Source organism: Dermacentor variabilis, chromosome 4 (assembly GCF_050947875.1).
Source record: "Dermacentor variabilis isolate Ectoservices chromosome 4, ASM5094787v1, whole genome shotgun sequence".
In the NCBI taxonomy this organism is placed as follows: Eukaryota; Metazoa; Arthropoda; class Arachnida; order Ixodida; family Ixodidae; genus Dermacentor; species Dermacentor variabilis.
The window spans coordinates 169,767,911-169,839,461 of record NC_134571.1 but is presented as its reverse complement, the minus strand read 5'-3'; the positions used below and the strand labels follow the sequence as shown (position 1 = coordinate 169,839,461).

Genomic DNA, 71,551 nt, shown 5'->3' with positions numbered 1-71,551 from the left:
TGGTCTCCCTGCCGTTGTCCTTGGAAACGCGCGGATCTTGCGTTTTGGATGTGTTCTTTTTTTCGTTCGCGCCATTTTTCTCCTCAGCTCGGCTGGCTCGGCTGAAGGAGTATTAAGACCGATTACCCGCAGTGGTTGCTCAGTGGCTATGGTATTGGGCTGCTGAGCACGAGGTCACGAGATTGAATCCCGGCCATGGCGGCCGCATTTCGATGGGGGCGAAATGCGAAAACACCCGTGTACTTAGATTTAGGTGCACGTTAAAGAGCCCCAGGTGGTCAAAATTTCCAGTCCCCGACTACGGCGTGCCTCATAATGAGAAAGTGGTTTTGGCACCTAAAACCCCATAATATAGTTAAGACCAATTAAGGTGCATTAACCCAGGTAGCACAAAAGAGATACGTAACGTTTTCGTAGCGTTTATCCAAGACGATAAAAACGGGTTAAAGAAGACACGAATGAGAGAACTTCGGCGGGAAAACGTCGTATATCTCTGCTAATGTCCGGCTTAATTACTTTCTTGAGACGATTTAGAACAGGTCTGCAAGACGTATTCGAAAAGCTGGTCTAGAAATAGGATTGGGAAAGACACAAGTAATCCCTTTGCCAAAACTATTCGTAACCAATTTCTAAACGTTTTTCGGACGTTATCAAAAAGCTGGTCTAGAAGCGGTCTTGAAAGGTTTAGGATCATCTGAAGCTAATTTTCGCGGGTAACGGGCGCGATCAGACATCGTTGGTCAAAACACGCCTTTAGTTTCGCCTCACGCGACTGGCCTATGCCGTGCAGACGTCGTCAGGCGCACCCGTTGGCACGGCCTAGGCCAATCGCGTGAGGTGAAACTGATCGGGCATTTCGAACAACGATCTCCAATCGCGCCCCAGGGGTGCGATCGGAGATGGTTGTTCGGCGCGTTCGTTCGGTTACCGGCGCGCGCGATTGGCCTACTCCGCGCCGACGTCGCCAGCCGCGGGGCACCGCCCCGTTTTTGGTGACGTCAAAATGACGACACGCTCCTGTCAATCATCCGCCCACCGAGCATTTCGTCCGAACGCGACGGGAGTTGAGAAGTTTGGAGCGATCATATGGCTTCGCATGGCGCGTCTGGTGGATTGGATTGGATCCAACAGGCGGCCTTTCCGGCTGCGGAATGGCACGTTTGAATCCAATCCATAGTTTAATTCTAGAAAATGGCGCTACCGTTGGAAACTTAGGTTGTTGCGCTGGCTTTTCTAGAGGAAGGAGGAGAGCGGGTGGCGGTGCGAAACGTGTTTGAAGAAATGGCAGAAAGTGAATTCCGGCGTCGTTTTTGTTTCTCGAAACAAATAATTCGTTGGTTGTACAGAGAAATCGACAAGATCATCGGTGCCAGCGAGCCACTGGGATGTTGTCGCTGCCTCTTGAAAAGTGCGCCACTCTTCCCGCCGTTTTTTTTTCTTTTTCCTTCTCGCTGTGCGCGACACCACCTAGGGACGACGCAAAGAACCTAATAGTTATCAATTGCAGTAGTCACACGTACTACTATTTGAAAACGTGTTTGGGCTTGAGAAGAAAAAATACATTTTTTTAGATAAATATTTCATTCAATTGGAAGACGAGAAACATTTGGCTTTGTAGTATACTGTTTGCAAGCAGACGACAAACGACGGAGGAAAACTTCCGGGGAGGTCACCGCTTTCTGATTGGCTGCTCTCTCCGCCCCGCTGTCACAAATTTTGCATACTGCAACTTTGTGACGTTGCAGCAACTGAACAGAACGCGTATCGAACAAAATATCTCCGATCGCGCCCCAGATGAGTAGAAGCGTCGGTGTTGACTGTAAGAGCGTTGGCGCAGTGCCAAGCACTGCTCCCCGCATGGCCGGCGCATCCTCTACCAAGTCGCACGAAAATGAGCCTGTTAGGAATGATAAATCCTTAATACCGCCTTTAGTAAGCTACGATGCTTACAACCACAATGGGAATGACATCCTGCAAAGAACAAATGGCCACGTCTTTGCAGGTGGCCAGACCAAGCCTTTCATGGCAAGAGCGCATGAAATGAGAACATTGTGACAACGCAAAAACACTTTATTAAAATGTAATGCTTATGCAAGGTTCGAACAAACGGTGTGAGAAATGCAAATAGAAGTAAAAGTACATCAACAATGACAAAAGTCGCAGAAAGGATTCGTAATGAACTCGAAAGTGAACATTCACTAGCACATAAACAAAATTCCAAGTACACATACAAAAATGAACAGAAAAACCTGGAGTGTGCTAAAGTGTCTAATTTATCATAGTAATGTGCACGTCCTATTAGATGGGCTAGAGTTATGCAGAAGTGACATCGGAGCGAATGGAAGAAGTAGACTGAAAAATGCAAGAGTATGAATCGGATGGTAACTGCCTCCAAGCAATGTTACCAATCAGCTAGATGCTTGAAAAGAGCACAAAAGAAATACCACCGCATACCATCATAAAACAATCCTGTGACAGAAATAAAAAAAAATGGGAACAATGCAAAATTGAAAATATTGCCTTTAGGATATATCAAAGAAGGTAATGGCGAGAAAAAATAACCATACAACAGAAAAGCAATAAAGTGAAATTAGTACAGAATACTTAAACGGGGGATTCAGTGTAACAAGTGAACACTACTGTAGCACAGCGAACGATGAGACAGTAATGCTGCATCTTGCCACTCCAGAACGTGAGAAATGAATATGCAAGCCTCATATTAGAAACTTACATAAGCATGGAAATAAACTGGAATGCACCGGAAGCTGCATTTGTGTAACAAAGGAAGCAATGGTCATAATAAATAGTAAGTGTTTTATCTAAAAAGCCCTTTACAAGTGGCAAAGTTGTACCTCTCTGGGAAAAACAAAGTTGCAACGAATAATTTGCAAACCAGCAAATACATTAATTAGCACACTGACATGTCACACTTTGCGCACATCTCCAGTCTCCTAAAGTAAGAAAAAAGCACTCCGTATGAGAAAAACGTTTAACACATGTAGCCCAGAGCAAATTCTTTGCCAGTTCACCCCCGCTTTCACGTCCAAAAACATTTGCCACAAAGTCCAGGCAGAGCTTCATAGATAAACAGCTTGAGAGCACCCTAGTGATTATTGTGCAGTCCCGCTGCTGGAAATAGAACTGCCGCACATGCTGGTAGTGGTTTCAAGGTAGGCACACTTGCCGCCTTGGACAGGTATGCTCAGATATCTGCACTGGTGCTCCATTTTGTCGAAGTAGACACATTGATGCACAACGCTGGTAATTGAAATGTTTTGAATGCACAAGTATTGGCTTCACCAGAAAGACTTGCCCACATACCACCACTGGCATATATATGCACTTGCTCTTCACTCAGTAGCATTGAACTTAAAGTGTTCCCTATGTGGGAGCCATGTGTAAAACCGGTGTCACACGACCACTCTCGATTGCGATCAAGCCCGATCCGGATCGAAATTATCGATGGGACTGGCTCACTCTCGTAGCTTGCGCAGAGGAGCCAATCACGACCGAGAAATTTGATTTGTAACGGACTGGATAGCCGCTAAAAGAGCCCCGTGTGAAACCGGTATCAAATAATGCACAGACGTACGCTAGGAAAATGTGCTGCACAAGGCAAAGAACTGCGACATGCCCTGTTGTGCGAAGCGCGCGAACAGAACACATGTATATATATATATATATATATATATATATATATATATATATATATATATATATATATATATAAACTCCGAGAGCGCTTCGCGAACTCCATGCGCACACATGGCACCCGCACGAACTCGTCAGGCCGCCGTAAAGCGCGAAGGGCGCACAGCGTACATTCCGACACACGTCCCAAACTGCAAACAATCGTATTACCTAAAGCATACAAGTTATTTTAGACCAAGGGCATACTCGACTCACGTATGCAGTATCCACAAGCGAGTTATGCAGCGTACATGCTGTATCCATTCGCCAAATTGTAAAATTGATAACAAGGACAAAGCTACAAGGGACTCAATACATTACTACCATTTGAGGCGTCAAATAAAAATCGAATTTGGCCGTTTCATATATTGGACACAATATATGGACACACGTGGTACCCGGTAAGACCATGAAATACCCATCACGTGGGTAAAGGGGGCGAAAACATAATCGAGAACCTGAAGCGCAAACACGATAAAAGCATGGTATGGTGCACGCAAAATTCTGTCAGTGCACTGTAGCGCGAGGGAAGAAAATAGGGCGAGCACTTGACCTCACCTTTTGGGATACCGCATTAGTACTGAATCATTAAAAAAAAAGCCTGTTTCAACCAGTTCTCTTGTCTGCAACATTCTTGCTAAACGGGAGACTAAAATACCACGATGACGGCTCTATTGCGGAGATCGGCAAGGTGCGCACAGACAGAAATTTTGCCGCCTTTCTTCGCATTCTGCAAAATACTTTCTTGTTAGGATCACGCATAGCGGCCGATCCCGACGCTAGGGACATACAGGCACGATTTCGTCCCTCTAACTTTCTTCCTTATACTGCCCTTAACGCCTTAATTACAGCGTCAGTGAAAAGGCGCCTCACATAACATGACAATGAACTTGAAGAGCTGATTAGTGCCCTCCACTCTGCGCCCTCCAATTGAAAACGCTACTGATTTCCAAATTAAACTACACAAACAGATCGCACAACCCAAACTAATCACAAAACGTCGTTTTCTTGACGGCTAAACCCTGCAACACTTACATGACAATGGGCAGCGGCAGCACATTCAGAACAGCCGCTATCATACCACAGCGCAATGCAAGTGCGATAACGCTATTATGCCCGGCTCAAACAGATCGCACAACCCAAACTAATCACAGAATGTCCTTTTCTTGACAGCAAAGCACTGCAACACTTACATGACAAAGGGCAGCGGCAGCACATTCAGAATAGTCCCAAACAGACCATAGTGCCATGCGAGTGCGATAACGCAACTATGCCCGGCTTCACGAATAACGTGCCCGCCTTGGTCACATAACAATTGAAAACACTACTGATTTCCAAATTAAAACCACACAAACATATCGCACAACCGAAACTGTTCACACAATATCGTTTTCTTGACAGCAACACTTACATAGCAAAGGGCAGCGGCAGCACATTCAGAACAGCCGCAAAGACACCACAGCGCAATGCGAGTGCGGTGACGCGACGACGCCATGACGACGAGACTACGCCCGGCTCGCCCGACTGCCCGGCATCACGGATCACGTGGCCACCTTGGTCACATGATTTAACGACGGTATCGCCACCTTGCGCAAGGTTGGATCGCGTGGATGGGTTGTTGAATATTGTAGAAGCCTCTAAAGAGGCTGACGCGCCGTGGCATGGCGGTGGCGTCTTGAGTCGTTTTCAAAACGTATTCACCCCTCGTTTTTAAGCTGCCTGGCTTTCAACGTTATCAAAACGTATTCACCCCTCGTTTTAAGCTATCTTGTTTGGAACGTCTTTGATGCGTCGATTTTGGTCAAAAATCCGTTTCAGACGTTGAATCCCTTAATACGACGTTTTCAAGACTTTGTGTGCTACCTGGGAAGGAGGATTAAGGTGCATGAACAAGTATTAAGGAGGATTAGGATGGATTAAGGTTGATGAAGCAGGATTAAGATGGTAAAGCGTACTGTAATAAACCTTAATCCAGCTAATATTTCATGGACCTTAATCGGCGTTACGCCTCTTTAATGTACCTTAATCCATCTAAATTCACCATAGTTCACCTTCATCCTCATTCATCGACCATAATCCACTGTAAGCCTTTTTAATGCTCCTTCATTCACCTTAATCCACGATAATTCTCCTTAATGCACCCTAATTCACCTTCATCGACTTTAATCCACCCTTATCTTCCTTGAAGCACTTCAATCCTCCTTCACTGACCTAAATCTACGATAATACACCCAATCCTCCTTCATTCACCTTAATCCACGATAATTCTACTTAATGCACCCTAATCCACCTTCATCGAATTTAATCCACAATAATCATGTACCTTAATACTCTTTTATCCATCCTAATCCTTATCATTCACTTTAATCCCTCTAATCCACCATAATCCTCTCTAATGCACCTTTGTACACCTTCATTCACTTTAATCTACCTTCAACTTTAATCCTCCTAAATTATCTTTAATACGCCTTAATCCTCTTTTATAACCTTAATTGATCTTAATCCAATCACTAATCAATCATCACTTTGTTAATCGGTAATCATCTCTTATACACGGCTGCACATGCTCTGGTTAGCTTCCGGCCTGCCTTCGGTAAAGTAATATTTTCTCTAGCTCACTACACGACCTTAGAACAGAGATCTAAGGCTTTCGCTTAATAAGTCACACACAAAGGGACATGCCCCAAGCAATACTAAATCAGACACATATTGTAAAGCGTCTCATCATGTGGCATAAAAATTGTCTAGAGTATAGAACTCCCCTCAAAGCTCCTTTTACATCAGTATAGCCCATTCACACGGCTTTAAGAAAATACCAACCTCCTCATAAACGTGGCCTTCAGCATTATCGATGCAGTTATCAGCATTTTACAAAATTTTCAACACCACTGAGGCTCGCAGCTGGCCCAAAATAACACGCCTCCGCAATGCTGCGGCCCGTCCGTGGGAGCCCAGGAGAAAAAGTGTGCCGTGCGCAGCCGGCGGGCGAGGAGAATCGAGGAGGAAAGCGCCGCGAGGAGGAGAGTTATTAGGGGCTTTATTACTATTATTATTATTATTATTATTATTATTATTATTATTATTATTATTATTATTATTATTATTATTATTATTATTATTATTATTATTATTATTATTATTATTATTATTAGCACTGGGCTGCTCTTTGCGAGGCAACAAGCTGGCAGCTACGAGCGCGGTTGCTGCGGGACGTGGACGATGTCCTCTCCGTCTCGACCAGTAAGCACGCGCACCGCTATATTTCGGCAAGACTACCCCAGTCATGTTCTGGAATAGCAGCGAACACTTTCACTACTATGGGGAATGCTGAGAGAGATGCGTGGGGTCTGTAAAACGTGCAGAAGTAACAAGAAACTAAACAGCGGCACAGGGGCTGAACTGGAGGAAGACAGTGGTTCTGAGCCTTCACTGTTGGTTGAGCTAAGGGAAATCAGAAAAAGTTTGCAATCGTTGCCGATTCTGCATAAGAAGGTTGATTCTCTCCTATTGCTGCAGGAAGAATTCACGGCTGTATCAAAATTAGTTAACGAACTAGAAGGATCGGTGTCGTTTTTGTCCGAGAAGCATGATTCTGTTTTGAAACAACAACAGGACATTCAGGAACGTCAAATGTCTGATTGCGCTGAACTGGAAGCTCTGAAAACAACGGTGTTAACTCAGGCAGCAGTAATACAGAAGCTAGAAGAAAACCAAAATAAAAGTGAGCAGTACAGCAGACTAAAGAATCATGATATCCACAGTTGGTCAGTGAAAAGTAATGAAAGCCTAACACAAACAACCACGCAAATGGCAGCAAATCTGGACCTCTCGGGGTTTTCGTCTGACGATATTGCAGCCGTACACCGTTTAAAAGTCAAAATCACTTTTACAGCTGTGGTCTTGGTGCGCTTTAAATCTGTAATTTGGCAGGAAAAATGGCTTGAAGTGCGGGGAAAGCTGAAGAAAGTACGTGAAAGTGCATCATTTCCAAAAACCTACTTCAACGATAACTTGACCAAAGTTAACCGTGATTTCTTCTGGAAAGCGAGAACGAGGGCAAAGGAGGAGGGTTATCAGTTTTGTTGGACGAAAGGAGGCAAGATCTTCGTGAAAAAGAATGAAACAGCGTCTCTTGTTCGAATTGGTAAACAAGTAGACCTGCAAAACATTGCTCAGCGAACATGCCTTTTTCTTTCAGTGAACTACTGAACTTCAGTTTATTTAAAACAAAATTTCCGTGTAGTTCTGATGAAGATTTTACCATTCTGAGCGTTAATATTCGAAGTCTGCGTAAATACTGGGACGAATTTAAATTTCTGGCTTAATGGGCAGCTAACTTTGTAGACGTATTTGTGATTATAGAAATCAATGTTTCCCAGGCTTGCCTTGACACGTTTACCTTGGAGGGCTTTTCCGCACATTTTGTCGAACGAAGCGGGTGTCGTGGCTAAGGTATTGCTCTATATGTAAACGACAACTGTCAAGTTTCTTCTGGTGATGCATCTTTTGTACATGCCGAATCTATGATGGTCAAAGTTTGTAAGAGGTCATTTTCTGTCCATATTATCGACCACCCTCATGCAGCCTTTCACGGTTTGTTGTTGAGCTTGAAGAAGCTCTGTGGCAATGGAGCTCAGTGGACCAATTTCGCTTGATCAGAGACTTGAATATCAATATTTTATGCCCTGAAAAAGTGGCTGTTTCTGATTATTTATCTACGTTGTCCGCTTATGGTCTGGAATGTAAAATTGAAGCTCCTACTAGAGCGGAATTAGTTGATAATAGGCTAGTGCAATCTTGTTTAGATCACATAGCGGTCAGAGGTCCCAGCTGTTCATTTAGGTCATGTACTATTCTACAACGGATGGCGGACCGCTATTTTGTAGCATGCCGTCTTGTTTTACTAAACGCGTCTGGAACGTCAGCGGTGGAAACTGAATCCGGGCAACGTAAATGCCTTGTCCCTACTGTTAATTAATCCAAGTTTGATAACCTTATCGTTTAGTTTGACTGGGCATCCTTAACCAAAGAAGATTCTTCGGCCAAAGTAAATGAAAGGTTCTGTATGCAAATGAAAAATTTTGAATTGCGTTGCACACGGATGATAGCTAAGCCGGTAAGAAAGGGTCACTGCTGGATGAACACGGAAATTCTTGCTTCCATTTCGTATCGAGACAACTTGTGGAAACGCTGCCAAAGAAATTCCAGAAACCAAATACTGTGAGTAGAAAACAAGTCGGCGAGAAATAGAGTAGTTGCTCTTCTGTGTGGCGCCAAACGCCGTTACTTTCTTTATAAATTCCAGCAATCTTCAAATAATGTAAGCAAAACTTGGTCTTTGGTAAATCATCTCAGAGAAGTGAGTTCCAATAACCGGTCTATTTTCGATGCTTTTCAACAACCTCTCACAGAAGTGGCTGATGCTTTCAACAGGCACTTTATTAAAGCGTCCCAAAGAGCCGTCTCTCCATATACAAGCACTCCGCCGTTAGGGCATTCCGTATCTGCGTCAGCTTTTCTTCCGAGAATTTTGAGGAGTCATATAGAAGAAATTATTTTCAGTTTCCGTCCTAACAAGCCCACTGGATATGACGGAATTTCTTTACACACCACCAGAAGGAATTACAATGCGCTGTCAGATATTATCCTGCATATACTGAATGGTTTTTTGGAAGGCAACGAAGTTCCAGAATGCTTAAAAATTGCAGTTGTTGTACCACTACACAAGTCAGGGAAGAAAGATAGTATTTAAAACTATCGGCCAATTTCTATATTGCCCATTATTGCTCAGGTCTTAGAAAAATTTCTTTTCCAAACTATGTCTTCTTTTCTTAACAAATTTTCTACCTTGACCAATCAACAATTTGGCTTTGTTTCAGGCCGTGGTACTGTGGCACTGCTTGAGGAAATTTTAGATGAACTGTTCTCGCCGTTTGCTCAGAATCTTTTCACATGTGCGCTATCTTTAGATGTAGCGAAAGCGTTTGACCCGATGAATCATCAGATCTTGTTAAGTAAACTGTATTTTGGGGGATTTCGTGGGCCTTTTTTACAACGTTCTCGAAAATTATTTGAGCAACAGATTTCACGTGGTCTCTACCGATGATAAGGGCGTTTTTAGTTCTAAGCTGTCGGTAAAAGCTGGGGTTCCTCAGGGGTCCATTTTGTCGCCATTGTTGTTTAATATCTTCGTTAACGACTTCCCTTTGGCAATTTCGAAATGTTCAGTATTCCGGTATACTGACGACACTGTAGTATTGGCGAAACACCTTTGTTATAAAACGTCCACTGAAATGTTGCAAAATGACGTGTACAAGGCACTGCTTTGGTTCTGTAATAACGGAATTGTTGTAAATGCCCAAAAAACACAACTTATTTGTTTTCGCTCTCACTTAAGACTACTGTTAATAATATGCCTCTCTACTTGCATGAGTCGTACTGTGTTCATTGTAAATGTGCGCCTATTCCATACGTGGATTGCGTGAAATATCTCGGAATCTATTTCGATGGTAATTTATCGTGGCAACATCACTTATCACTTATTTGTTTTAAACTGAAGTCAGTAGCTTCGCTGTTGTTTAATATGAAAAGTATTACACCCTTGTCTGTAAAAAAGATTATAGCACATGCACGAAGTTACAGTGTGTTGAGGTACGGCATTACAGTCTTTGGCTTTTGTTCGAATCGTTGGAGAAGCGGGATAAACCGGATTATAAAAGAACATTCTTAAAAATGTTGCTTACAATCCCCCAATAGTAACATCTGCAAATATCTTCCGTGAACTTGGTCTCCCGAACTTCCATTCACTACGTATAGAAACAGTTGTCGTTAAACATTTCTGGGATTCCGCTTTCAAACAAAAGGGTGCCGCCGCAAGAGAGCTTAGAAAACATGTCCGTTATGTAGTTCCTCGTTCAGCCACAAGGTATGGCGCGGCCAGACGCTGTGCTTATGTGCCTGACATATTTAACAAATTACCAGAAAAATTTTTAACGCGACATCAAAAAGCACGCTCAAACACTTCTTAAAGCAGCTACACTAAAATTAACCTCTTGAATATTTTTTTTGCATCGCAATATTTACCTCTTCAACTTGGGTGATATGTAGATAACCCAATGTTATCTTGTTCTTCTCAATATTTTGTCATTCGTTCTATTTTTTATTTTTTTCTTCATGTATCATCAATTTATGTGAGTGAGTGAGTGAGTGAGTGAGTGAAACAACTTTACTTGGTCCACTATAGAGGTAAGCAAACTCCACGTCACCGGGCTAGGCCCATCATCATCAATCTATGTATATTTTTTTGCCTTGTCTATCATTATCATTGGCACAGTCCTACAAGCCAATGGAGGCTTAGACCGGCCTGCTTGTGTTGTTTTGTAAATTTTGTGGCAATTATTAATATTATTATTATTATTATTATTATTATTATTATTATTATTATTATTATTATTATTATTATTATTATTATTATTATTATTATTATTATTATTATTACTTTAATATTGTTATTTATTATTCGTATTATTATTAGGGGCTTTAGGACACACTGTGGCCGGTGCGCGTAGGGCTGGCAGGATCAGTGAGCACGGTGCAGCGGAGTTGGCAAATGTATGCCCAGAGCTGACGGCCCTTGCGTCTCTCGTATAGGGCATCCCGAGGCAACTGCGGGGGCGTTAAACTCTCCCACAACCCAATGAGGGGGGAGCCGTGGGCAAAACGATCCACTGCCGCCAGGATGGGGTAGAAGCGATGCCGCTTCCCGAGACTGCTGTACAGATCAAGAATAAATAGACTAGATGAGCTTTTGCGCTGAGGCGCGATGATTTCGAGGAAAACTTGCGGAGGGCTGTCCGGAAAAGGGTCCTGCTGTATGACAATGACGTTGCGGCAGGCGAGTGTGGTGAGAGGTGGCTGATGATTCGTAGTGTGGGCGTGGGGGTGGTAGGCCGCTCAACCAGTGAGTTTCGCCGTCGTCATTGGCTCCTGAAGGGCGATGACATCGGGCGGTCCCTGTGACGTAAGCGTGTGTTGACGATGTTATAGAGCTCCTCGTTTCCGTGAGTAGCCGTTGCAATTCTACTGCCAAATACTTTATGTAGCTTAGTGTTGGGAGAGGAACGCATCGTCGAGGCGTGAGTGCGATTTCTTGAATATTGTCACGTGGTAGTGACGGTGAAGAAAGTAGCCAAACTGGGAAGGACGAAACTAGCGTTTTATTGGGCGAACTTGCGCCCTCAAAAACAGGCTACGCTCAAAGAACGGCGACAGCGGCGAACACAGTCCGCGATCATCGAAACTCTGATCAGCGGGTCAAGCGCGTCGGCTTTTATACATAAGTCGTCGAATGTTTCAGAGTAATCGCAGAGACCCACGTGCCTTCCACAAAGTTCTACGCCATTCGCGTCGCGCATACATGCAATCAGATTACACAAGAATCGGCAACAACAGACAGCAGATAGAAGCATCGATAACATTCTAGAAACTTCCGATACATGAATACGCGTCCTGCGCTGAGCGATAACACATCGTGGACGATAGAAGCGCTCACCCATAAAAGATTAACGAGTTCACTTGTCAATCCCCCTTTCTCAAAAGGCATCGTCCCGATGCTGCAAACATAACAGCAGAATGAAACACAAAAGGACACTTGTTAAACAAAGTAACAAGAAAGAAAGTCCAAGGTGGCACAGTCCAAAAAAGAAAATCGAAAGTTCGGCTATGCGACGTCCCCAAAGTTAATTCACGCTGGTGAAACGGTTTAAAACGCACAACATGAACTACTTCAGGTCGTGAGCGGCGCCGCTGTGATCGCGAAATACCGTCTGGCACGACCTCATAGTCCAGTTCGCCAACACGTCGGATGACCTTGTATAGGGTCCGAAATACCGTCGCAATAGCTCCTCACTGAGTCCTCGTTGACGTATTGGGGCCCAAACCCAAACACGGTCGCCAGGCTGGTACTGGACGTAGCGTCGTCCAAGGTAGTAGCGTCGGCTGTCGGTACGCTGCTTGTTCGTAGGTGGGCGAGCTGTTGGGCTTCTTCAGCGCGCTGGAGATAGGTAGCGACGTCAAGATTCTATTCGTCAGTGACGTGCGGCAGCATGGCGTTGAGCATCGTCGTCGGGTTCCTGCCGTAAACCAGCCCGAACGGCGTGATCTGTGTTGATTCTTGCACCGCCGTGTTGTAAGCGAAGGTTACGTACGGCAAGACGGCATCCCACGTCTTGTGCTCGACGTCGACGTACATTGCTAGCATGTCGGCAAGGGTCTTGTTCAGGCGCTCCGTGAGACCATTCGTCTGCGGGTGGTAGGCATTTTTCCTCCTGTGGTTTGTCTGGCTGTATTGCAGAATGGCTTGGGTGAGCTCTGCTGTAAAAGCCGTTCCTTTGTAGGTGATGAGGACTTCTGGAGCACCATGTCGCAGCAGGATGTTCTCGACGAAAAATTTCGGCACTTCGGCTGCGCTGCCTTTCCGTAGAGCTTCGGTTTCACCGAAGCGGGTGAGATAGTCCGTTGCCTCGACGATCCACTTATTTCCTGAAGTTGATGTCGGAAACGGTCCCAACAAGTCCATCCCGATCTGCTGAAAAGGTCGGTAAGGAGGCTTGATCGGCTGTAGTAATCCCGCTGGCCTTGTCGGTGGTGTCTTGCGTCGCTGACAGTCTCGCATGTCTTGACGTAACGGGCGACATCAGCGGCTAGGTGCGGGCAGTAATACCTTTCTTGTATCCCCGATAGCGTCCGGGAGAAACTGCAGGAGGTGCCCATCGGTTGGATCGTCATGTAGGGCGTGGAGTACTTCTGGACGCAGCGCCGATGGAACAACAAAAAGGTAGTTGGCGCGGACTGGTGAGAAGTTCTTCTTCACGAGTAGGTTGTTTTGAAGCATGAACCAAGACAATCCACGCTTAAATGCCCTAAGGACAACGTCGCTGTGCCCATCCAAATACTCGACGAGGTTTTTCAACTCCGGGTCTGCTCGCTGCTGTTGAGCGAAGTCTTCGGCGCTTAAAATGCCAAGGAAGGCGTAGTCATCTTCGTCATCTTTCGGCGCGGAGTCAATGGGGGCGCGTGATGGGCAATCGGCATCAGAGTGTTTTCGTCCGGACTTATAGGTTACAGTGATATCATATTCTTGCAGTCTTAGGCTCCACCGCGCCAGCCGTTCTGAAGGATCCTTTAAATTCGCTAGCCAACACAAGGCGTGATGGTCGCTGACGATTTTGAGTGGCCTGCCATATAGGTAAGGGCGAAATTTCGCTGTAGCCCAAACGACGGCGAGGCATTCCTTTTCGGTTGTAGAATAATTGCCTTCCGCTTTTGACAGCGACCGGCTAGCATAAGATATCACCCGTTCAAGTCCGTCTTTCCTCTAGACTAGGACGGCACCGAGGCCTAGGCTACTGGCGTCAGTGTGGATTTCGGTATGGGCGTTCTCGTCGAAATGTGCAAGTACAGGCGGCGACTGCATGCGTCGTTTGAGTTCTTGAAATGAATAGGCCTGCGGTGTTTCCCACTTTAACTCGACATCACATTTGGTTAGATGTGTTAACGGCTCCGCGATGCGTGAAAAGTCCTTCACAAAGCGCCTATAGTAGGCACACATGCCAAGGAATCTACGCACTGCCTTCTTGTCGATGGGCTGCGGCAACTTTGCGATGGCAACTGTCTTCTGCGGGTCGGGGTGAACATCAGATTTGCTGATGACATGGCCTAGAAAAAGAAGCTCGTCGTAAGCGAAGCGGCACTTTTCCGACTTCAGAGTAAGCCCTGATGACCTGATGGCCTCTAGTAACGTTGCAAGCCGCCTAAGGTGATCGTCGAAATTTCCAGCGAAGACAACGACGTCATCCAAGTAAACGAGACAGGTCTGCCACTTCAATCCTGCTAAAACCGTGTCCATCAGGCGCTGGAACATTGCAGGCGCCGAGCACAGTCCTAATGGCATAACCTTGAACTCATATTGACCGTCTGGGGTGATGAAGGCGGACTTTTCGCGATCTCTTTCGTCGACTACTATTTGCCAATAGCCAGACTTGAGGTCCATCGACGGAAGTATTTAGCGTTGCAGAGCCGATCCAATGGGTCGTCTATCCGTGGGAGGGGGTATACTTCCTTCTTCGTGATCTTGTTCAGACGACGATAATCGACGCAGAAACATAGGGTTGCGTCCTTTTTCGTCACCAAGACTACAGGAGTTGCCCACGGGCTTTTTGACGACTGGATGATGTCGTCGCGCAGCATTTCGTCGACTTGGTGCCTTATAGCTTAAAAACTCGATAAGGGCTCTGGCAGAGTGGTCGAGCACACTCTTCGGTTATTATGCGATGCTTTGCAACTGGTGTTGGTCGAATCCTTGATGACGTCGAAAAGCACTCTTTGTATCGTCGGAGAAGACTTCTGATCTGTTGCTGCTTACTCATAGGAAGACTTGGATTCACGTCGAAGTCTGGTTCGGGGACCATGCTCATCGGGGTAGATGCGGCTGAATCCGAGAGGACAAAGGCATTGCTGGTTTCCGCACTTTCTTCGATATATGCGATTGTCGTGCCCTTGTTGATGTGCTTGAACTCTTGGCTGAAGTTGGTTAGCATAACTTCCACTTGCCCTCCGTGGAGTCGAGCGATCCCTCTTGCGAAGCAAATTGCACGGTCGAGCAGTAGATGTTGGTCGCCCTCGATGACGCCTTCTACGTCAGCGGGTGTTTCGGTGCCTACGGAAATAATAATACTGGAACGCGGCGGGATGCTCACTTGATCTTCGAGCACACTCAAGGCGTGGTGACTATGAGGGCTCTCCGGCGGTATCGCTTGATCTTCCGACAGCATTATTGACTTCGACTTCAGGTTGATGATTGCGCCGTGTTGGTTCAGGAATTCCATGCCGAGAATGACGTCTCGTGAACGCTGTTGGAGGATAACGAAGGTGGCAGGGTAAGTCCGGTCATGAATGGTAATTCTTGCTGTGCACATTCCATTCGGCGTTATGAGGTGTCCTCCAGCTGTACGAATTTGAGGCCCTTCCCTTGTAGTCTTAACTTTCTTCAACTGGGCTGCGATGTGTCCACTCATGACGGAGTAGTCGGCCCCTGTATCGACTAAGGCGGTGACTGCGTAGCCGTCGAGAAGCTCGATTGGTAGAGCATCGCATACGAAATGCGGAAGTTGTGGGATCCTTCCCCACCTGCGGCAAATTTTTTTTTTTTCATCAAATTTCGTTTCCATAAATTTATCGTTTCTTTGTTTCATTTACTAGGCACAAGTACTTTCCCCTATGTTGTCCTTGCTGTCAGTGTTTGTTGGCTTCTGATGATATGATTCATGATTAAGCCAGAATAACGTTAACGTTTTCCCGCATCGCATCTATCAGGGCTCCTATTTCTATTAAATGTGAATTCGGTGACACGTACAACTATCTTCAAACACTGTGTAATGTTGCGGATATCGGCAGTCTAATGCTCTCGAGCACTTGTCTAAGAAATATTATACAAAGCTCGTAAATACCGGGCGCTCTTGTTACTTTGCCTACACTTCACCCGACAGATACCCATTGTTTCCTTGAAATGGCAACTTCTTGGCACGTCTACTTTTTTCACGACGTTTTGCAAACTTTCTACGTGGTTCGTAAAATATGCTTGTAAAACTCTGGAAGGCATGCATAAGTTATTCGCTGCAAAAGACCGTAATTGGCCTGCACCGTCGAAACTGACTATATTGGTCACCCATAGCATGGTGTGTTTTATTGTGTTTTATCTCCCAATAGAGAAAAGCTGCCCTTGTTGGTTCTACCAGGACCGAGAGAAAACTTTAAGCGTTTCACATAACATCCCTAACAGGCCGAAAACCGAGGTTGGTTATTGTTCATTTCCCCGCGTAATTAACATACACACTTGAAATTTTCTCAGCGCATCGCCCTTAACGTGCTCTTATTTTCTATAAATATAAACTCGGTGAATGATGTAGTCCTTTAATTACGCTGTTAAAACTTTCATGTAATAATTTTTCGAGCGCTGGGAAAGGATACGACTACATTGTATTATTCTTCATTGCTGGCAGGGTTGAAAGACAATATATGCAAAGTAACGGTTGAAAACTTTGCGGCGCCCAATCCATTTTGCATTCTACAAAAAGTTATGCTACTAGAGTTTGAATTTTTTCTTTCTTTTTTTCTCTTATTTTTTTGGTGCAGGTGCGGAATGCGACGTGTCGCTCTGTAGGTTGTCTATACCTTGTAGTCTATACATTGAAAGCGCAATAAAGAGCGCTACAAAAACACCACTGGGTGCAGAGTAGGCAATAGTTGAGATTACGTTCTTACCAGGTGATACAGTTTCTTCCACAAACTTTATAAACGAAACAATACAAGGGGAAGTTATTGTGTAAAGTTGCGAAAAGAATAGGAACGTAACGGAGGCAAGCAAAAGCGCTGCAGCGGTGGTCTCCATTCTCGAGTCCTTCCGTTGCCCTAACTCACGTTAGCAATGATTCAACAGCAACACGTTCCTTCGTTATGCAAGAGGAGGTTAGCTCCTGCGAAAAATTAAAATCGCTGCTGCTGCTGCTGCTTCTAATTCTAATTTGTTTTTAATTGCGAGAGCAATTGTATGGACACCTCAAACGAATTTTCGCCATTGCCATGATGGTCAGAAGAAGTTTAAATGCTAAGAGAATGAGCGGCCCGCGCACCATGTGCTTCGGGTGCGAGGGCAAGTGTGAGAGGTCGAGCCGAGAATGGCAGTGGCTTGATGAGGTGCCATCCGTCCACGCGCACCGTGTTGGAAGTCACGTGATCCAGGGCGCACTAGAAGAGCGGAGCAGGCGTGCCTTTCTCTACGAGCTGGCCGTGGCAACGCATGGCTGTCCGCGCGGCTCAACTGCCTGCGCTTCCTATGTCCTTTGCCTTGGTCCTGCTTTGGAGTGCAACACCCTCAGCACCGCGTATACCACCACCTCGCGGACTGCCAGTTCGCGGCACTGCGAACTTTCCTAGAGTTTGCCGGCGGGGTTGGGCTTGCCACCCTGCAGTCATCCGAAGACCGCACGCACCTTTGACGGCAATTGCCACAGCCTCCTCTGATTATGCAGCCGAGCCTGTGCCAACACTCCTACTTTCTATTTAAACTTCTGCACTGCTCTTCCCCAACCTCTCAATCTTCCCCAGGCGCTGAGCCGTGCTTCCATTAGAGTAGCAGAAAACCGTGCCTCTCTCCTTTCCTGTGAATCACTATTAGTACGGCCCGCGTGCCGTACGTTGGAGGCCATCTGCAGCGGGTGCCATGACTGGAGACTTCACGCTCGCTGTCTTTCGGTGCACCTAGAGTTGGAGGTCGCGTAAGCAGAGTTTCGAAAACGCGGCACCGCTGAAATGGGGAAGCGGGTGGCTGCGCGAAGCGATCGCTTTGGAGCAAGCACGCGCGCTCCTTGCTGCAGGTGCTCCTTAGCACGTCAGCCTTGTAACAGTGAGTGCTCGCGGTCATTGAGTAAGATCGGTTCGTGTTTGACGGTGCGTGCCTGACACATTGCTTGCGTAATAAGCAAACGAATATTGCCGGCAGTTTATTTGCACATCGCTGTCAATGTTCCTGCTTTCGGGAAAAACAGCGTTCTCTCGCTTTTTTTTTTTTGTTAATGCGGAGCATTTGTTGCCTTATTCTTAGCACTGTGTGTTAGGGAAGTAGATAGGTAGCTAGCTGTAGCTACGGGCTCGGCCCGCTTTAATAAAAGAAAGTAACGTGGAACCAACGGTGGCATTGAACCTCTACCGTCAAGCACGACAGTTAGGCATTCTAATCATTAGGTAACGATCGCTTTTCTTTCTTTCTTTATTGTCGGTTTCGAAAAACAGAGAACCGTTTTGTTAAAAGCGAGTCCACCTATCTTTGTTGACACAACGAGATTAAAATTTCTTCGATACAGCCAAGTCACCAAGCACTCTAAATCAGTCAGGCTGTCCAGGCAGTATACCCTGTACTGACTGGACAGCCTGACACTCTCTATGAAATTTTCGCGCACTGAGCGAGCGTACAAATACATCAGCATTCCTCATCTGCATATGTGTTTTTCACAAGCTCTGGAGGCCAAGGAACGCATGTCGGTGGTATCAACTGGTAGAAAGCTGATGTCATACGTATAGAGTGGTAGCTTTCTTTAATAGTGTTCTGTAGAATGATCCAGTGAAATACTGGGTCCCAGCATTTTAGAAAAACTTGCTCAATGATCTCAGCTTTTTTGCCGAGTAGACAGTTTGTCGTCCACGGGACGAACAGAATTTTTTCGCTCAACCATGCTTTTGTAGATGTGTTTGCGTGAATCGTGAAGAATATTTTTTAAGGCGAGAGCCTTAGAACTCTGTGTTTCAAAGTCGCGTTGTGAGGTACAGAAAATATCACGTGACCCAAGCAAGGCCAGAAGCGAACCAAAGCATGCCCTGCTGTTTAAAGAGATGATTAATCATTAGCAAAGTTAATTCATGATTTAGCAGTGATTTAATTAAAGTGTACTAGGGTGTATTAAAGTGCATTAGGGTGGACTACGGTGGATTAGGGTAGATAATTAAGGTGAATTACAGTAAGGCTTTACAAGGCTTCCGCCTTCGCGTCTCTTAAGCGATAGCTAAGGACACCTGGGACATTTCCCTCGGCATACCTAGACATTTGCAGATCGCTTTCAAGATGTCACCCGCGCGGCCGCGCTCCGCCGCGTAATACGCCTACGCCGTCGGAGTACAACCCCCTTCTCCTGTGTCTCGCGCGCAGTGGAATACGGCGCGCTTCGTCACCGCCTTCATCGTCGTGCCCCTGTCGTCACACACACACACGTACGCTCGCGACCGCACAGATACCTACTCAATTTACACAAATACTTTGGCCCACCTGGTATCGCTTTGCGGAATCTCAAACAATGCTGGATAGCCAGGCACCTGCGAAATGTTTCGCATAACATGGATTGCCAAAGTTCGCGGGATATACAAATGTTTGCTTCTTGCATTGACGTGTTCTCTAGATACACACTGTTAGACTCGGGATGTGTATCGACACGAAAGAGCGAAACGTATTTGTTTTCTTTTTTTCAGACACATCTTTGGCCGTTACACTGAGCGCTCAGTAATATACGTCTGGAAGTTCTTGGCACCGCCGTGGTGACCATGCACGGTGGAGCTGAGATCAGCAAGAGCCCTCGACAGAACAGCTTTAGAGTAGCACTGAATGTTCTTGTTCCCCTAGTGGAAAGCCCAATTCTTCAAAATATGCTTAGAGGCAAGGTGCGGCGTTCATCAGGTGGTGCGACATCTGAAGTGGTTTGTGACACGGTTTCAGCTATGCGAAGAGCAAGAGGTGGTCTTGTCGCTAAAGTAGTCCTTGTCAGCGAGTATCAAATTCTTTGTATCAACGTATCCAGTGAATCATAAGGGCAAGTGTGCGGGCGTCGGAACGCGAATGTCTCCATCACTAAGTAGCAAAGATTTCTTTTTGAAAATGACACGCCAAAGTGAAATGAACGGTAAATGTGCGTGCTTGCCGGAGGAAGTTGTTCCAAGTGATATACCTAAGGCCTTTTGTGGCAATTAAAATGAGGAGAATGGAAGGACACGCATGGGTTCCTCTTGGCACTGACGTTTGTTCGACGAGAGAAGCCTGACAGAAACTTCGGTTGGTGCGATGATCGTCCCATTGGTCGGTAGTTGCAAAGGTGGAGTGCCTAAACTCAAGTTTCTTAGTTCGAGATCAGGGAATTTCCAAGCTGCAGTGAGCTGGCACAAGGCAACGATAATGGGATATTGCTTGAAAGCGCCTTCATGCGGCAATGGACATAAAAAGGCTCATGATGAGCGGCGAAAATCAGTTGTGATCACAGCGTAGTTGTAACTTCTCCAAGAAACTGTACTACATTATGCAACGAAGGAACAAGTACAACATATAAACGCTATAAACTGATCGAAGACTCGCCGCCGCTCATAACGACAAGTCGCAAGATTGCTTGCGAGTTGATCGGCCGCAACTGTACTGAGGCATCGAACTTACCTGTATCCAGAAGATGCCCTTTCTAGAACGGTTTTGAAACCAAGCAGCCCTGTGCTTTTTCTTTTTGTTTCTTTGTTTACATACAACGCTGAACATAAAATAACAGCGTGTACGATGCTAGTTCGCTCTGGTGCCGTGAAAAAACTGACGTCAACAGTAGGGACTTAGAACTGTTGTCAGGACTCCTTTCCGTTTAATTAGTCAGGTTTTAATTACTATTTCAATGGCCTCCTATGTATTGACCTCCTATGAGTTCCACATCACGTACGAATCTAGAGAAGATACATATATTTCAGAAAAAATTATTGTGAGCACTATTTAACTTACCTTACAATGCCCACCACATCAGACTTATTTCCGAAAGCAAATATAATACCCGTGTTTAACCTTTATAATTACAAATTAAGTCAAGCTTTCAAATGGTAGGTAAATAGAATTTAAAATTTCTTCATGGGTTATCTAATCCCACCAGGAACGCACATTCTTACATCACAAGGTGTACGGAACAGTGGAACGGGGTCACTCCGCGAGCCAATTATTCTACACAAAAGATATCATACCCACTACCAACACTTTTAGATTTGTTTCTGAAATCAAGTCTTGATATTCATATAACTGAGGTAGCAGCTTTACGTGGACATTTTGTCACTCATCCCTTCTTAAATAATTGAAGAGCGTTTTTCAGGAACTTTGTGTTTTTGCGTTTATTTTTTGTGCATATTTCACATGCAGTCAATTGCTATGTATATATATATATATCTCGTGTTCAATCACTGTTTGCCCTGTAAAGGAGGCTGCGGGCTCTAGTCAAGTCGCTTACCTCTAAAGCGAGTTTTACCCGCAGCCTCCTCCATCACTGACGGAAATAAAGAAGTTATTATTAATATTATTAATAACACACTTGATTTCTATTCAAGCCACTATGAGCTGCTAATGCTAACGTGAACTGCTAGCTTGACGGTGATTAAGCACAGTCATTGTGACTATTCAGGAACTTTCTCAATCCATTTGGTTCCTGCACAGCATGTCATGGCTGTTACATCATCTGTAGGCGCTGTCACAGTAACGTGAAAGCTGCGCGCCCATCACGTGTACGACCAGTGTCCACGAATAAGCTACTTTCACAAGCGACCGCGTCTCGTTCGCCGAATGGTCCGCGGCTGCCGCCGGTGACTGATGCACATTTCAGCCACCAGCGCCATGAACGGAATCACGGAGCCCAACAGTGCCGCAAACACGAAGGTGGCGTGCATGTCTTGCAGGCCCAACGGCTGGAAGCCCTTCTGTCGCTGCGCGCAGCGTCCCCAGTCCGGAAGCATGCGCTGCGTCCACAAGCCCATCAGGCCGGACTCGCGAAGCCAGCCAAGCCTGCGGATATGCAAGCAACGGGGAGAAACAGAAGCTCATTTTAGAAATGGCAGAGAGGTCGACCTGACGTTCACTCCTCTAGCCTGATACTCTACGTCTGGATAAATCAAAGGAGAAAGTTTACAAGCTAACCTGAGCGCCGTCTTTAAGCTGAAGCGACAAAAGCATAGGAGCTACTTCCGGGGTTGTATAGGCCGAACTAAACAGTGTGTAGATGCAGAAAGTTGGCCTAGCTAGTTGGAAACTTGATATTATCGAATATTTGCAACGCTTTTCACAAAAAAGAGAAGGGGACAGGGTGAACACTCGCTGTATAGGCCGCGGCACCAGCCTGAAATCAAATAGGCATCCAGAAAACAATGTCCAGTATTTTGTTGCCGCTTTAAATCAGAACCTCAAAAAGTTCTTGACACGCAGCCCGTATCTACAATGCGGCAGTCGATGTGGAGTCACATAACGTGCTGAATTCAAAGCGGAAATGCGCTGCTCGTGGCATCGCTTCAGAGAAAGGAAATTGCGTCCCTTTTTCTGACGACTGTACATACTGCCTACGCGGTATGCACTACGTAAAACCAGTACACGTGCATGGCGCACGTTCACAGAAGCGTGTGGTTGGCAGGCTCCCGCAATGTGTGCAGCCTTTGTACATCTGAAGATGCTGTACTACAACGATGCGTCCAATCCACGATATCGGCGAGGCGAGGCTCACCTCTGGTCCAGAGCGCGGCGGAAACGTTGGTCGAGCCGCGCGTTGACGTACAGCCCGAAGGAGAGCGTGTTGATGGGCTCGCGGGCCACGTAGAATTGCGCTTGCGGGTAACGCGCGCAGCTGCGGCCCACCACGTAGCGGAAGCTGGTGCGGTCCGACAGCACCACGGCTTTCCCGTGGGCCACCTGTGCCAGGTGGGCGGGCCGGTACAGCTCGTCGATGGGCACCTGGCCAGCGTGGCGCTCGACCATGCGCCACACGCTGCGCCACACGGCACGATCCGAGCTCTGCGCCGCGTCCGCCACAGTGAAGATGTACGGCGACATCGACGTGCAGGCAGCCAATGAGCAGCGAGCGAGTTGGGCATTCGTGAATGGCACCGTCATTGCCAAGTAACTACTATAATTAAGCACGTGGAATCATATTCTGTAGTGAAAGAAGTCGTATGTAAGAGCGCCTAATCGCCCTTTTTTAAATATGGACTCAGTGTCGCAAAAAAGTATTGAAGAAATCAGCATTAGCTTTTCGAAACAGTGGCGTGGAATTCAACGCTATCAAACGTCCACGCGATACGTTTCGCTGCCGAGTTTGTTCATGTACATCTTTCGAGCCTTCTGCATGATTTATTGGGACAGGCTCGAAGTTGATAAGCCGATGAGAGGGAACCCTATTTGCTGTTCACTTATGTTTTACTACTTACGTTAATTACTTCACAGAAGCAAGATGTGTACGTCTGCCCCATGTGTATGGGAACGAAAACAATTAGGAAATCTGATGGGCCCATCTTTAAAGCCAATTTATCGGCGAACTACTCCGTGATTTGACGCGTCGTCATCGTTGGTTAACTCTGCGAGGAGAAACTGTCTCTGCTCAAGCCAGAAAAAAGCTTCTTGTCGCGATGTCTCGCGGGCTTCCACCAATAGCAATAGAGATTTCAGTCACGTGACGCAAACCTCGGCCCCCTGCAACATGGCCGTATGGCGTTGTTCTCGGCGCATCAGTATAGGGAGCCTATACGCACGCGTGCGAGACCGAGTCGTGCGCCTAAATGTAGGCAGCCTTTACGCATCACTAGTGTCCGTGGGACACTGCACAGCACTGATGGTGGAACCCACCGACTGTGCCCGCAGTATCGTTGAAGTTTGGTCGTTTTGCTGTGGCGTGGGTTACGCATCCCCGTTTCCTTCGTGTGGATACCCTCGCGTAGGTGGCGGTGGGGAAGGTCGCGGGCGTTTGCCGTCGCGCTCGCTCGCGATGGAAGTAATCGCGCACATTGCACACACTACACAGCTGCGATTGCATCAATTGCAGTTGATTCAAGTAGTTTGTGTAGGCGACGTTTAAAAGAATACGTTGTGGACATACTTGAATACTTCAAAGGTCACTCGGCATGTGAAAATCACATTTTGGGTCAATGTTTCGAATGGGTACATATTTAATGCGAAATATTCTTATCATCTTGTGGTAGGTAGGAAGTTTTCTTTTTCGCCTCGCCTTAAGATAAATAAAGTAATGCATGACCGATGTGGGGATCGAACGTCTGCCACCAAGCACATATCAGGTGGGCAGTCTAACAATAAGGCCACGGTTAGTTTTTCGTTCTTTATTGCCTTTACTTTATTCACACATAAGCGCATTGTACAATCGTACCAGCCAAGCATGAGTTGAGGAGAGCAACAATCAAAACTCTGGCATGTACATCAGCCCTTCTAACCTAGGAAGCCAGTCTGGTTCTGGTTTTTGCAGTTTATACGCTTGAACCATTCTACTTACAGGTCCTCTAAAGTATTGTTCTCGCGTCTAGACCTGCATGACGATCGGCTATTCTCCGCAACCGAGTACTATGTAGGCTGTTAGGAATGGCCGGCCGAGGTAGCAACGTGCCAGCTATTTCAGCCCGCTGCCCGTGCTTCGACCACATTTGGCGCCCCGTGCATTCTTGGTTAATTTGCCGGGTCGTCATGTTCTCTCTGCGGCAGGGGGAGCCTCCCTGGCAAGAGGGTGCTTTGCGGTATGGGGGCCCCAGGATTCGTCACAGTCTGCTGACACACGTGGCGACTACAGGAAAAAGCAGCTCTGGAATTTAGCGGCGCCGGCTGGGGTCGGGCGTGACCACCTGACTACGGGGACGCCACACAATGGATACCACAACGACTGCGCTACAAAGGTCGTCGGCCCTCGGAGAGAGCACTGCAACCTGTGCGGCATCTGTGTGTGTATAACCCACACCCCCTTCTCACAAAGGCGACCACGAGGACTTCTACGGATTGACTGGTCGAACGTTTTCCTCACCTAGGGAACTAGGGACAAATTGAGTGCTTATAAGCGACTGTTGTCGGCTGCTAGTGCGGGTGCTCGTCGTCGCGCTCGTTGCCGTGCTCGAAATGTACTCGTGAGCAGTGTGTTCGTTTGCTGTATGCTTCGTCTTGCGGGTCCCATTTGGGAGTCACGCTAGACTGTGCAAATGTATCCCATGTTCAACTGTAAATAACATGTAAATAAATCCTGTTCGCCTAGTTCCTCCCAAGTTCCTCACTTCGACCTTCTACGCTTACAAATGGTGGCAGCGGCGAGATCGTCCGACAACTCCTACAACTGGTAACAGCGGTGGGATCGTCCGACGACTCTAATAAGGCCCAGGAGCATTATCATGTCAACTGGTTTGCCTTCGTCGGTATGGACCGGTAAAAATCTAATGCCGTAGCTATTTGTGTGTAAGTTGTTTTTTAATGTTCTTTCAAGAATATTCCAAAAGAACTAATCTCCCCAACAGTCTAGAAAAACGTGTTCAATTCTTTCAGGTTTCCTACGAATAAAACAGTGAATAACCCAAGGTACGAACATTCCTCTTTCTTCCATGTATATATTTACTTCTAGCATATTTGTATGCAGTTTGTAAAAGAAACTTTTGACACATCGTCTCACAGGGATGTTTTTTACCCTTTTTGAGACGTCTCGTCCTGGGGCAGCATTGTATTGGGTTCTATACAGGGTAAGTGGAATAAACACATCGCATAAGCCTTTGTACAGCTCTTTGCGAGACACGCGACAGTGTTATTCGAGCGATAAATAAGCTTTTCAAGTACGACGCGAAAGGGAGACTTCTCTCATATACCCAGAAATGGTAGCTGGCCGACACTCCGTCCACATAAGCTTTGGACATATCTACCTAATCTCACTTGGCACACAGTTCGCAAAAAGGGGTGAATAACATTGTGCAAAAACATAAAGCGATTCACCAGCTGTCTCAGATACAGATGTGACAGGCCAAGTCCTCCTAGATGGACACGCCTAAAAATATTTGTTCGTTTAAATCTTTCCCACTTGGATGTACAGCAAAAATGTGATGTAATTTTTGAATGTTATTACTTTGAAGTCTGAATGATAGCGATGATTTCTGAATCAGAGAACTCGACTTAGCAAGAGCATTTGATGGAGTGCCTCATGACGTATGTTGTGGATTTTGCAGCATGTAAACGTTGGTTCTATTATAAGAGAGGGTGTTGCCATGGCGTACAGAGGTTGCACAACGTGGATTATTGTTAATAAAATGGTGGGAGAGCGAATCAACGTGCAACGCTCTGTGCGCTAGGGATGTCCCCTTCCGTCACTACTTCTTTGCTTGTACATTGAGCAATTTTGTCCAACCGTAATCAACAGCACCAGCGTTCGAGGCTGCACGCAATTGGAGTATACGCTACGCTGACGATATTGCTGTAATCTGTGCGAACCAAGAAAGCTTTCATTGAGTTCTGAACATAGCAAAACATCTTTGTAGAGTCAGTGGCAGCGCTATCAACTGGGGAAAGAGCTTGGGATTCCGGCATGACTACTGGCTTACAAATCCATGTATTTTCGCAAACATGTCTTGGGTCACTATACGCCAGTTAAATACTTGGGTGTATCTAGAGATCATTGTAAAGACAGTGAGCACTAATGGCGCGGAAAAGTTGCCACAGTGCGGGACTGCTCCGAGCGTTTTAAAGGCTTCAATCTATCTATACTTGGACGCATCACAATTTTCAACTGGTTCCTCGTTAGCAAATTGTACGTGCTGTGGGTATTACATTGCTCGCGTGGTGAGGCCATGGTCACCCGCACGCTTCCCTCGTTCCAAAACCAACCAGCCCTTTGAAACACTCGGCGCGCGAACCCCGTGCCACTTTGTGGTCTTCTTTCCTCGTAACAGCTCGCGCTTTGAGGCGCCCTGTTAGGCTGCGCTATCTCCGGAACTGGCCCATTTTCCCCCGCACTTTCCTCGTGGCAGCTTACGCTACGTAGAAACTGAGTGATCTGAACTGAGTGAAACTCCACGATCGCTCAAGTTAATGAACGTCCAGCACTTTTTCGCCGAAATACAGATGCCATCGTCGTTTTAACATGCACCACATGAAATAGCCATGTGTACGTACGATTGCATATAACACATAGTGGCCGATGACGTCATAATCCGTCTTTCTAACGCTTGCGCTCGTCCGCCAACTATGAAGAACCCAACAATCGTAATGCTGTAAGCTCGCGTCGAACGGCCGGTGTAGAAATCATGCCATTGCCGCCATACGATCGTCTGCAATGTGGTTGACGTCGTGCTGCTGTCGTCCGACACGCATAAATACTCAGTTTACAGGAACACGTGGTTCAGCTGGTATGGATTTGCGAACGCAAACAATGCTGGATAGCCAGGTACCTGCTACATGTTTCGCATAACGGAGATTACCGGACCATGGTCAGTGTCGGACTTCACTCCTCGATGAGGCAGGACGCGTGTCGAGTGAGCTCCCGAAGAACACTTTGCGATGTGCTGAACGCGTTTTAAATCATGGATCCGGGACCTCAAAGAGGTGCGACGTAATCTAATGCCATTCCCGTCGTATTTACCCCTAGATAGTAACTAAGTTCCTCTCTCTCTCTCTTTTTTTTTTTTTGTATCTGTGCATCTATTGCATCTGAACACGTTGAGCCCGCCACGAGAGAGCACTCAGTAGGGCTGATTCGTCCTGTTTAGAGAAAAGCACGCACACCAGTTGTGATATGTTGCCGTGCACCACTTCAACTTTGCCTGCCATGCCGCAGTGGGCTGGCGACCAGTGAACCATGGTGGCTCAGCCTACATGCCTCTGTATGCACACAAATAATATCTCGAACGAGTCCGTCTCTTGCCTGTCGCGAATATATAGGGAGAAAAGAGCTGCGTGTGATTCTCTGGCTTTTCGAAAACATGAACGAAAGCAGGACGCAGTCCATAGAGCTCTGTGGCAGTAGTAGACGTCTTATGGCTAAGCCACGCGAAATTGTTCTTTCATACTATATGCAAGCCACGGGCCTGTTGCAGAAAAAGCGGACGTCACAGCGCGATCGGTACGATCATCAGATCGTGATTAGGGCACATAAACTCCCGTAATTTTATGTGTTTTATCGGTATATTCGTTGCATATTGAGATGTGCTCGGGCGTTGGTGAAAAACATAGTCCGCGGATAGCATACGCTGCTGCGAACATCTCAGTCAAATTTTGCAGTCGTGCGCGGCGGTGGAGCTCGCAAGCGCAACGCGAAAGTCGCCTTTATTCTCCAGCGCTCTCTTTGCAGTAGAAGCCCGGTCCTCACTTTCATCTGGACGCTTTATTCGGTAATGAAAAAGATTTCCGTAAGCGACAGCTAGTAGCCAATAGCTGAAATCAGTCAAAAAGGGTATTTGTATCAATGCGTTTCTTCCTACCGTTGCTTTGTGTAGTTAGTGGCGCAGTTCAATAAAATCTGCTTTCGAATTTCTGCAATAATTCCGTACTTCCGGAAGAAGCCGACTATTGTCTGCTCAAGCACGGCCGCGGATGCCCGCGTGGGAACTTTGGCCACCCTGCATATCGATGTCCCAGCCGTCGGGTCTCGCTAGTTTCGACAACCACGCGAAGCTTACGGTCAGACCACACGCACGTTTGCCAGCGTGCCCTCACTGCTAGCCACTAATGGTTAGACGACTTCGTTCATACTGAGCTAGTGAGAGCGCCTCAAAATGCGCAAGTTGTATGTGGCTACTACCGGTCGGTCAAGCTGGGGAAGGATAACGCCGGTCCACACCACGTAGCACGGCCAAACGGGAGCATATGAGCGCGAACGCGCACTCAAGCCCCGTCGTGCACAAAGCAAATGCTGCGCATACGCACTACAGTTGCGTATAGCTGCGGTCTGCTACGTAGCGTAGATACCACGGTCGCCGTGAGGTGCCGTGACGAGTCCGCTGGCTGAACGCACTGCGGCTCCCTGAGAGTAACCGCGCTTGGTGAGTCGTGAACATGTAAAAATCAAATTCTAACTGTGTCCTACGGTGGCGTTCAGGAGGCGGAGCGTTGTGTTGCACGCTCCGCTCCGCCGTTGCCTTGGGAATGCGAGTCATTGAAGAAGAAGCGGAAGCACCCCGACGGGGGTGTTTGATTGCCAAGAATTCAGCTTCGGCTGAGCGCATTGAAGTACTTTTTACGGCAAAGTATTTCTGAAATAGCCTGCTTTAACCTCAGATGCATTTCTCAACTTCGGTAAAATGTGGTTTAGGGCCCATTTATATCTGGCAAGGGGGGGGGGGGGGTAGCTTCTCCCTTTATACCTAACACTGTCAAAGGGATCGTCCAGGGTGAACATTTAAATGAGGGTGAAAAAGAAGCTGAAGAGCTCTCATAGTGAGGAAGCCTTTCACCGCACAACTAATATAGCGCTTGCAGCGGGACGATCTGGTGCTCTTGGGGCATATGGATACGAGCGACAAGTAGCTCTTGCAGTTGAAGTGATCGGGACGAGAGGCGTCTGCTGCCAGCATGCCTTCTGCTACCAGCATGCCAGGTTAAGTCCAAGATAAATCCATAACACTTTCTCTTGTGAGCCCTGCAATATTTTCACACTAATTCTTGTCACAGGTTCTGAGGGGCCAGCAGATTATGCCGAAGCAGGCCTCCTAAAGGCGCATCCTGTAGTCGCACTACGGACTCAATAGAGCATTTGCATACTCCACCGCAAATGATGCGAAAAGCGTTTGCAAAAGAGTCGAGCTGTTCGTCGTCGAGTTTAGCGTTTAGTGTGGCGTTAAGTCCTAAGTATTTCGAATGTGTCAAGCTAAGTGTTGTACATGTTCCCTCGTCCCCGTCATGACTTTCTCAATTGTAACTCTCCTATATCGCAATAAAAGCACTAAAAGCGTGCACGTGTTCATAGAGTGTGCTGATATCGTGGTATAGTATAATTTATTTATTTATTCATTTCAGAAATACTGTCAGCCTTCTTGAGGGTCGTTACAGGGAGGGAATAAGAGATGCAACATTGCATATGTAGGAAAGATAACATGTTCTTACACAAAAAAATACACAGTCGAATGCACAAACCAGACTGACATTACATTCGCAAGAAACATATATAACACTCATGGCATATACCTTATCTAAATGTTTGTCAAGCAACGACGAAAACTTGCTGCATCACTTGTATTAACGACAACAGACGTCAGCTTATTTCACGACTGCAGTTCCTCAGGGAAAAAGTTATTGTAACGAAAGACTGGATCCCCCCGTTGTGATTGGTTCTTTCACTCCGCTTTCCTAGTAATTATAGCCGTAAACCATGAAGCATTCCGCTTTAAGTTTGTTTCCGCGTACCGCAGCCTAAACACGTTAATACGTATTAATTACGTGCTAGTGCAACCTGCAACCACGAGGGAAGCGTCAGCTGTGAGAGGCAGATAAACATCATTCAGGGACGAAATAAGTCCTCTTACGCTGAGCATAGCGACCAGAATACTGTTCGTGAAGAGCAAGGGCCGCACTTGAGGCCTGTGAGCCAAGTCATCGAGGCTCTCGATGCGCGAGGCCTCGGAGCGGACGGAGAGACAGGCCTTCATCTGGCCCGCCATCGCGTATGCCAGCACCAACGCCGACAGCCACCACACCACGCGCAGCGACCGCACCGCCAGGTATCGCTGGCCGCGGACATCTTCGCCTCCAGAGCCCCCTGCAAGAGCCATAGGCCAAACTGTCATATTATGTGCAAGGTTTTACCAGTGTTTCGAGTTCGCACGTGGCACTGGAAATACGTCAAAACAAGTTCTCTTGATCTCCCGCTTTCATTACACTATGCACGGCACGCAATGTTTCAGAAAACTTCGTCTGTAGTCACTCCCCCTCTCATTTCTGGAGATATGTAACTACTTCTAAAAATCAAGAAAGTGATAGAGCGCATGGACGAAGCATGCGGTACGACCACGCGTGGTCTTATTGCAATGTCGGCCTCAACCTTATTTTGCGCAGCATGGCGAGCAAATCGAACGGCTGCCCACTCAGTTAAGTGCGACTCGCACTGCACCAGCCTAAGCCTCTTGGAGCGCAGCTCTTATGCGCCCGTTCCTGCATTGAGCGCCAGCCTTGGCATAACCGGCAGAACAAACGAGCCCACCGAAGGATTAAAAAATCTCAGTGCCCTTCTATTGTGTGAAGAAGGATGACCAGCGAAGCTGTGTATGTGGGCCCTTTAGTGGCGAACTGCACCTCCGCCACAGGTCAGGCCGGCATTGCACTATCTTTGCGATCGGCCCACGTATGGGGAGTGCTTAACGCCTGCTTCACCTCCGCGCGGATCGGGCCTATATTGCATTATCTCCGGCATCGGCCCACGCATGGGGAGTTTTCACAGCGAAGCTGTATACCTCTACCGTCCAATTAAATTTTTGTGTCGTCAGCAACGAACTCCCCATACGTGGGTATCCAAGTGCATTGAGTGAGTCCGGCCTTTTGTTCACTAGAGTACGTCGCATTGCGCGCACCTTGCTGCAGGAGGTTGCCCAGGAGGCACAAGAAATGGTGCGTCCAGCGCCGTAGGAAGCCTTGAGCTCGCCGCTCGTTGTCGGCTGCGGCCACGAAGATGCAGCACACGATCAGGGACGCCATCAGGCACAGCCACACCTGCGACACACGTGCCATTTAGCTATGCAAAACACGGAGAAGTTGCACGCTGAGAACATAATAAAGTGCCGCACAAATGTATACATTTCCTTTGCCTGCCTCCCCTCGACATGACACCGGAATAGATCGCTGCCGAAGAGAACCAAATTGCCTCGGGTCACCGACCACTTAGCCCGAAAACAAACTCAGATATTCGCTAAGACAGCTATAGCCTTGAAAAAATTATAACTTTGAAAAGGCTACATTGCCTTAGGAATTATCAAATTGAAGGTCTCAGGTCTCCCAATCCAACTTATTTTGGTAAAAAGGTAGGAAAAAATTACTTGAAGTTTATTTATTTGTCCACTGAGTACATCGGGAAGACCGAGGGAAATAAGAACTTCACTCTTACTGCCATATGCGCTTATACCGAAGTGTTGCGCTCCTAACAATGCTCAGTATGTCATCGAGAACCACTTATTCATGTTATTGTCTTTCAGCCATCATGCCCACACTGCCTCAGACCGCCCCAGACTTTTATGACTCCGTGCAGTGATTCGTCCAGTCCATTTACTCGATCTATGCGAATAGTATATGTGAGCCTACGACCCATCAATGCGTTCAAAGGCTGCACGTTATTCTGAGAATCTTTAGCAATCGCTGTCTTCATTGGCAGTCGACGAAGTGTGGTCGTCATATATTATCGTCGTCGACATGTTGAAGTTTTCGTTGTTTTGGCCGTCGTGCTGTCGCCGTCACCTTTATGACGGAGGCTCGGTCAAAGCGCTCAAGTTGTGTGGTTTGAGAGAGTGGCCACGCCTTTATAAACAGCATGAAACCGTTCGAGGACGGCTCAGAAAGAATGCAGTAATCCACTCACGGACATGTCGAATGCCCGTAGGAATCCAAAGGATCCCGCTGCCCCGCTGTCCGTCGGCACGGCCGCCAGGATGGTGATTTCGTCCGAGTAGACGGCGGCCGTGTACCGCGCCGCCCGGTTGCGCTCGTTCGAAGGAACCATCATCGCCATGGCCACGTCGGCCTCCTGCACTCGCGCGCACACGCCGACTATTGCGACAGAGCTCGTAAAGCGTTTCAGTGAACACGACAAAAGTGGGCCGAGTCGGCCCGTGAAGTTATGTTCGCACTTTGCGTTCGTGTAAAGGCTAGAGGCCTTTGAACTACATGCAATTTCATTGAAAAATCTTTCTGGGCGAGTTGGTGCATACTTGACATAAAAATTGTTACAGCGCAAACACATGCAACCACAATGTATGAAGGACGGGACACAAGCGCTGACTGTCAACTAAATTTTATTGACGGAAGACGGATGCCTTATGTAAGGGGAAAGGCAGAAGTGAAGGGGGAAGGGAGTGATACAATCGGGGAAAAATGACAATGCGCATCGATGAACGAACGTGCCAGCAGTCAACGGAATCAGCGCAGAAAAAACAAGAAAACGAAAAAAAAACAAGAAAAACTAAAAAAACACTAGCAAAAGGCGAAGGATACTAACAAACATTGAAATCAGTAAGCAGTCGCATCCAAAAAATGAAGCTCTGCAGCAAAAAGTGATACAGAAGGGGTGCTTACGCACTTGCTGCCATATTTGTGTATGTGGAACGCTTCCAAAGTGACGCGCCGTCGCGTCGGCACTTTTGCCGAGAATCTTCGTCTCTCCCAAACGAGCCTCGCATCCTGTGCATTCAATTACGTGCACGACCAAATGTGCGTACTTGTCCTTTAAGTTGCTTAAATTATCCGTCTTCCGTCAATAAAATTTAGTTGACAGTCAGCGCTTGTGTCCCGTCCTTCATACATTGTGGTTGCATGTGTTTGCGCTGTAACAATTTTTATGTCAACTACATGCAAGTTTCCGGAACACGTGCTTCGCTGATGGCTGCAAGCAAGTGCCGACGGAAGCTGCTCGAACGTGCTTCACCAATCATTTAAGTAACCATTTTACGTTTGGGATCAGGAATGCTTGCGACAAGTATAAAAGCTTTCATTAGTGCACAAACCGAAGTAAATTTTCAGGAATTTTCAGCTTTGTCGCATATGCAATAGGGCACCTCGATATCAAATACAAACTGAATCTAATATGTCAAGTGCTCAAGCTTTAGACATTTTTATTCTGAACAGGCATCGACAAAAAGTCAAGTTGCAGACCCGCCCGCATTCTTTAGAGAGAGCCCCTGTTTGAAGGCGCCCGGAGCCCTATGAAGATTATGTAAAGCAGGCCCTCAAGGCTCAGTGACGTTTGTGCTTGTAACTCGATTAAGACTCTTGACAACAAGTTGCCATATAAGATACCAAAAGCATCAATTCTAGAAGCTGTAGATGTCGTAACTAAGGTGCCCACATTTTGTCCAGAGCGTCTATAGAGAGAGAGAGAGAGCTAAGTCATAAGGGAAAGGTAAGATCGTCTCAAAGCTTATGTAACGCAAATTATGACCAAAAGGTCTCTGCTTTCTCTCCGGCAGCAGAGCCGTCCCTGTCTTTACTCCAGGTCTATAGCGGCGTGTCGGTATACCGTCGGCATCTGAATAGCTCCCCACTCGCTCTCGCACATGCGCAGTGTCTCCGGCACTACGGACGCGTGCGTGACTGGCGCAAGGTGGGGAGACGCGATGTCTTTCTCACTCACATCTCGCTGGAGCCGGCCGATGAGTCCCGTGGCTGTGCCGTTGGGAAGCAGATTCCCCAGCGCCCGGTCAGCTGCCAGCTGAAGGCTGTAGCTGTTGGAAAGCGGACAGACAGAGTGACAAATCTCTTTGTTTTGAGAGACACAAAAGAAAGAAAGGAGGCCGGGATGTTAACCAGAAAATCATCTAGTTGGCTACTCTACACAGGGGGAAGCAAAAGGCGGAATGGAAAGAAGAGAGAGGGGAGAGAAGTGAATGTGTGCACGTGCACTGACACCATCACGAAATTAAAGGCGCTCGCACAATCCTGTCATTTTCAAAAAAAGCAAATTAAAACGGCTTTCCCTGCCTTCTGGACCGATGATTAATGGGGACAGTGTTCCAGCAGTGTATGCGCTCTTCCGCACTGGACATTAGTTCTCTTTGTATGTAAAATCTAGAGCAGTGGTGCAATAGGTGGTCTATGTTCTATTTGCCGCCGCAGACATCACATGCAGGGCACTAAGCCATTCCAATTAGTGCTGAATAAGCTCTCGCCAAAGCTAATCCCAACCACAACCGACGAAGAAGAGTTGCCTCGCGTCAAGATCGTGGTAATCCACGAAGCATGTACGGCATGGGACGGATAATCGTTCGACACGTCAACAGGTGTTATCACATACTCAAGGAGGTTTGAACCTGCTTGAAATATTTTGAATATTATTTTTGCATGTGTACACAACTATTCCAGTTACCGCACGGTATCACAGTGAACGCGTGCGCTTTTAAAATTTCAAGCCCGACAACGTACGTTTCGCGGGCTTTAATTTTCGTGTACCGATTTTTTTTAATGTACGAAAGAACGTAGTTACAACGAGCAAATTAGGTGTTTGATACAAGCACGCTTGTACTGCTCCCGTCTATTAAACGATGCGTCTTCGCTATTACGTACGTTTCCAAAGGGCGGTTGAAAAAACGGGAAGTTTTTTTCAGAAAATAACTGGTACAAAAGTATTGTTGGAGTTAATTTTCAAATTCTGGCACTTACTTGAAGCGCAGGGACAGCGACAGGGCGTCTAGTACGTCACCCAATAGTCCGCCTAGACGGTCCCCGGACTCGGTCTTCAAGATCACCATGTGGGGCCTGTACTGCAAGTGAGGGCAACAGAACAGCTGCTTGCTACTTTCCGCGGCTTTAGTACAGCGCCGTAAGATTTTTATTCACATTGTTACTGCCTCGCAAACAAGACTTCGCTACAGCCGGAACGTTTGGGGCCATTCCTAGTGTGCCACATTAACCTCAATCAGAGCGGAAACTGGACCCTTCGTCCACCGCTCTCCAGGAGCAGGCGTACGCGTGATATTTGTATTATTTCTGCACATTGGCACAGAAAGGCGTCAATTCGTGGCAACTGTGGAACATACGTAGCTGCGCAGTCACGTGACACTAAGTGAACGGCTGGAACAGATTCACGGATCCTCGGACAAATCGAGGTAAGGCGAGCAACTAATTCAGTTCCTTAGAACACTGCGTGTTTCAGAAAATGCATTCAATTTTTTTAAAAAGGGAAAATACAATAATTATGCACTCTCTTCGAGCTTGTTTTTACCACAGAGGCATAGGCACGTTTCAAAGTAATTGGATGTACTAATTAGACACCTAATTAGGAAAATTATTCCGATTAACGTATTATTCGAAAGAGCTAGACAGACGATTGATCCTAACGAGAAACGAAGGCCGTCTTCCGAGGAGTTCATAACAGTTTCCAGACATGCAAAAAGTTGATGTCGCTAATTTCTGCAGCGTAACAAAGTCCGCATGACATCACCCACACAAAACCATAGCTAAGCCTGCTGAAGACTGTTGCGTAAAAGGGATAACACTATGGTTAATAGTTGTATCAAGCACTGTAGAGACGAAGAAAAGCGAAAATCGAGGGCACATGTAAGGGCTCCACGTGTTTGTACGACTTTTTCTTATTATTATTTTTTGGCGTACCAGCACTCAAGTTTCACGAAGACGAAATAACAAGTAATCCAACTGTCCATCCTACTGCAATGAAGAAATTGAAGGAACCTACCAGAAAGGTTATGACGCGCAGCGTGGCACCGCTTGCCATTGCCGAGCAACAGCAGGAGTAACTCTGGGCAGTCAGAGAGAGATGCCTTCGTGGCCGCTTCAGCGTTGCTTTTAAGCGCAGCAGCTGTATTACTATAAATCATTCTTATCTTTTGTCTCGTATTTTAAGCGTTGAAGAATGAGAGATGTATCGAGTTTAATGGAAGCGGAACAATGATAGAGTATCGACTGAGCGAAAGTCGATATGAAAAGCCAATGTTACCCCGGCCTTTCGCCTGCGAAAGTAAACCTCTGGTGTGAAGCTCGACACTTGTGCAAACGGCGTCAGAAAAAAGCGTAAGGTAAACAAAACGGTGACATAGAAAAATAAAAGACGCAACAAAAGGTCTCGATTTTCTGTCTTTCCTCGTGGTGTGTGTATATATATATATATACATTGCGTAGGCCCCGTAACATCTAGTCTACCTAGAAAAGAAAGAAAAATGCGGTCCATAGTAAAAAAAGAAGGTAACCTTCGTAAAAAGGTCAAAGCTCAGCCATTCAATAACACATTGCGGCCACGATTAAAACAATATTCTAAAGTTCGTGCCGCTACCTTAAATGTGCTGAACGTCATCACTTCGAAACCAGAATTGCACAATGTGGAAATAGCGCTGTGCGAAACTGGCAAGTTATTAAATAATTTTCAAGCACTAATACCGCTGAAAATCGCATATTATGCGTCAGCTACAATTCAGTCAATTTCACCTACCCTAAGGACGTCGCTAACGTTGTCTGTAACCATCTTAGTGCTGTACATTATGTACAGCCAGAACCGCCCTTACATAATTTACTACGCAGTCCCTGTTCGTTTTACTTGTACCCTACAACTTAACAAGAAGTCTGTAATTTCATCGTATCACTCGAAACGACTGGCCTTGGCCTAAATTTCATACGGCCCTTGAACATTAAGCTTCTGCATCAAAAAATTTCACCGGTACTTGCCAACGTAATAAATTGTTTAAAGAAGGTGTCTTTCCCAAGTGCCTCAAAACGGGTAAGGTAACCGCAATCTTTAAAGAAAAGGTGATCGGGAGTGCTTAACTAACTATCGCCCTATCTTTATTTTGTCTTCTCTTAGCAAAGTAATTGGAAAGCTTATTTACAAACGTTTAAGTAATTACTTATTAAATCTTAGGCAAATATATCCCTATCAGTTTGGTTTTCGAGAGCATTTGTCAGCAAAACTTGCACTTATTACGTTTCTGGCAAAGTTAAATTAGCTATAGACGAAGGCCTATGAGTCAGTGCTCTCTTACTTTACTAAGGCGTTCGATGCAATGAAACATCTCATTCTGCTACAGAAACTGAAATCTTGTATAATTTGTGGCCCACCATACAGTTAATTCCTGACTATGAAATGAAGAGTTCGACGAAAACTCGTCTGGTCGGGATTGCTCATGCACTCTTAAACAAATGTACACCCTTTGGGGTGTATAGTTGCCACACAACAATAATCGTCATCTGCCTTGCTTGCGCTTCCCTTCTTGAAAACGCTGCGCTCGTTACTTTCCAGTCGAGAATGCTACGTCACGCTGATAACGCGCGTGCCGTTCGTTACTGGGAATACCGGGCTCGCAGCGTTAAAGAAAAGAAATGCGGACAAGACAGATGACGATTATCGTTGTGTGGCAAGATACGACCCAAAGGGTGTAATTTTGCTTAAGAGTGCAGGGCAAAAATGACGCTGACCAGAAATATTAAAAGGAATAAAACCAAGACGTTGCGGCATCCCATAAAGCGACCTTGTTCACAAATCATATTTGTGACAAGCCCCCCACCCCTCCCCGTATGGGAGCCGAAACGTCTTGGTTTCTTTTTCTTTTAATTTTCTTGTTCGGCGTCAATTTTACTCATAACTAATTCCTGACTAGTCCAAGTGAACAGTTCCTTGTCTTCATCTAAAATAACTAATGTAGGTATCCCTCAGGGATTAATAATAGGGCCATTTTTATTTTCAATATCCAATAAGATGTACGATAAATATTACCACACCCACTTTCTTTAATTTTTTGTCCCTGTGAATACTTTCGAGCATTGCTTGCTCTTCACACTACCACCATCTAGTTGGAACTCAAAGCCCTGCTTTTCGTTCTCCATTTCTCTCATTTTTCTCTTCTTTTTTTTTTTGCTGATCAACGTAACTTTTGTATGATGTAACCTGCTACTGTTGCCACAATTACTCTAACCCCAATTTGTCTCGTGTTAGGAGGTCCCCTGGACAGTTTTTACTTCGGGACCTCAAATTTGTGTTTTATGCATACAACTGACGAAAATAAATTCAACTTCAAAATTTCAAAAATTCCATCGGAATACCTGTATGCCAAAATGTTGCTATTTTATTTGTGCTCCATTGAGAGCAATCACTCTACAGCGCATGTATCACAGGTTATAGAGGCCGGCGCAGGCTTTATGCCTTTGATTTCTCCTACACGTAGTAAGGATTAGTCCAACAAAATCGGTATCCATTAGAATGACACCCTGCTTCCTGTGAAGCCTGGTTATTTCAGCGTGGGAACTGTCTTGTACAAAGCTAGTTTGATTAAATCGAATTCCGGTGTTTTACGCGTCAAAACCACGATTTGATAACGAGGCACGCCGTAACAGGGATTCCGGATTAATTTCGACCACCAGGGGGGATATATTACGTGCCCCCAATGCATGAGACACAGGCGTTCTTGCATTTCGCCCCCTTCGAAATGCGGTCGCCGCGGTCGCGATTTGGTCCGGCGACCTCGTGCTCAGCAGCGCAACACCATAGCCATTACGCCACTGTGGCGGGCAGTTTGATGAAGTTTATGGTCACAAAGCATCACGTGATTTGTGAAAGACTCCCTTGTGCAGGCTTTTCGTTTTTTATCTTCGATCTCCTAGGCTTCTCTAACGTACACCTAAGTATAGCAAGTGGCAGGAATGTTCTTGCATTGGAATGCGCCCGCCGCGGTCAGGATTGCATCGTGACTTTGCCGTGCACGAAATTAGTGACATTTGTAGCCAAATGTGTATGTAGGCAAAAGAAGCACTTGAGAAAAAAAACAAAAGAACAGGAGAGCAGGGGCGCTGGCCTTAAACTAAATTTGTGACATGAAAAAGAGACGAAACCCTGTTGTCCTACAGGATATTCTATCCAAAAGGACACGAATTTCTATCCTGTTCTTCTTTCTTCAAGTGCTTGTTTTTCCTACAAGAGCTGGCAATGTCACAAGTGAGTCGCTTACAGCTAGCCTATCTGTCAGCTTTAGATCCTCGCCATGCTCAGCACTGGAACGTTGTAGTTGGCACTGTACTATACCGCACCAGCTAATAGCGAAAGTTTGAACATGCGCCTAAGGCTAACACAATGTCAAGCTGTACCTTTAGGTTGCTCTTTTTCGGTACTCTTTCTTTTTGAGATAAAGATGCTTACTCAGTAAATCCCGTTACATATGATCCTTTTATTGCTTATGATGATAAAATTTCGTGCCGATAGAGTCAACGCGACGTGAGAAATTTCCCTTATGTACCTATGCACACGCAGGCCTACCCATTTAGTCTAACAAAGAAATATGAAAGTTGATAAGTTTAGTGCCCGTTCATTTGCAAATGCAATGTAGTCCTTGCTTGGGAAAAAACAAGCAGCATGGTCCAGGTTTTGACACATTCGGGGGTGTCACTCACGCAGTACTGGTACGGAACTTTAAACGAGGTGCCGCAACCCGTCGTTTAGTTATGCATCATTTTTTAAGTACCAAAGCTTATACGTTATCGGTGATGGTGGCACTTATATATTATTTTCGACGTGTAAGCTAAGAAGTCCGCGTACTTATTTTAGCCTAATATTTCACGTTAGTGATCCATCAAGTAGAAACGGATTGCATAAACTTGCAAGTGATTAGCGGGGCCATGAAGTCCAATTTCATCAAAACTGTACTTTCGTAACTGAAAGGTTAAGAGGTCAATATTTTGGCGAGGATCCTCAGCGACCGATATATAGTAGAGAATGAACTATGTACGGTCGTACTTATGATCGCCTAATTCGCTGGAGAAAAAAATGGGTTGGATCGCATACGGCAGACATCGTCAGCTCCTGACTGGAAGCTTATTATTATCATTGAAAAAGAAGGTGTACAATCAGTGCATTTTACCAGTGCTGTCTTATGGGGCAGGGACTTGGAGACTGACAAAGAAGCTTGAGAACAAGTTAAAGACCGCGCAAAGAGCGGGGGCACGAGGATTGCAAGGCATAACGTTAAGACACAGAAAGAGAGTGGTTTGGATCACAGAGTAAACGGGTATAGACAATATTCTAATTGACATCAAGAGAAAAAAAATGGAGCGGGGTAGGCAGTTTAATGCGTCAATGCGCCGGTTAGATAACCGTTGGTCCATTAGGGTAACAGAATGGGTACCAAGAGAAGAGAAACGCAGTTGAGGACGGCAGATGACTAGGTGGTGCGATCAAATCAGGAAATTCGCGGGCGCTAGTTGGAATTGGTTGGTGCAGGGCAGGGCTAATTTATCGCAGGAAGAGGCCTTCGTCCTGCAGTGGACATAAAACAGAGTGATGATGATGGTGATGATGATGATGATTTCGCTGAGACAAGCGGATTAAAAAAATATATTTAGCCAGCTCAGGTTTTGGAGAGGTTAAAAAGTGCCGAAAACAGTGTCAAATACACCGCCAAAAGGTCATAGTTTTTGACATTTGCAATGATATTTTTACGAAGCGATAAGGGATCACTTTATTACTTATACAACTCTTCGGTGCCGCGCCAAAAGAACAGGCTTTCATTTTTTTCACAGATCCTATAATACTGCATGATCTGCGCTCCCCCGACCCTTCACCCCCCCCCCCCCCCCCATAGAAAGTAGTGCATGAACCACAAACGCATTGGCGCTTACAGTGATGACTTCGTTCTTCAAATGAAACCACGGCTCATTTCTTTTTCTGGCAAGAGAAATCGGCTTGATTTATAGTCCTTATAGGGCGTTTGATATCGCATTTGCAATGCAGGTGTGCACAATGAACTCGCCGATGACAGTGGCGATGAACGGCTCCACATCATATATTATATAAAAGATCCAATAGTAAATAATCTGTATGTTGTTGAAGTACGTTTATCCGAACGCTTCTGCACACTCCTCCAAAAGCATCAATCACATGGAGAGGAAAAGGGGAGGTTATTGATTAGCTCCCTGAGGGTAATGCCAGAGCAGCGCCGTTATAAATCACACATATTTAGATACTTCAGTTCTTTCCACAGAGGCACCGTCAAGGTTAAATATCGGTACTCCCATTCGCTATCTGCGTGAACCAACATTAGCGCCCTTTTTAACTCGGCGCCGTCATTTAGTGAATGAAGGCAAACCTTCATTTTCCGTTGTCTATGGACAACAGAAAGTAACGTCCATGAAAGAAACACGTCGCTGTCAAAAGTCGTACCGGTTACTGCCTTTCGCCTCTTTGCGACATTAATTAGGATGCGGTATCGTATGCTTTGCGCGTATGATACTGACAAAGGCTCGCTCAGAACGAAATATTACGGCAGAACCCATCTCACGATGACTGTCGGCGACAACACGATTACCATTCGAGCAATGTAGCAATGCACCGTATTTCGGAAATCGCGTTCATTTAACCTGTGTAGTGACCCTTCTGAAACTTCCGTTGCTCCGGCTACATGTGACATATTCCAGTATTGTCTTACTTTTCTATGGCGCTCGCTTGCCTAAGTCGACCATGAGGACGACCATCAGGATGTCCTCATGGTCGACAACATGACACATGACAGCAGCAGGACGACGACAGTATGACGCTGATGCAGTGATGACGATGGAATTACAATGAAGGAATGACGTTGATTTAACGACAAAGGTGGAATGACGACGACAGCATGGCGACAAAGAGATAATTCGTGAATGATAATGATGGTATAACGACCATAGCGTGACAACGACATGAGGATCACATGATGACGACGAGTGTACGACAACGATGGCGTGACGACGAAAGTTTTACGACAATAGGATGACGGAGGTGGGATGACGACGATGACAGCACCACGATGCCATGACGACGATGGTATGACAACAGATTCACGACAGTGACGGTCTGACAATGACGCAATGATGACCACGACCTGACAACGGCAGTATAATCGCGATTGAGGGACGACAGCATAATTACAGTAAAATTAAGAAGGAATCGAGTTGATGGATCGACGAAGGTGGTATGGCGACGACGGCCTAATGAGAGTAAGATGAAGTTAGTGGGGCGAGAATGATGATAAAACGACAGCGTGACGATGATGGCGTGACGAGAGTCGAATGTCGAAGTTGAAATAACGACGATGTAACGACCGTGACGGTATTACGACGATGGTATGATAGCGAACGCATGACGACTAGTGTACGACGATGGCGTGACAATGGTATGAGGACAATGGTATGACGATTAGCGTATGACGACAATGGCGTGGTGACGAGTGTATCATGAAGCCGTATGATGACGAACGAGAGAGGATGATGGCACGATGAATGTCAGATGGCGACGATGGCAAGACCACATAACCTGACGACGACGCTCTGACAAGGGATGCATGATAGCAGCTGTCGTACGCCGATGGCGTGACAACGGTATGAGTGCTTTTGTATGACAACAAGTGCATTACGGCAACGGCGTGGCGAGACTGTATCATGGAGCCGTATGACCACGGAGTGAGGATGATGGCACGACGAAAGTCAGATGACGACGATGGCAAGACCGCGACATCATGAGGACGACGTTGTGACAACGGGTGCATGATAGCGACTGTCTGACGGCAGTGCAACGACGATGATGGCATAACAATGATGGCATAATTCCGACTGAATGACGATAGTATGATTACGCTAGAACGACGTGGTATGATTGACGTCGATGGAAAGACGAAGACGGTACGACGACAATGAGATGACGTTACGAAAGTGATGTCGATTGTAAAACTTCACGATGACGGTATGACGACAATGGTATGACGACTATGTGACGATGATGGCGTGGTGTTTTTTATTTTTACCAGGTCGCAAAATATTTGTTCGGACGGGTGAAGGAAAGAGTGCTGAACATATGGTCAAACAGCGAGTACCACAGGGAAGCGTACTCAGCCCTTCTCTTTTTAACTGCGTCATGGCTAATTTAACAAGACTACCATAACAGTTAATATTTTCACTGTATGCAGATGATGGGGGTTTAATGTTATATTACTTCACATGGCATTGTAAGACGGCATAAATACCATTAACGAATTTTTGAGAGAGAGAGAGAGAGAGAGAGAGAGAGAGAGAGAGAGGAATGGTTCTATCACACTCAAAGACAGCATTATTTCACTTCATTCGGACGCAGTTAAAACATTTCTCTTAATCTGAAAGAACACCTTCTAATGATTTTCGCATAGCATCGAGTTCTTGGCATAATACTTGATATGCAAGCTATCCTGGGCACCCCACATAAAAAAAACTCGAAAACGAGGTCAATTCGACAGTGACTATACTTCGCAGACTTGCAGGCCCATTATGGGGCGGATCAGTCTCGTCCATGCTGACTGTTTACAATTCATTAATACGACGAAAAATCGCGTATTCCACGGCCATCTTACACGGAATTTCCCACACGTCAGAAGGGCGACTTCAAAGACATTTAGCTAGAGGAGTACGCCTATGTCTAGGAATTCCACGATCGACTTCTAGCTTTCTTGTAATATCTGAGGCTCGCGAATCCCCGTTTCCACTTATCAGAACTACAGAAGCTTGCTGACATTATTTACGTCTTAAAACACAGCATAAAAGCCACCCATTGGCTCTATACATAAGGAAACGAAGTAGAAGGTATTTTCCTAAAGGAACTCGAGAAAATCTTCGTATATTGCCAAGAAATGAATTTTGGAATTCAGACGTCGAATATCCTCCATGGCTGCTTACACTTCCAAAAATTGAATTGTCAGTAGACGGGATGTTCAGAAAAAGAGACTTGTTCATTCAAGCTGCTCAACAACTAGCACTTTACCAGATATATATGCCGTATCCAGGACACAGACACATCTATACAGATGAATCCAGTACAGCAACCTCTTAACTTCAGCCATCATTATACCGCACCGCAATAAACAAGAATCCTTTAAGTTATCTCGTACGACTTCGTCCGCAACGGCTGAACTATTCACAATCCTATGTGCGATAAAATTTATAACGCCAGTAAGAGATGCTCAAAATGGGTAATTAGCAGAGATTCACAGGCGGCTCTAACGTCACTTCGCAGCGCAAAAGGAAAACAATTAGTGATAGTATAATATACGAAACACTTAAGAACCTCACAAAGGCAAGCCAAGCGAAGCATGAAACAGCATTCGAGAGGATACCAAGGCATTGTAACATTCCTAGCAACCATGTCAAGCATGTCATTCCAAGTCAACACCAGTAGGATGCATTGATTGTACACCTTTTTTTTAATGATAATGGTAAGCTTCCAGTCAGGACCTGGCAATGTCTGCCGAATGCGCTCCAACCCATTATGATTCTTCTGTAAATTTCCTTCTCATGATCAGGGTCCCCTGTGAGTAATTGACTAAGGTTAACATACTCCTTCACAGACTATAGACGCTGACTAGCGATTCTGAACTCTTGTTCCCTTTTCCGGCTATTGATCATTATCTTTGATTTCTGCGTACTAATATTCAACCCCACTCTTACACATTCTTTGTTAAGGTCCTCCATCATTTGTTGTAACTCGTCCCCAGTGTTGCTGAACAGAACAATGTCATCTGCAAATCGAAGGTTGCTGAGATATTCGCCGTTGATTCTTACTCCTCAGCCTTTCCAGTTTAATAGCTTGAATACTTCTTCCAAGCACGCATTGAATAGCATTGGAGAGATTGTGTTTCCTTGTCTGACCCCTTTCTTTATAGGTATCTTCCAACTTTTCCTGCGGAGAATTAAGGTAGCTGTGGGATCTGTAGATACTTTTCAAGATATTTACCTAAGCGTCCCGTACTCCTTGATTACTTAATGCCTCTATGACTGCTTGTATCTCTACTGAATCAAATGCCTTTTCGTGATCTATGAAAGCTATATGGAGAGGCTGATTGTACTCTGCGGATTTCATGAATACCTGATTGATGACATAGATGTGGTCCACTGTAGAGTATCCCTTTCTCAAACCTGCCTGTTTTCTTGGTTAACTAAAGTCCAGTGTTGCCCTTATGCTATTGGAGATTATCTTGGTAAATACTTTATATATTTCTGGAAGTAAGCTAATGGGCCTATAATTTTTCATTTCTTTAGCGTCTTCCTTTTTGTTGGTTGTGTAATGTTGGCATTATTCCACTTATCTGGCACCCTTGAAGTCGATAGACAGTTCATACAATGGGCCGCTAGTTTTTCAAGCATTATGTCTCCTCCATCTTTGATTGAATCGACTGGTAGTCCACCTTCTCCTGCCGCTTTTCGCAGTTTCATGTCTTGCATGGCCCATCTAATTTCATCACTAGCTATAGAAGGAGCCTCTGTAACCTGTTCATTACTGCTTCGAATGGAGGTGTCGTGGCTGCCTTGGGTACTGTACAGGTGAGTATAGAATTTTTCCGCCGCTTTTACTATATCTTCGAGATTGCTGATGATGTTATCCTGCTTATCTTTCAGTGCATACATCTTAGTTTGTCCGACGCGAAGTTTCCTTCTCACTGATTTGATGTTGCGTTCATTTTTTGCTGCTTCCGCAGTCTTTCTCACGTTATAATTTCGAATATCTGTTATTTTCTCCTTGTTGATTGGTTTTTCACAGTTACGCGAATTATAGCTGAACTCTTGAGTTAGACAATTTCATTCTTTGTTATTTCTTTATTAAGTCCTTTGTTACATGGGAGAGCTTACCTACTGGTTGTCTTGTTGCCTTAGCTCCCACTCCCAATTCTGCTTCTGAAGCCAGCCTAGTTACGGTGGCATTCATTGCCTCTATGTCATCTTCATCTCTATGTTCTAAGGCTGCATATTTGTTTGCAAGTGCCAACCTGAATTGGTCTGCTTTTACCCTTACTGCTTCTAGGTTGGACTGTTTCTTCTTGACCAGTTTTACTCTTCTCTTCAAATTGAGATTAATCGTAGCCCTCACTCCTCTGTGATCAATGCACTTTACCCTACCTAACACATCTACATCATGACCTGTGCTGGGATCGGCATAAAATATGAAATCAATTTCATTTCTTGTTTTACCATTAAAGCTTTTCCAGGTCCACTTTTTGTTCCAACGCTTCCTGAAGAAGGTGTTCATTATTCATAGCTTATTCGTTTCCGCGAATTCTGCTATCTTTCCTCAAGTGTTCCTAGAATCCACGCCGTAATTGCCAATTGCTTGTTCGCCAGCCTGCTTTTTCCCCACTTTTGCATTGAAGTTGCCCATGTCTACAGTAAACTGAGTTTGCACTTTTCGCATCGCTAATTCAACATCTCCATAAAACTGTTCTATTTCTTCATCATCGTGACTGGAAGTTGGATCGTAGGTTTGTGCTACCTTTATTCTATACCTCTATTCTATTCAGCTTTATTACACCTACTGCTACCCTCACATTAATGTTGTTGAATTCGTAGGTGTTGTCCGCAATGTCCTTACGGATTAGGAGTCCCACTCCGAACTGCTTCTTATCTGGTAGCCATTTATAGCAGAGAACGTGGCCATTTGTCAGCACTGTATAAGCCTCAACAGTTCTTCTAACCTCACTAAGGACAATGATATCCCAAACAATGTCTGACAGTTCCCCCAAGAGTCCTGCTAGGCTAGCTTCACTCGAGAGGGTTCGGGTGCTTAACGTTGCAAGGGTAAGTTTCCATAGGCGGCCTGTCCGGGTCCAGAGATTCTTAGCACCCTTTGCTGCGTTGCAGGTATGACCGCCACCTTGGTTTATTGAATTTCGTTCATTTAATTCAAATTTTCATTGTCATTAGATGGAAACACTGAAACCCTTATACATCAATTGAGGCTAGGCACTGCCTACACAGAACATTTCTTACATAGAATTGGCCGTGCGGAAACCCCCGAATGTGATTGTGGATTTGTATATGAAGATATACGTCACCTCCTTCCAGATTGCCCCTGTCACGACACACCAAGACGCTGACTTAAATCAACCCTAACTGCATTACACCACATACCTTTCAGTTTAAGGAAGCTTTTGGGTACTTGCCTAACAACGGCCTTGCAGAAGACCGCTTTAAGAACATTAAAAACATTTCTCGAAGACAGCGGCATCGTTGCCCGGTATTAACGCTTTTAATTGTTCCTTTCATTTCAATGTCGTTGTATATAGGTATGTGTTTGCGGATGAAGTCGTGTTAACTGTTCTGTTGTGACTATGTGTTATAATGCATTGCGCGATATACGGAGCACCCTCTGACTAGAGACTGTATTATTAGGCGACAGTATCATTTGTAGTTTTGACACTTTCTTCAAGAGAACTGTGGATCCATTTAATTTGTATTGTATGTACCGTGTATTTCTTACGTCATAGTGTTACTGTGAGAACGTTGCGTGACAAGTTCTGGTGCTTGTATGAAAAGGTTATTTGATACGTAATTTTGAACCCTGCATGCTGTAGCTATCCCCATTAGAGAGCTAAGAAGTAGATGGCGCCTTAAATTGTGCGTCAACATCTCCTTATATCATATCAATAAAAAAGGTCACTTCGCTCACTGCTGCTGCCGCGCTTGCTCACGCCAGAGTGTTGATAGCGAGTGTCCGCAGCCATTGAGTGTGATGTGTTCCTGTCTGCCTGTACACGCTGACACCACGCTTATTAATTCAGTTAGTAAGCGAATGTTTCCAAGTTTATACGGCCGATAAAACCGCTATCCCTTCTTCATATAACTGTCTACTAAGTTCGTATCGCAATCGATGCTTCGCCTTTCGAGCGAAACTGCAACTTTTTAGTGGCACAAGCATTGAGTGACACTCTTGTTTCTGCGCAGCACTTCCGGTTTACCTGCTGGGACGACCGGGGATGAAAGTTAACGTAAATCCGAAAAAAAATAGAAAAAATAGTGCAGTGTAAAATTCATGGGTTTCATTATAGATATGATATGAGAGCATGAGTTCAGTTACAAGTTGAGTTACTGAAGTATCTGGAATAATTAGAATTATTTAGAAATCACTGAGATGACCGGGGACCAGATTGAACGTCATAAGAAATTCAACGGCAATGCGAGCAGCGGCAGCACACCGCTTTTGGTCGTATTGCCCTTTCTTTTCCTTTGGTGCTCCTCGTATTCACGCTACTACTGGGGAATCCTAGCTATGCGTTGCCTACCCGTAGCGGTGCTGCAACACCAATGAAATCAGTTGCTACGCTGGTTCTTTTACATATAGAAGGTTAGTGACGTCACTCTCGACGTCGTAAGCTGCCATCGCCGCGGCAGCTTACACAACAGTAATCTTTGCCGCGAAGCGTATTCGAGGAGCACTACATGCTTCGCATTGTTAGCAGGAGCGCCTTATCACCAATGATGTGCTTTTGATCCTTGCTTTGTGCTTGTTCTTTATTGAAACGAATGCTGCGCTGTATGTTCCATAGGGCTTCCTACATAATAAATAGAAGGAACGCTGCCATTAGTGTCTACCGGAGCTGCAATATGCGCAGTTCAGCCAATTCATGGTCTCCGAGATTGCTCGTGCCCCCATGTTTTGCTCCGGCCGTCCCGTTCGCACGGAGAGAGCTGAAGTTCAGTGCTGGGCGTGGCCGGCTCTTCCTCCGCAAAGTGCCACTCGCCATCGAGGGCTTTTCGTGCTTTGTGAAAGCCTTTCGACAACTCCGCTGCTGTTGCTGCGGCTTGTATAAGGCGAGGAAAAATAATGCTTTTGCGCAGCTTTGTGATCTTACTTTGGAAATGATGGCTGACGGTCGACGAGAGACGAAGTGCATGTTTGTGCCCATTTATTCTCAATTGCTTTCTTTTTCACAGGCATACTCCTACTGCACTCACGTGGGTAAGTACGCGTAGAAGTGGTATACCTCTACAATGCTTCGTCATGTGCCGGGAACGGGCTATACTTCATAATCTGCGGGTTATATGCATGTTTGTCGTTTTGTGAGCTGGTTTCAAAGTTATGAATGAGTAGCCTACTGGTGTAGGTGCTTGCTTTCGTTCTTGCATTTCGCCGTCGTGATAGGGCGTGAAGCAAGACTTAGCATGATCTGCCCCCACAAACATGCTGCAATCGCTCATGCACTTAGATTTAGGGGCGCGTTTGAGAACGTTTCCCAGGTGGTTAAAAGTACTCGGAGCCTATCACTACGACATGCCTTATAATTATGTCTTGTTTTTGCCATGTATGCACAATAATTTATTCATTTATTATTATGTTTTCTGTCGCCACCACCACCACAGTATAGTATCCCCGTGATATGCCACCAACTGTAATTGGTTTCGGTATGCTATTTGATGCTGAAATCTTTAACCTTGTTTACTGAGAGAAACCAGTGTTGCGCGTATTGACAGGCATCAGCTCACAAACGATAACATTAAAGATTGTTAGTAGAGAGTACAGAAAGCAAAATTTTATGCATGGTCTGTGTAGGTAGTGTTGGCTTTGTCAGCAAACGCGCAAACATAATTCTCACGAGTAAGTATGTCAGCACAAAGCCAAATATCCAAGTTGAAATCTCACTGAAATGTGTAAACGTACAAATTACGTTTCAACTAAGGCGCCGCAGACTTTAAGCAGGATATTTTTGCGGACTAGAGAAAATCTGTGTTCTGCATCAGTTTGCTTGCGATTGCTAGCTGCGTGCCGCAGTCTCACGGCTTGATGGAGCAAGAAATTCTGCAGCAATAAATTATAGAATTATTTACCACATTATTAAATATATTTAGTCAACCCAAGGTGCATTACCATTAATAAAAAGTAGTGATTAGAATTTTAATTTCATCAAACACAAAAATACTATACCCTTTTTCCTATGTCAGCGTAGGGCATGCTTACTTTTTAAATATATGTACTTACGAATACCTTACGTGGCTTTCAAGGCATTCGGTAGCGGCGGAGTACGGTTGCATCCACGTAAACCAATCGTTATACAGGAAGGCGAAAAAAGGCATCACATTACAACAACATTATTCACACAATGCAATAGCACGCATTATGAAACTAAAAGCAGGAAAAAAAGTACCCACGTTAAGATACTAGTAAACAATAAATGTACAAATTTGCACTACAGAGTATACGTACTAACGCGAAAATGGCTATTTCAATGGCTGAATCATCGCAATGCAAAATGAAAAAAAAAGAAAGAAAAGAATAGCAAATAACTATTAAACTCTGCCATCTACGATAAGATACCAATTCAAACAATTGATGGTTTGGGAACCCATACGCTGCTTGTTTGAAAAATAAACTAACAAAGACGACATAAGCACAGACTATACATACTACAACATCAGGCAGAAGATATAGAAAGCTGCAGAAAAAAAATAAAGCGAAAAAAATGCATAAGTGGTTGAGACGGCAGAACTTTCGAAGCAGACCTCCATGTAGAGCTGAAAAATGGCTTGGGATATTGGATTGGACGAACTTTAATAAAGCTTCTACAGGACGCACGTCAGCGCGCAGTGGTCGTCTCCCACGCAGGGAGCGACACGGAGTACCTGGCGGCCGCTGCGCGAGCCTTCTGGACGGCCCATTGCTGGTCTTGTAGGGTCTTCTTTCGTAGGGTCTTCAACCACATGCCTGAGGAAGAGTCTGGCGGAGGGTTTCTACACTCCCAGAGCACGTGTGCGAGTGTCGCCGTGACCCTGCACGAGGGGCACGCATCGTCGAGGTAGACGTCCGGGTAGATGGTGTGGAACGTGGTGGAGTTGGGATAGGTATGGTGTTTGTAAAAAGCGTAGCGTAAGCGCCTGCGGCCTGTTTAGTTTGGGGTGCGGGGGCGGAAAGAGACGTCGTCCCAAGTAAAAGTGTTTAGTGATTTCGTTGTACATTACTGTGGCGTCCCTGTTCACCTCCAACTCCTCGTGACGCGGTTGCCCGGGGTTGACGACGCGGTCGATAAGCGCGCGCGCAACGACGTGGGCTGCCTCGTTGAGGTTGGGCAGGGCACCCGGGATCCGAACCAGGTGGGCGGGAAACCAGATGAGGTGTGGTGCTTGAGGGTGCTCGGATCAGCGCGCAGAGGACGCGTAGCGCCTGGTCTCCCGCGACTCCTCTCTCTAGGGTTTTGATGACCGGTCTCGAGTCGCTGAATATTGGCTTTCGCTTATCGTTAAGCATTTCCAGGGCTATGGCCACTTGCTCCGCCACCTCGAGGTCGCGTGCAAGTACCGTGGTGGCGTTTAGAATCCACTGCGTGGACGAGACCGCTACCGCAACGAAGACTCGGTTGCAACGGTAGGCGGCGGCGTTCACGAAAGCGACGTCATCCGCTTTCTTGTTTATGCGTTTGAGAAATGCGGTCGCACGGGCTAGGCGCCTGCCTCGATTGTGTTCCGCATGTACTGTACGTTTCGAGGAATGGGTGCGATCGTGAACAGGTCGCGGAGCTCGCGGGGAACTGGCGTAAACTCCGGTATGATCCTGGGTGTTTGGTGGGAAGTACCCGAGCTCCCGCAAGATGTGACGGCCCGTCTTGGTCGTCGTCAGTCGTATCATCTGCGCTCTCTCCTGAGCCTCAGCGATCTCTTCAAGCGTATTGTGCACACCGAGCTCGAGGAGTCGATACGACGGCGTGGTGATCGGGAGCCCGAGGGCCCGCTTCACTACCTTTCGTATGAGCGTATTGAGCTTGTCACGCTCCGATTGTTTCCACTTGTACATTGCTGCGACGTAGCTAAAGTGACATAGGATAAACGCGTGTACGAGGCGTAGCAGATTGTATTCTTTGAGGCCGTGGTGACGGTTGGCCACTCTGCGTACCAGTCGTATCGCGTTGGCCGTCTTTGTCGGCAGCTTGTGGGCCCTTTGGATGTTTGACCCACCCGCCTAGATTATCATTCGCAGTACTCGGATGGAGTCGACCCTGGGGATTGGGCGACCGCCTCTGGTGCGGACGGTGATGCTGCACTCGGTCGGGGGTTTCCACCCCTTAGGCCTTTACCTTGTCGTTTTAGGCATTAAAGCAACAGCTCCAATTTGGCGGAGGAGCACTGGAGGCTCGTGTAGTCGAGGTAGGACTCGGCGGTTTCGACTGCCCCCGGCAGAGCGGATTCCATAAAGCCGTCCGACCACGTGGAGCACCAGATGGCCATGTCGTCCGCGTATATTGTTTGATTGAGGCCTTGTATCTTCGAGAGGCATTCGCAGAGCCCGATCATCCCCAGGTTGAACAGCGTCGGCGGGATGACGGAGCCCTGGGGGATGACACGCTGTCCAAGCTCGACTTCTTCTGACGTGAGGTCTCCAGCACAGAGCACGGCCTTGCGACGGGTTAGAAAGGAGCGAACGAACTCGTAGAACCGGTGCCCGAGCCCTAGGTCCGTGATCGCCTTAAGTATTGCCGAGTGCTCGATGTTCACCATCATCATCATCAGCTTGGTTACGCCCACTGCAGGACAAAGGTCTCTCCCATACTTCTCCAACAATCCCGGTCATGTACTAATTGTGGCCATGTCGTCCCCACAAATTTCTTAATCTCATCCGCCCACCTAACTTTCTGCCGCCCCCGGCTACGCTTACCTTCCTTTGGAATCCAGTCCGTAACCCTTAATGACCATCGGTTATCTTCCCTCCTCATTACATGTCCTGCCCAGGCCCCATTTCTTTTTCTTGATTTCAACTAAGATGTCTTTAACTCGCTTTTGTTCCCTCACCCAATCTGCTCTTTTCTTATCCCTTAACGTTACACCCATCATTCTTCTTTCCATAGCTCGTTGTGTCGTACTCAATTTAAGTAGAACCCTTTTCTTAAGCCTCCAGGTTTCCGCGCCGTAGGTGAGTACTGGTAAGACACAGCTATTATACACTTTTCTCTTGAGGGATAGTGGCAACCTGTTCATGATCTGAGAATGCCTGCCAAACGCACCCCAGTCCATTCCTATTTTTCTGATTATTTCACTCTCATGATCCGGATCAGCAGTCACTACCTGTCCTAAGTAGATGCATTTCCGAACCACTTCCAGTGCCTCGCTACCTATTGTAAACTGCTGTTCTCTTCCGAGACTGTTAAACAATACTTTCGTTTTCTGCAGATTAATTTTTAGCCCCACCCTTCTGCTTTGCCTCTCCAGGTTAGTGAGCATGCATTGCAGTTGGTCCCCTGAGTTACTAAGCAAGGCAATATCATCAGCGAATCGCAAGTTACTAAGGTATTCTCTATTAACCTTTATCCCCAATTCTTCCCAATCCAGGTCTCTGAATACCTCCTGTAAACACGCTGTGAATAGCATTGGAGAGATCGTATCTCCCTGCCTGACGCCTTTCTTTATTGAGATTCCGTTGCTTTCATTATGGAGGAATACAGTGGCTGTGCAGCCGCTATAGATATCTTTCAGTATTTTCACATACGGCTCGTCTACAGCCTAATTCCGTAATGCCTCCATGACTGCTGAGATTTCGACTGAATCAAACACTTTCTCGTAATCAATGAAAGCTATATATTATGGTTAGTTATATTCCGCACATTTCTCTATCACCTGATTGATAGTGTGAATATGGTCTATTGTTGAGTAGCCTTTACGGAATCCTGCTTGGTCCTTTGCTTGACAAAAGTCTAAGGTGTTCCTGATTCTATTTGCGATTACCTTAGTAAATAATTCGCAGTAAACTGACAGTAAGCTGATCGGCCTATAATTTTGCAAGTCTTTGGCGTCCCCTTCTTTATGGATTAGGATTATGTTAGCGTTCTTCCAAGATTCCGGTACGCTCGAGGTCATGAGGCATGCGTATACAGGTTGGCCAGTTGCTCTAGAACAATCTGGCCACCATCCTTCAACAAATCTGCTGTTACCTGATCCTCCCCAGCAGCCTTCCCCCTTTTCATAGCTCCCAAGGCTTTCTTTACTTCTTCCGGCGTTACCTGTGGGATTTCAAATTCCTCTAGGCTATTCTCTCTTCCATTATCGTCGTGGATGCCACTGGTACCGTATAAATCTCTATAGAACTCCTCAGCCACTTGAACTATCTCATCCATCTTAGTAATGATATTGCTGGCTTTGTCTCTTAACGCATACATCTGATTCTTGCCAATTCCTAGTTTCTTCTTCACTGCTTTTAGGCTTCCTCCGTTCCTGAGAGCATGTGCAATTCTATCCATATTATACTTCCTTATGTTAGCTGTCTTACGTTTGTTGATTAACTTCGAAAGTTCTGCCAGCTCTATTCTAGCTCTAGGCCTAGAGGCTTTCATACATTGGCGTTTCTCGATCAGATCTTTCGTCTCCTGCGATAGCTTACGGGTATCATGTCTAACGGAGTTAGCACCGACTTCTATTGCACACTCCTTAATGATGCCCATAAGATTGTCTTTCATTGCTTCAACACTAAGGTCCTCTTCCTGAGTTAAAGCCGAATACCTGTTCTGTAGCTTGAACAGGAATTCCTCTGTTTTCCCTTTTACCGCTAACTCATTGATCGGCTTCTTATGTACCAGTTTTTTCCTTTCCCTCCTCAGGTCTAAGCTAATTCGAGTTCTTACCATCCTGTGGTCACTGCAGCGCACCTTGCCGAGCACATCCACATCTTGTGTGATGCCAGGGTTAGCGCAGAGTATGAAGTCTATTTCATTTCTAATCTCGCTGTTCGGGCTCCTCCACGTCCACTTTCGGCTATCCCGCTTGCGGAAGAAGGTATTCATCATCCGCATATTATTTTGTTCTCCAAATTCTACTAATAACTCTTCCCTGCTATTCCTAGGGCCTATGCCATATTCCCCCACTGACTTGTCTCCAGCCTGCTTCTTGCCTACCTTGGCATTGAAGTCGCCCATCAGTATAGTGTATTTAGTTTTCACTCTCCCCATCGCCGATTCCACGTCTTCAAAGAAGCTTTCGACTTCCTGATCATCATGACTGGATGTAGGGGCGTAGACCTGTACAACCTTCATTTTGTACCTCTTATGAAGTTTCACATCAAGACCTGCCACCCTCTCGTTAATGCTATGCAATTCCTGTATGTTACCAGCTATATTCTTATTAATCAGGGATCCGACTCCTAGTTCTCGTCTCTCCGCTAAGCCCGGTAGCACAGGACGTGCCCGCTTTTTGGCACTGTATGTGCTTCTTTTGGCCTCCTAACTTCACTGAGCCCTATTATATCCCATTTACTGCCCTCTAATTCCTCCAATAGCACTGCTAGACTCGCCTCACTAGATAACGTTCTAGCGTTAAACGTTGCCAGGTTTATATTCCAGGCACGATGTTATCGAACGTCTTCTCCAGGTCGAGGCCGAGTATGGCGCGGGTGCCCCAAGTGACCCCGGCGTCTATGATCTGGTGTTTCAGGAGAACCATCGTATCGTGCATTGAGAGCCCGGGTCGGAAACCGATCATGTGGTGTGTGAAACAGTCTTGGTCTTCGAGATATCGGCCGACTCTGCTGAGTACGACATGCTCGGCCACCTTGCCCACGCACGACGTGAGCGAGATGGGGCGAAGGTTATCGACGCCAGGCGCCTTGCCCGGTTGTGGAATGAGGATCATCAGGGCGAGTTTCAAGCGTCAGGTAACTCGCCCCGCCCCCACACGTCACTGATGGCGCCCGTGAGGTACACGACCGAAGGGTCGTCTATGTTTCGCAGGAGCTTGTCGGTTATGCCATCGGGGCCGAGGGTGGAACGGCCCGGCGCACCTCTTCGACGGAAAATTTGGCGCCGGGGAGGGCGTTGTCGGTACCTGTGTAATCGGGATGTAGGGTCGGCGGGCCTGTAGGTATCGGCAGGTGCTGATGCACAAGGGTCTTGACAACGTCATCCGGCGAAGCGATGCCTTTGGCCTGGCGAAGGAGTTAGGTGAGCGAGTGGCGCTGGTTCGTGCGGGTGTTGGTGTCGTCGAGCAAGTGTTTGAGGAGGTTCCACGTCTTCCCGTTGCGGACCTGTCCGTCGACTGAGCTACAGACCTCGTCCCACTGCTGTTTGGATAGAGTGCTGCAGCGTTCCTTTACGTTCTTGTTCTGTTCTGCAATGCGTTTGCGGAGCTTGCGGTTGAGGCGCTGGCTCTTACATCGTGTCAGTAGAGACTGTTTGGCCTCGAGCAAGTGGGCGAGGCGGCTGTCCATCTTCTCGGTTGGCATGTCCGCGCTGAATGTTTTCGTGGCCTTACCGACGTCGGCCTTGAGCTGAGCCGTCCACGTCTCGAGGTTCGGGGCAGTGTCGGGAGGGGGTCGTGACGCGCGAGCCTTGCGAAATAGGTTCCAGTTGATCCACGTGTACGCGTTAGGCTTCCTGACGATGGTGGACAAGTGCACGGCCAGTATGAGATGGTCGCTGCCTAGATCCTCCGCAAGAATGGGCCAGCGGGCATCGGCTGTGTTCTTCACGAAGCAGAGATCAGGGGTGGTGTCTCTGCGTGGACGGGCCGATGCGGGTGCGGAACGCCTTGTTCGTCACTAGGGTGAGATCCAGGTCGTTCGCATGCTGCTACAGCGCGGTACCCTTGGGCGTGTCATACACGTAACTCCAGGTGCGATGCGCAGCGTTAAAGTCGCCCGCTATCACGAGCGGGTTTGTGCCTGCAAGACGGATGGCTCTCTGGAATAGGCGTCGGAAACGTGGACTTTTTTGTCTGGGGCTGCTGTACACGTTGAGAATGTACACACTTTGTCGGGATGCGTCGCCTGAGAGAATCTTCGTCATGACATTGTCCACCTCGGACGTGCCGAGGGTCGTGCGCGAGGCAGGTGAGCTTTTCAGAGACCAGCGTGGTGATACCGCGTCCTCCCGCGACGCCGGGTAATCACTGGTAACCGGTGAACGTGGCGGTGAGTGTGAGAGTTTCTTGCAGTAGGATTACGTGGGGCTTGGCGTCGTGGCTGCTTATGTATTGCCGCAGGGAGGCTTTCCACGCAGTGAAACTCTTCCATTGCCTCTGCCAGTTCCACTGCCAGATACGGAACCCTTCATCTGTCCTTGTCGTCTTGATGCTTGTGGGGGTCGGCCCAGGCGCCCGACGGTTGGAAGGTGGCCGCGTGTAGGGGTGGAGTCGGCCTGGGGTATTGTGGCGTGACCGGCTTACCCGCGGCAATGGCGGGGGCTACGATGTTTTCGAGATATTCTCGGGTTTAAATTCTGATCGGGGGCGAGCGAGGGCGCGTTTCTTGGGCGCGCTCTCGCCGTCGGCGCTACCAGCGCTAACAGATTGCGGCGGTGATGACGGGACTACTGCCTTGGCGGCGTTGTCGGCGGCGGGCATAATGGCTGCGCGCGCGCTCCTGTCGTGTTTTGTAGTTCGTCAATGGCGGCCGTAAGTTTGAGGATTGTTTCTTTCATAGTGGCGTTTGCATGTTTGAGTAACGCTATCTCAGATGTGTTACTTTGTGTATCGTGCTCTGGGAGTGAACCCAACATTATCTGTGATGTGGTGTCCTTTCTTCTTCCCCGGACGACGTCCGTCCAAGTGAGGGTGCTTCGCTTGTTCTTGTTGCTCGTTGTTGGGGCCGGCGAGCTTGACGATCGTTGACAGAAGGTCCCGGAGCGGGATCCCTAACGGGGTCTGGAACGGGACCCGGATCTGGACCAGGAGCGAGAACCGGAGTGGTCCCGAGATGCGCCGCGCGGTGCACCATGGGAGCGGGCCCAGGGTCGACTCCAGTATGTCGATGACCACCTGGAGCGGCTCCGGGATTGCCTGGGATAGATCCTATGAAATTCTCCGCAAAAATTTGGAGGACGTTTAAGCTTCGCCTTTGTGGAACGTGACAGTATTGAAAGATCCCTGACTGCTTCTCACACTTCCTGGCAACTGTTTCGTATGTAACCGTAATGTTTACCGGCAAACGCTCGAGGCGAACGCTATGCATGAAGGCGGGCTTTCTGGTAGAAACGTGGCCTCTTGCGTGGGCCGCGATACGGCGGAGGCGTGCGCCATCTGGAAGTGTTTCAAGGAAACGGGCGTGGTGCAGCTCCGTGGATTCCGAGATATTCGCGTGCCGGTGCGCGCAAATAGCGGACGCCGTGGCTTCTCTATGAATGGTAAAAACGCTAGAAAAGGGGTTTGTTTGAGTTTTCGCATAGCAGAGTTATGTTTTCTCGTATATTCAAGCTACCATCCGACGCTATCATGTCTGTAGGTTGTGTGTGAGTCGTACTTTACGCTTTTTCGACGTATTTTAGCTTGATAAATAGAATTCGTTCGATAACTTCCTTGCGCCACGTGGAGGGCCTGGGTATGGGCGGTTCGAAAATTATTTGACCGAAACGACGTCAGATGCCGGACGCAGACGCCAGATTTTCTGCGACACGGGGCCCTTAATTCTATCACGTTAAAATGTGAAGAGAGGCAATACGCACGTTGAGATCTCGCACGGTCTGCCTTCCACAGCCGCCTCTACGAGCGCTAGATGATGATGATCAGGATTATTTATTGGCATCCCCTTTGAAACAGAGCGGCGACATATAGTCAACTAGCGTGCTTGAGTTAATCAGGCATGCTATGCAGGCTTTATATTGTAGCATTTTTGTATGCATCTCCTAAATCTTTTTTCTATTCCTCAAAACTTCTCTACCCACCATGTATCGGTATACCTATGCCTGTAACGGATCCAGTCGTATCAATCCCTTCCTTTGTTTTGTTCCCCCAATACGCTAAATTTTTCGTACTTATCTGGACTGCTGACCGGTTGACGCGTCCGTCTACATTAAATCCAAGCGCTTCTGAAAGATGTACGTTACCTACGGGTCTCACCGGTTGAATACTTTCGCATTCCATTAGGATGTGCTGCCCGGATTTTTGCTGCAGCATGCCCATGCCTCGTCTTGTGGCGAATATTTGCTCTGGTCTGTTTTTGTCCTTAGGTAATCAGCTTGAGCCTCACAAAACAAGACACTGCACTTTGTGTTATCGTACAGATTTTTGCTTCTAATTTCTTTCTTCGCATTCTTGTAAATCTTCATGGTATTTTTTCTGCTCACATTCTTTGCATTTATTTCACTGTCTCTGTTTCTCTCGCTTTCTTTTTGATGACTCCGGTTGTCTGTTTACACTTTTAATTACCCTGTACCTGGTCGCCAACTTTCTTGACCTCTTCTTCCATTCTCTGTCCACACTTTTTAAGTGCAGATACTTGTGCCGTTCAGCCGCCCATTTATTTTGATCCATGTTCCTGAGTCTTTCTTCAAACCTAATCTTGCTCTGCGCTTCTCTGACATCAAAAGACGCCCAACCTTGCACTGCCTCATTTGCAGTTTTACCGCGGGCTCCCAAAGCCTACCGGCCTACCTATCTCTGGTTAACTTCCAGCCCCCCCAATGTATCACAACATATCCGATTTTAGTCACAGAATGGCGCTGGCGCCATTAGAGCGCCGGCAACATAACTCCTTCCCAGTTTCAACGCACCACCTTACTATAGCCCCATAGTGCTTTATGTTTCATATTTACCGCATTCCGCTTCCCCTTTATTTTTCAAATTATGTTGGTAGGTGCTTGAGTAAGCCTTGCCTCGGTTTATATATACGACGAGCTATTTATATTGCTAGAATAAGGGTATGACTTGCGGTACAATTGATTTATTAAAGACAAGGCGCAGAAGACCAGGACTTAAGAAGAACACAAACGTCAGGACCGGCCCCTCCTATCGTTTGAGTCTCCCCCGTTGGCTTGGAAAAGACTATGCTCGATGAATTGCTTCCCGTGTTGCTCCACGTGTGGCTCTTGTTCGCTGATTTGATATTTTGTGCCAGATATGATTCCCGAGCGGTCGATAGATTGCTGTATTTTACTTCTAAAGTTTCGCCGGCTGGAGCTCCGCGCTCATCACCGACAACATCATGAGAACGGCCGCTCTGGAAGTGGCAACGCAGCTAGAAGACACGATCCGAATCAATACCAGCCAAAATATCATTATTGTCAGCACACCAAGAGAAGACAACGCCGTCAAATACAGCCAAATCAAGGAGCTCAAATTACAGGAGAAGAGATTCAGCATGACTACGTACATTACGGCGCCCGAAAACTCGGCCAAAGGAATCATCCATGGGATTCCGGACTACGACACACAAGAAGACATTATTAGAAGTTTGGCGCGTAATACCCCCCGGGTCCTGCACGCCAGGCGCATGGGCAAGACGTCCTCAGTTATCATCGTTTTTCAAGGTGAAGAAGTACCACACTACGTCAACTACCGAAATACTACGTACCGATGCCTTCTGTACAAGAAGAAGATCGAAGTGTGCGGAATCTGCCGAAAAGTCGGCCACCGGAACGATGTGTGCCCCACCCCGAACGAAAAATGTTGTATCCGGTGCGGCAAGCAAAACCCGCCAACAGACCATGACTGCGAACTAGTATGCGCTATCTGCAACGGCAACCATCTCTCCGGCTCAAAGCAATGCAGGAAACGTTTCCAAATCCCCTACATCATCCGACAACGACAGTGGCAGAAGCTCTCGGTGGAAGCACAGAACCACCCTAACGAGCGCAGGCAAAGTAGATCGCGAGAACGCCGATCGACGCAGAACAGCCAAGAAACCAGTGCAAGCTTTTTTCCCGGAGGATCGAGCAGTAGGAGCCGATCTCGGTCTTACCCGAGACTAAGCTCAACTCCGAGTGCCACCGACTCCGACGGGACGTCGCGGAACCGGTCGAGTTCCGGGAGACGAACGACCCCGACTAACAGCGGTCCACAGGTGAGCTGGGCTAACACGGTCTCTTCTCCCAATGCTCAGTATCCTAAGATGCAGGCTCTCGAGGCAGAACTCCAACAAATGAGGCAGTTAATAGAACAACAGAGAACCGAAATCACTAAGCAGCGTGCAGAAATCACCCGATTACAACAAAAACAACAGGAGCGCAGTCAAACGCCGCGCCCAACCCCACCATATAATCCCTCACTCAACACCACAGCACCCCCACATAAACGTAAGGCAGAAGATCATACAGACAACTCTTCAGACATATCCCCAAGATTCGAGAAACTAGAACATATGATTACTGAACTTGCCAACCAGATGCTTCAGCAACATCAGGAGAATGGTGCCCACTTGCAACAAATAAGCGCACGTCTAGACGCTCTGGAAACCAGAACCACCAACCTAGAATCTCGGGTAGCCGCGACCGAAGCCAAAGTACTTCGCTGGGAGTCGAGATTTACATCCACGGCCTCCGGCTCCCTTAAGGGCGTGGCATCCAAACCCTATGACCGTCCACCCCTATCCGAAATCTCCAAACCGATCGCTGAACCCTCGCCACCTCAAAATGGCTCACACTCCTAACTACAATATCTGGCAGTGGAACTGCCGTGGGATTCGCCGCAAACGGGGAAACCTTCAGCAGTTCCTTCGGGGTAAGGCGGCCCCTGATATAATTGCCCTTCAGGAGACGGGAGGCCACGCAAAATTGGCAGGGTACAAATCCTATAATGCTTCTGGGTCGGATTCCACCACCGCTATTCTAGTTCACAGAAATCTAACAGTCATTAAACATGATATTGAAGAAGTCGACATAGACCACGTCTTTATTGAACTCATTCCTAAACGTAAGGAGGATGAAAGCATATTCATTCTTAATGTCTATAGTAGCCCAAAGTGCCGACGTCACAAGTTCGGAACTCTATTCAGGAAGGTTCTCAGAATCTCCCAACAAAAGGCCATATTATTATTAGGTGACTTTAACGCTCCCCACACTGCATGGGGATATCGCACAGAGGTAGTCAAAGGTCGTAATCTTTGGCTAGAAGCCCAACAACAGGGACTGACTCTCATCACAGACCCCCAGACACCCACCCGTATCGGGAATAGTGTCAGTGTTGGCACCACTCCCGACCTAACTTTCATCAAAAACATAGGCAACTATGATTGGACTAATACCGGGGAAAGCCTCGGTAGCGATCATTATATCATAGAAATCCACATTCAGGCGGGTCCACCCCGCAAGAAGGGCAAACGAGTTTCACTCACGGAATGGGACCGCTTCCGCCAGATTCGGGAGACAACCGCCACCGAGCATATAAACGATCTCGAGGCCTGGATCGGGGATCTCAGAGATTGCGTGAAACGCGCCACGAGGGAAATCCCTGAAGACGATGGTCTGGTAGAGGTGGATAGCCGCCTCCTGCACTTGTGGGAAGCCAAAAATAGCATGCAAACCCGCTGGAAAAAGAATAAACTAAACCGTACACTCCGCTTGCGCATCGCGCAAATTAACATAGAAATCGAGGAATACGCTAACCAATTAACCAAAAACCAATGGGAAAAGGTATGCGACAGCATGCAGGGACAACTCGGTCTAGCCAAAACGTGGAATCTCCTCCGATACCTTATGGACCCGGATAAGAGTAAATCCGAGCAGAGGAAAAGCCTCAATAAGATCGCTCACCAATACCAGGGCACGAACGACGAGCTCCTAACAGAGCTCAAAACCCGGTACATAGGCACAAATGCACAAATCCCCCAGAAACCATACACTGGTCCGGAGAATCTTAACCTAGACGCACCCATCCTAGAGGCTGAAGTACGAGCCGTCTTGCTCAAAATCCGAACTAAATCTGCACCAGGCCCCGATGGAATAACGAATAAGTCCCTCCGAAATCTAGACGACGTATCTATCACTGCCCTAACAGAGTACTTCAACCGCTGTTGGGAAACAGGTTCTATCCCCTCGCAGTGGAAGCATGCACAAATAATATTCATACCGAAACATGGTAAGCGACTACAGCTCGAGAACTTACGCCCGATCTCTCTGACCTCATGCGTAGGAAAACTCATGGAGCACGTTATACTTAACCGCCTCCACAATTTTGCGGAGGACAACAACTTATTGCCGAACTCCATAATTGGCTTTCGTCCAAAACTTTCCACGCAAGACATCATGCTTCAGCTTAAACACCAAGTTCTGGACCACATACCTAAGAATGGTACCCGGGCTGTCCTGGGCCTTGATCTTATAAAGGCCTTTGACAACGTAGCGCATCAGGCTATACTAGAGAATCTGCAGTACCTAGGTGTGGGCCAGAGGACCTACAACTACATCAAAGATTTCCTCAACCACCGCACAGCGGAACTAAGAATAGGAGAACTACAATCGGACAAGATCCCTCTTGGAAGTCGTGGCACACCGCAGGGATCAGTCTTATCCCCGTTCCTCTTTAATTTAGCGATGATCAGATTACCGGAACAACTTAATCAGATTCCAGGTCTACATCACAGTCTGTATGCCGACGACATTACCCTGTGGGTGGTTAAAGGTAGCGATGGAGATATAGAAACCACGCTGCAACAAGCTGTAGACACGGTTGAAAAGTACGTTACCGACAAAGGCCTCGCCTACTCCCCGCAAAAATCACAACTCTTCCTACTCAGAGCCCCTACAAACCGCAAATCCGACACTGCGCCATCCCCAGAAATCACTGTGCGAGCCGGAGGAGGCGCGATCCCGGTGGTGACCACCATCCGTGTACTAGGCCTCTTCATGCAAGCTCACGGGCGCAACGGCAACACAATTCATAAACTGGAAGCATGCGTTCAGCAGACGATGCGACTCATTTCAAGAATTGCCAACCGACACTCTGGCATGAAAGAAGCCAACCTCATAAGGTTGGTACAAGCCTTCGTTCTCAGCCGCATCACCTACATCACCCCGTACCTCTGCCTCAAAGCGGCTGAGAGAGAGAAAATAGAGGGGATTATCCGGAGGGCCTATAAACAGGCTCTTGGGCTACCTATAAGAACGGCCAACGCTAAATTGCTAGCCCTAGGTGTGCACAACACCCTCGATGAACTAGTAGAAGCGCACCTTATATCTCAATACGAAAGGCTAGCTCAGAGTGCCGCCGGGCGAAACATCCTCCAGAATCTCGGCATCAACTACGAGTCGATGCAAAGCATTAAAGTAGACATTTCTCACGATCAGAGGCGCCATCTCAAAATTAATCCACTCCCTAAAAACATGCACCCCGAATTCCACAAGGAAAGGAGGGCCGAGCGGTCCAAAGCCCTACATCAGAAATTCCACTCCTTCAAAGACGTAGTCTATGTCGACGCAGCAGAATACATAGAACGCAACTGTATGTCCCTTGCAGTGGTGGACTCCTCAGGTCAAATACGCGCTGGTGGTTCAATTCGCACCAGAAGCTCCGAAACAGCGGAAGAGGCGGCTATCGCTCTGGCAATAGCCTCCACACATTGTCATTACATTATTAGCGATTCCAGAGCAGCAGTACGCAATTTTGCGAAAGGTCGGGTCTCGGCTCCCGTAAAACACATAATAGACACAAACCAACACCCACGACCAATCCAGATCATTTGGGCACCAGCACACTCCTCCCTACCCGGCAACGATGCCGCCCACACCGCCGCTCGAGGACTCGCCAACCGAGCACCCGGACGGCTCACGCTAGGGTCAGGGAGGGATCGCATGGTCAGTTACCAGGAAATAACTCAGCACTACAGGTTAGCCAGGGCAGAGTACCCGCCAGCACACAAATCGCTTAACAAGCGACAAGAAGTAGCTTGGAGACGACTTCAGACGAACACCTACCCCATCCCCGTAGCCTATCACTACTACTACCCGGACCAATACCCTAATACATGTAAGCATTGTAAGCAAAAAGCGGATCTATTCCATATTATGTGGTCGTGCCCAGCCGAAAATCACACAAATCACGAAATAAGTAGTACTGAGCAGTGGGAGGCCGTGTTGCTCAGCTCCGACCCTGACCTGCAGGCCAAGGTCATCGAGAGAGCTGAGGAAGCCGCCCGGGCCCAGGGGCTCGTGGCTGCCTAACAACAAGGTCATCCGTCAATACCTTGTTTTCAAATAAAGTCTTTACTCACTCACTCACTCGGCTTGATCAACCTACATAAGGCAGGCTTGTTGCGGTAATAAACTTAGTTGTGAGTGGCGCCGGTCCTGTCGTTTGTGTTCTTCTTGAGAACTGGTCTTCTGCGCCGTGCCTTTACTAATACAAGCATCAACCAACTAGCCCAAGCAAGAGTTTTACTTGTACAATTGATACCACGTGATTAATTGTCTCTTCAGTAAAGATCATAATTACCGATTTCTATTTGGTTATCTTAAGAGGAAGCTTTAGCAGGGGCCCAAATCTGACGCCGCCTATTCAAATACATGTAAACGCAGAAACATTTTTCTGAGATAACCCCTGGACCGATTTTAATAAAGTTTGTTCCATTTGATAGAGAAAACTAAATTCTAGCGACTGTCCGAAGCGGAATTTCGATTTAGGGACAGAATATTGTTAAAAAGGTTTTCAATATTTCAAAGTTCGAAAAAGATGAACGCACGAAGTTTACAAATGAATTGCTCTGAATGAAGAAAATATATCGCGGTTCTTTAAACGGCATCCACTAAACCACTGAAAGCGGACAAATTCGATATGTCGTTTTATATTGTACGTGAATTTGTTACGTTGTGTACAAGGGTTCTGCAAAAGCTGTATTTCCATTTTATTAAATCTTTTAGACCCATGTGTAACATATCAACTTTGTCCGCTTTAGACGTACTATTAGATGCAATACCTAGAATTTGATATAATTTTTGATTGCTGGGTTACACAGTTGTAAACTTGATAGCGTGGCTTACTGAAAATTTGCTATTTTTGCCAATTTTCAGTGAAAAGTTGACAACCTAAATAAAAGATTCTAAACCAACAGTCACTAGATTTTAAGTTTTTCTTTTGAATGCAATAAACCTCGTCAAGTTTGGTGTAGTGGTTGCTGAGAAAAACGAATTCCCCTTTTACATGTGTTTAGATAAGAGCACCCGAACTTAAGACGAAGCTTTAGCTCGGGTGCTTCTCCGCGCAACTGCGCTCACAAGGCACTGCGTCAATGACCGCGCCTGTTCCGTTCGGCGCCAGTCTCTCAAGTGACAGTCCTCGGCTGATAGTGCCACCTCGGAGCAGCTGGGCGCACGAGACGCATTAATTATTTTTTTGCTGGGGAGCGCGCCGAATGGAACGTCCGGAGCAAAACCTACCAGCGCGCACAACCTCCGAGGCCTTGGCCAATTCCTGTTCTGGTGAGGGAGTGTCTTGGTTGAAGCGAAGTGGGCCTCCCTAATTTGTTTGTACCTTGAATAAGCGTAGCCCCACTGGCACTCGGCATTTATGTTTCGCCGGTGTCTGGAGCCCCTGCATGCCTGAAAAATTTAGTATACTATAGGGTAGAATTCACACTTACGACCTTCATGTCAGAAGCCCGGTATTCTACCTCTGATCCATGCCACTACACTAGTGCTGCTTCGCTTACTGGCAGCTAAAGCACCGCAGGCCTTACGGGATATGGAAAAAAACGAGGTACGGAAACAGCGAGGCAAAGCAAACTCTCGCGGCTTGCCTTGCGGCGCCTTTTCGGTTTCTTGTTGGTCGATCGCATGCAGTGAAGAAAGGATGTTTCCCTCTTCATCAGAGCGTCACAAGAAGCTATCATAAAATCATCTTGTGCCTCTGTAGTGCTAAAATATTACTATACGCGTCACCTTAATCACCTCGCAGCAGCTTGTTAATTACGCCGTAAATACGGTACCGTGACGGGAGGCTCGAGGCCAAGTGAAGGATTGGCTTAGTGGCCTTTGACAAGATGCATCCGTCTGCGTATTTCGACCCCTTCGCGTTGTCATCACAAACAGAACAGCAGGAATCCACCCACCTGCTTATCACTCTCGTGAACAACCGATAACGAAGCGATCAAAATACTTACGCCAGAGGCATGCGCCCTGCGAATGATTGTACTCGGAACGTCGATAGTTCATCTGCATCTTATTTCGTGGTTTTCAATCACCGACCGCTCCATCTGCTTTGCTGCAATCACTGCCAACTCACTCGCCTTCTACTTTATTTTTCTCGCATTCTCGCAGGCCTTCTTTTTTTTGCGTACACGGAAATTGACTGCCTATAGTTGCCATGTGTTGTGCTTGTATTGTGTCATTGCTGCTGTGTCTAGTCCAGCTCAGTCTGGCAACCATCTGAGCGCGTTGTTCGTCACCGTGATTTACCGATCTGCTCGCCGGGTGCGCGCATAATTTAACTTGTTCGCGTGCCCCACGCTGGCAGTCTGCGTAACACGCAATTCGTCCTTCACGTTCTATCAACGTTTGCCGGAAAACAAAAAAAATATTGTGAATGAAAAAAGGAAACTTCCACGTTCGGACAAAACACGAATGTCCGTCCATGCGAACGTGGCGATATATTCTGACGATGCTCAGCCGTGACCGCGTTGATATTAATCGCCTAGGGTTCTTTAACGAGAGCATAAATTTAAGTGCACGAGCATTTCTTTTTTTTTCATCCCATCTAAATGGGGTCGCTGCGGCCGCGTTCGAGCCTGCGGCCTCTTGACGAAGCAAAGGGAACGCTAGCCATAACTGAAAGTCTTGCGTAGTACTCCTGCTGCTCTATGTAAAACCTTGTTTCAAAAAGATGTAGAAATTCCAAGGCCGTGAGATAATTAGCATAGTGGGAATTATTGTTAAAATATTGTTAGAGGATGTTGGTATATAGACAGACTGTATTTACAATGTGTATACAAGCAGAGTCAATGTGGTTAAGATGGCTGACCAGCAACAACACGCGGCAGCCAGTGTCTAGCGATCTTCTTCCTTTCTCTTCTTTTATCCTTTTGTAACAATATCAACAGGAGCCAGCGATACCTAGGGCTTTGAGCTTATTTAAAGGGACGAGTTAACTGCAACGAAGGAATGATTCCCTATCGTAGTTGATAAAACGAGCCTTGTTTTTCTCATGACACGTGGATTTATATTTTTGATTAGTCACAGAAAGTCGCGAAAAAATACCTTTGGCACCCCAGGCGGCAACAACATGAAGCTGCATAAGCGGTCAAACACGTGACATTCTACTAGTACACGCGGTTCTTTGTCTTTTTATCAGTATTGAAAAGCAGCATACTTTTTATTATCCCAAGTCCCTCCTGACTTACAATGGGCAGATAAGCCTTCGTTTGTGGCGAGCGGAAAAGTGGCGCTGCCTTCGCCTTAATTTTCGATGAGTTGGCTTGACTTGTCCATAGACGGAACAACGACGACGGGGGCAGGCAAGCCATGACGTAGACATGTACTTGGAAAAGAAAGCGGTACAAATATAGGAAATTTCTGTACAACAACGCGAGCATATTGCACCAGGTTTTTATTTTCGAAAGTGGTTGAAAAGGTCGATATATAGGTGGTTAACCAAAGCTACACTCGCTTTTGTGAAAGTAGAACGGTGGGCGGCTTTCACAATTTGCGAGGCGGACTATAGACATCGCTCTCATTTCTCAGCGTTGCTGGAGGAGTGATCTTGCCTTTTTAGAGGCTGCTCAGATCGAAAAGTCCTGCTTACTAAATATCCAAACGCTTTTGGAAGTATCCGCTGCGAATGTAAAGACTACCGAGAGTGAGTCTTCCGTTGCGACATAAAAAACTAGGTCCTTAAAAGTCGGTTGTCAGTCCCTTTAATGTGACCGCAGTTATTCCCCCGATTAAACCCAACGCTTCGAACTCACACATTGAAAAAATCCCGTATGGCCCTTAACCCCCTATCCTACAATCCCATATGACATATAAGACAAGTGGTTTCTTATGTGGGATTCGATATGCCTCATATTAGATTATTGGATATCGGAGTTATGGCCTGTATAGGATTCTTCATTATGGTTTGTTCAATGCTCCTGCAAACTTGTGTAAAGCCCCCCAACTGCATTCGACGACGATACCTAATACCTATACATGTTATTTTGTATCTCCATAACTGCACATTGGGTGTCACTTCGGCTGTAGGCGACCACCCATAGGCATCTTGGAAAGAGACCTCATCCCGTTTCAGCAGCCAGATACACATTTCGTCCACGCTGTGTCACTCCAACCAAACACAGCAGTAGTACGGTGGTGGTAGAAACCAAACAAAATGAAATGATTGCGTCAAAAACATTTTTCTACGCGTAAATTCGAACTGCAGCGGCCTCATATCGCCGGTGGCGGTACGCAAGAAACGTTCGTGCGCCGTTCTTTGGACGCACCTGGAGGAATACCAGGTGACCGAAGCAATCTCGAGCCACGCCCTGTAATGGTGTATCTTATAACAAGCGTGCTGGTCTTGGCCGTAAAACTTTATCAGCTGCCATCATCGTCCCCCTGATGAGCCTGAATCTTTATCATGCTCGGCCTTCAGATACATACATGCCCAGCCGGCTGAACCACCGTGGCGCACGCTTTCAGCAACCATTGTGCTCCTACGTGGGCGCAGACAAATTTCGCTCCGTTGGCCCTTCAAAATGATGCCGAAAATGTTCCACCGCTCATTTCTCAAGTGTAAGGAAAAAAAGTTACATGAATATGAATCGCATCGCGCAATGTCCCCTGGATAGCAGAAGTCCCTGCCGGAGATTATCGGTGTCTATGGCAGACAAAGTCCTAAACTTTTACTCTAAAACAATTCAAGTATTGTGATCCAGTTTTCATTTCTTTTTCGGTACTGGGCTCAAGAACTGGACGTTCCGGATATTCGGGCCTCACAAGCTTCAAAAAGCCTGTCTTCCTTTATTTTTTATAGATGAATCACATGTCGACACACTATAGTTGAAGATTGCGGCATCCCTGTAGCACAATACCATTACAACGCTAAGGGCCTTAATTTGTTTAGTATGTGCAGTCATGACTCTTAACAAGCAGGACTGAATCATTCAATTCGTCCTCGTTCATGTAGGTGAAGTGAACGCGCGGAAAATCTCCTACAGAAGCTGTCCGTGGATGATGGCGGACCTGCAATTCTTACCCGGCCGGCTCTTTCGATCGCAGCTACTGTCACCAAAAACTGAACTCGGGGTCGTCGGAACTACTTGATAGATGGAGGCCTAGCCAATAGAAAACAGGTTCCAAGTCCTTAACGAATGCCTCTGCGAACGCCTGTCGCACTGTCTTTGAGAGCTTTGTAATGGAATGATTGTTCTCTGAATGGCGTTTCGGTCAGTGTCGGGCTGTTCACAACATCAATTTCACAAATATCCTTGAAATCGTGTCAATATGCGAAAACAACCACGCTTTGTAAAATATATATCCAGGAAAGGCCGGAAGGCCCTACAGATATACGGCAAGCATACGGCGTTAGCAGCAACAGACTGTTTTTTTCCGTGTTCAAGGAGCACTGCGCGAAAGGCAAAGAAGAAAAAAGCGCAGAATGACAGAAAGAGTGCTAATCGCTGTTCCTATTCTCCCGCTCTTCTTTCTTTTTACCTTTCTTGTTAACTTTCTCACCCCGCTCCTTGACAGCTAAGCTATACGCAGCGACTCGTCCAACATCGTACTCTGTTGTTTCCCAGTTCTTGCATTTTTTGCAATTCGTTCTATTTGCAGCCTAAGCCTTTCACACGCCTCAAGCGCGTTCGCAGGGCCACAGCGAAACGAATATGACTTGCTAAGTACCGTCCACCCCACGCGTTAAGGAGCGCGGCGTGCGGCATGAACCTCGACGTGTCGACGGTCGATGAGTCGTCGTCGTCGGCGGGGTCCGCCACGACCTCGTAGCATTAATTCGGCAGCACGAGAAAGCAAGTCAACCAGTAAGAACCCGGAGAGAGAGAGGGGGGGGGGGAGGAGGCAGCCTTCACTGACTGCGGGTGCCTACACGTCTCTTTGACCGCACGTCGTCGGTCGAAGCACGAAGTCGTCACGGTTCCCGGAAAGCGAGCAAGCGCCAACCCACGGTTCCCGCATTGAAAATCTCCGCACCGTGTGTAAGTGGCTCGGAATCAAGATCCGCAGCCGACAGCAAGTGCTTGTTCGAATGACAGCACGAGCGCAGCTGTGTTGCCAGCGACTCGGCTCGAATGTGATGTTTCGCCGGCGGCTAAGGACACCTTACGGCCCATGGTCATGCTCGCGCTGGGCTTCAATGCAAATAACCACGAAGTTTGCCTGGCTTATGTGCTGGCTTGAGAGAGTGCCGGTCGAAGCGCGCGTGGCCACGGAAACGCTTGAGAGCGCGGGCCATCGAAGCTAGGATGTCGGTGGCGGC

At 46.8% G+C, this 71,551-nt stretch overlaps 3 protein-coding genes across 3 annotated transcripts; all 3 read right to left on the bottom strand.

Moving 5' to 3' along the window:
- Positions 1-21,556: 21,556 nt before the first annotated feature.
- On the bottom strand, positions 21,557-23,071 carry LOC142578064 (uncharacterized). The gene is made up of 2 exons (XM_075687480.1): positions 22,791-23,071; positions 21,557-22,081 (listed from the first exon to the last, which is right to left on the bottom strand). The coding sequence occupies exons 1-2, from the start codon at positions 23,039-23,041 to the stop codon at positions 21,835-21,837; spliced, it is 498 nt and encodes a 165-aa protein (XP_075543595.1). The 5' UTR covers positions 23,042-23,071; the 3' UTR covers positions 21,557-21,834.
- A 5,905-nt stretch (positions 23,072-28,976) lies between these two features.
- On the bottom strand, positions 28,977-36,449 carry LOC142578413 (putative glutamate receptor). Its single transcript, XM_075687801.1, has 7 exons — positions 36,411-36,449; positions 35,378-35,478; positions 34,353-34,443; positions 32,586-32,750; positions 31,588-31,726; positions 30,547-30,779; positions 28,977-29,048 (listed from the first exon to the last, which is right to left on the bottom strand). The coding sequence occupies exons 1-7, from the start codon at positions 36,447-36,449 to the stop codon at positions 28,977-28,979; spliced, it is 840 nt and encodes a 279-aa protein (XP_075543916.1).
- Positions 36,450-52,555: 16,106 nt separating this feature from the next.
- Positions 52,556-52,966, bottom strand: LOC142578412 (uncharacterized). Its single transcript, XM_075687800.1, has one exon. It carries the CDS (start codon positions 52,964-52,966, stop codon positions 52,556-52,558), a length of 411 nt encoding a protein of 136 aa, XP_075543915.1.
- Positions 52,967-71,551: the final 18,585 nt, after the last annotated feature.

Bases quoted from the DNA above. Each gene is read 5' to 3' on its own strand.
- LOC142578412 (XM_075687800.1), bottom strand. From the start codon at position 52,966: ATGATGATGGTGAACATCGAGCACTCGGCAATACTTAAGGCGATCACG.
- LOC142578064 (XM_075687480.1), bottom strand. From the start codon at position 23,041: ATGGTCGAGCGCCACGCTGGCCAGGTGCCCATCGACGAGCTGTACCGG. The intron at 22,082-22,790 runs GTGAGCCTCGCC...GCATATCCGCAG, and splicing joins CGCCGCGCTCTGGACCAGAG to GCTTGGCTGGCTTCGCGAGT.
- LOC142578413 (XM_075687801.1), bottom strand. From the start codon at position 36,449: ATGGCAAGCGGTGCCACGCTGCGCGTCATAACCTTTCTG. The intron at 31,727-32,585 runs GTGAGTGGATTA...CGTGTGTCGCAG, and splicing joins TACGGGCATTCGACATGTCC to GTGTGGCTGTGCCTGATGGC. The intron at 30,780-31,587 runs GTGCGCGCAATG...TGGCTCTTGCAG, and splicing joins GGGCAACCTCCTGCAGCAAG to GGGGCTCTGGAGGCGAAGAT.